At 37.9% G+C, this 72,089-nt stretch overlaps 4 protein-coding genes across 8 annotated transcripts in view; 1 reads left to right on the forward strand and 3 right to left on the reverse strand.

The window, feature by feature from the left end:
* Window positions 1-1,542, forward strand: part of LOC112202393 (60S ribosomal protein L10a) — a 2,269-nt gene extending 727 nt beyond the window's left edge. Inside the window, exons 3-6 of the mRNA XM_024343392.2 lie at window positions 181-400; window positions 530-695; window positions 943-1,148; window positions 1,254-1,542. Of these exons, the coding sequence (XP_024199160.1) occupies window positions 181-400; window positions 530-695; window positions 943-1,148; window positions 1,254-1,307 (646 nt within the window). The 3' untranslated portion in view covers window positions 1,308-1,542. The remainder of the gene's footprint in view (window positions 1-180; window positions 401-529; window positions 696-942; window positions 1,149-1,253) is intronic.
* Window positions 1,543-2,157: 615 nt separating this feature from the next.
* Window positions 2,158-7,866, reverse strand: LOC112202392 (putative disease resistance protein At3g14460). Its single transcript, XM_024343390.2, has 5 exons — window positions 7,425-7,866; window positions 3,701-6,821; window positions 3,420-3,594; window positions 3,272-3,328; window positions 2,158-2,644 (listed from the first exon to the last, which is right to left on the reverse strand). The coding sequence occupies exons 1-2, from the start codon at window positions 7,746-7,748 to the stop codon at window positions 3,726-3,728; spliced, it is 3,420 nt and encodes a 1,139-aa protein (XP_024199158.1). The 5' UTR covers window positions 7,749-7,866; the 3' UTR covers window positions 2,158-2,644; window positions 3,272-3,328; window positions 3,420-3,594; window positions 3,701-3,725.
* Window positions 7,867-43,794: 35,928 nt separating this feature from the next.
* Window positions 43,795-45,498, reverse strand: LOC112166638 (putative disease resistance RPP13-like protein 1). Its single transcript, XM_024303512.2, has one exon. The coding sequence runs from the start codon at window positions 45,185-45,187 to the stop codon at window positions 43,916-43,918; it is 1,272 nt and encodes a 423-aa protein (XP_024159280.1). The 5' UTR covers window positions 45,188-45,498; the 3' UTR covers window positions 43,795-43,915.
* Window positions 45,499-47,475: 1,977 nt separating this feature from the next.
* On the reverse strand, window positions 47,476-56,495 carry LOC112165051 (leucine-rich repeat receptor protein kinase HPCA1). 5 transcript variants are annotated; one of them, XM_024301446.2, is made up of 14 exons: window positions 52,859-53,012; window positions 52,640-52,691; window positions 52,355-52,429; window positions 52,188-52,259; window positions 51,866-52,015; window positions 51,687-51,761; window positions 51,376-51,447; window positions 51,195-51,266; window positions 50,598-50,640; window positions 50,432-50,499; window positions 49,308-49,416; window positions 48,494-48,601; window positions 48,289-48,385; window positions 47,476-47,824 (listed from the first exon to the last, which is right to left on the reverse strand). In XM_024301446.2, the coding sequence occupies exons 1-9, from the start codon at window positions 52,869-52,871 to the stop codon at window positions 50,631-50,633; spliced, it is 591 nt and encodes a 196-aa protein (XP_024157214.1). In that variant the 5' UTR covers window positions 52,872-53,012; the 3' UTR covers window positions 47,476-47,824; window positions 48,289-48,385; window positions 48,494-48,601; window positions 49,308-49,416; window positions 50,432-50,499; window positions 50,598-50,630. The 5 variants fall into 5 exon arrangements, with proteins under 5 accessions (XP_024157214.1, XP_040375694.1, XP_024157213.1 ...); XM_040519760.1 differs by having other exon boundaries at window positions 50,426-50,499; XM_024301445.2 differs by having other exon boundaries at window positions 50,375-50,499.
* Window positions 56,496-72,089: the final 15,594 nt, after the last annotated feature.

Below are 72,089 nucleotides of genomic sequence, written 5' to 3' on the forward strand. Positions count from 1 at the left end.
TGTTCTAAGAAACCGTAAGAACTGTTGATGTTGGAAAATGAAATTCGCAAGTTTTGATTTGTATTTGTAAAAGCCACATAGTGTCTATTTGATTAGCCTGGTAGCATTTTACAATTACTTTCCATTTGGTATTTGGATGCTTCTGTTTTAGCCTTTCTAACTGCATATGTGTCTTTACAGTAAGCTTCAGAGTGATACTCTCAGGGAGGCTATCTCTATCATCATGGCCGCTTCCAAGGAAAAGAGTCGAAAGTTCACAGAAACTATAGAACTTCAGATTGGGCTGAAAAATTATGATCCCCAAAAGGACAAGCGTTTCAGTGGTTCTGTTAAGTTGCCACACATTCCTCGTCCAAAGATGAAGGTCTGCATGCTTGGAGATGCTCAGCATGTTGAAGAGGTAATGCTTCTGCTTGGTCAAAGCATGGACCTAATGCTGATTTCCTAGTCAATCTCTGTAGCTGTGCCTTTCAGAATTTGCAGATGGTTGTCTAACGTTGTGGCTGTGTTTTGTGTTAATTAATTACAGGCTCAGAAGATCGGTTTGGAGTACATGGATGTAGAAGCGCTGAAGAAGTTAAACAAGAACAAGAAATTGGTTAAGAAACTGGCTAAGAAGTACCATGCCTTTTTAGCATCAGAAGCTGTTATCAAGCAGATTCCCCGTCTTTTGGGTCCTGGTCTCAACAAGGCAGGTTGGTACAAGAGCCATGTTTTTAGTGCTGATTGCTTTGTGTTTTTTTTTTTAAAAAATTATTATTATCTTTTTAATTATTATTATATTTTTCTATTTTTGTAATACCATTTCCTGTGCATAAAAATTATGTTTTAATGTGCCTTGGAAGGTTTGTTTAATCAGTAGCATTGTACGCTTTTTAGTGGGATCTTTGTAACAGAAGTGTTTTTTATTTGTGGACTTGGTTCAATTCAAATGCAATGCAGGAAAGTTCCCAACCCTTGTTTCTCACCAAGAATCCCTAGAGTCTAAAATTTCTGAGACAAAGGCAACAATTAAGTTCCAATTGAAGAAGGTTCTTTGCATGGGAGTTGCTGTAGGGAATGTCTCAATGGAGGAGAAGCAAATCTTCCAAAATGTGCAATTGAGTGTGAACTTCCTTGTTTCACTATTGAAAAAAAATTGGCAAAATGTAAGTAAAATGTGCCTTTGCAATATCTTTGCTTAAATTTATTTAAAAACAAAACCCATTTAAAATCTTCCAGTGCCCTGATTTATTAATATTTCTTTTAATCAGGTAAAGTGCTTGAACCTGAAGACCACTATGGGGAAGCCATATCGCATTTATTAGAGTCTTCACTTATTTTTGGAGATTTGTAGCTGGAGGTTGTAAGGAGCCTGCTCCTTATAGGAAGTGTGTGTATTCATATGGTCCAGTTTTTTTCTTATTTGCCTATTTTACTTTTTTGCTTGATGCTTGTTGACGTTGGTATGTTTGACTTTTTATTATTATTGTTGGAGAGTAAACTGGATTTCATTTTTGTGGCGCATAATATGATGACCAAAGAGATCTCTATGCACCAGCATGTTCAGAAGGATTTAACCATTCACTTCTCCTAACTTTTAATCTGGGAACTTTTCACCTGTTTAACTTTGAACACTTTCCACGTGTTAGTTTTGGTTTAGTTGTTTTGGTTATCCTTAAAAACTGCTACGTTTGGCCCTTGTTAAGATTCAATTGTGTTGGTTTCAGCTTGTTATTTCTCGATGAATCGCCAACTGATAAGAAGAGAATTGTTTATGTTATTTCTTGGTTTGTCGACTGTAATTGGAATATCAAACTTTTTTGAAGCCCCCAGAATTTTCTTGTGGCTTTTGTCCTAAGAACTGCAGCAACGTGACCTGGTGTTGCAGCTAGCTGCCAAGTCTTAAAGTAAGGATCTCACATGCTCCTTGTGCTCTAATACCATTCTTTTGTGATGGTTAACTAGATTCTGATCATTATGTGGATTTGCCGGTGTCGGTGCCTGCTGTTCTTCCCGTGGTGAGGCCAGCGGTTCTGCTGGCGGTGGGGGATCGATTCCATCACATAATGATTAGAATCTGTCTTTCCTCTAATAATCCCAAATCCTCCGCAATAAACAGGGTTTATATTTTATTTATAATATTTATTTATTTGGGTCACCTGAAAATAGTTGATGTTTAAGGAAAACAAACATTCATTCACAAAGGCAAGACAGGCAAAGCATATGTACACAGAAAACACTGTGAGGCCAAACTTCACAGGAGGGGAGCATAAATGCTAAATCTAGGACAAGGTAACCAAAAAACAAAATCACGCTTGACGTATCTGAAGACGGATTACTAGAGAGGAATATATCCTAGGAACCCAGACATGAGACTGAGACAACAGAGATAACTCTGTAAAGAAGAGGGCAGGGAGAGCAAAACCATCACAGAGAGAAGGTACGCCTAGAACTACATACGGACAATCCAATCCCTAACTTTTGAATCAAGACCCCAGAGAAGTGTTGGTGGTTTTTTGAGTATGGTAGGCTGGTAGCTCAATGCGCAACTCGACAACCAGTTTCGTATGCTTCTGATTCTGCATGAGGCTTTTGGCACTTCAATGTGATCTCCAGTTGAATTTTGTCACTCTTGTCTCAACTGGAGCATGAATTCTCGTTCCTACATGAAATCACCAAAATTTAGATCAGCGAGAAGCATAAGAAAACAAACATCGTAAACAGAGGACATGAAAATGATGAGCTCCTAAATCAGGATGGTAAGACACTAGGCATGCATTAGAGAATAGAGACAAAGTGGAGGAATGAAAACGCAAATGCATCACAAGAGAAAAAAAGGACCTATTATAATAATATGTACATCTAATAGGTTGGCTTCCTGCAACATTTGAACACCTAGTTATCCTAGGTAGAAGAAATTTGAAATAAATAGTAAATACCAAGAAATGTTCGTCGGCTGTAACATATTATTAGTTCCTACATTCTTTCAATTCACAGGCAAAGGAGTTGTATAAAATAACGAATATGCGGTCTTCTGTAGAACATATATCAGATAGAAGAGATCAGTAATGAACATACAAACATCCTCACAAGTGCCTCACAATGAGCTGGGGAACAATATTGTGCCTCATCACGTGGATGCAAACGTTATTTTAAACTTTTGAGAACTGACCAATATGAGACGAGCTCGCGAATGCCAGACAACAAACTAAACCCACAATTAAATATCATAACCTTATACCATAACAGTTAAATACCATGACATGAGAGAATAGCTTTCTTATATTACCTGCCAACTGAGGGATCTATTTTACAAAAAATGGCTTGTAGCTAGCAGTTTGACTTCCTGCAACAACATAGAATGCATAGTTATTCTAGGAATAAGTAACTGAACAAAAAACTTGAATTTCAAGAGATGTTCAAGGGTTGTATCGTACATTTGTGATTCCAAAGGGGAAACCTGGGTTCTGTCATCAACCATTTGATTCATAAGCAGATGAATAGGTGAACTGTCAATATAATGAATTTGGAAGTATTCTCTTCTGTCAACCATAGCACAAAACCAACAGAAGACCGGTAGAAGTTGCTTCATAACATGTAAATGAAAAGTATCTGTTCATAAAAAGTAGAACAACAGAAAGATCAGAAATAAGCCGTTTAAAATTCACTAATGACTGAAAGTAAGCATAGAAGCAGCTAGAGATCTCATAACAAGTACCTGATTGCAAAAACTGGAACCAATATCAAGAGATCCCATGTTGTATATGTTCCCCATCAATCATTATGTGACGAATGTGAGCAATCTTGGGCCAGTCCTCCCCTTTATCTCTTTGGTACCGTTGTTTTAGTAAAGGACAGTAGAAGATCTCTAGAAGAGATAGAGAAGTGGGTAGTCCTTCGTCTGGCAAGCACTGCAGCTCAGGGCATCTCCGAATTGCCAAGCTTTGAAGAGAGGTGAGCTCTCTAAAACCTTTTCCTTCCATTGTTTTAACGCCAAACAGAGTGGAGATGGAGAGCGAAGTAAGAGTGGCAGGTAGCAGGCCTTCCTCTGGAAATGAACATACTTCTTCACAATCTCCAAAGTTGACTAGCAAGTATTCGAGAGACACGAGTCTTTGAAGCCCCCACTGCATGCGGTTTGCAATGAGCTTTTTGCATGACTCAATGTGAAGTAATTTCAGTTTTGATGGCAATCCCCCTTCTGGAAATGACTCCAATTCCGGACAATCCTTTATCTCCATAGACTGGAGAAATGGGAGAAGGGTGCGCATCTCTTCCGGTAAGGACCTCAGTTTCTTGCACCGAACGATATGTATCTTGGTCAAGTTGGGCGCATGCAGCCCTCCACTGGGGAAACAAACAAAATTTGGACAGTATATATACATGTAATCGAGGAATTGGAGTTCCTCACAAGTTTCTTGCACAAAAGTGAGGGAATATATGTTAGTCCGACACACTACAAGAGTTTTAAGCTTTGGAAAGTAGTCTAATGGTAATCCCCCAGTTAACTTTGGACAATTCCGCAGACGAAGCTCATGAAGATTAGGAAAAGCTCCTCCTTCTTCGTTACCTCCAACATAAGACCACTTCTGCCACTCCCGCATATTTTCGAATTTCAGAACTTGCAAAGCTCCAAATGGCTTAAATACACAAGTAGCACCATAAAACTCAGGACCTATTGAGACCACTCCATTCAATCCAATAATTTCAAGCTCTCTCAGGGAGGGTAGCTGTCCTAGTGGTGGCAAGAAGTAACAGTTTTGACAATTCAAAAGTTGAAGAGAATACAGGTTAGAGTAAGAATGATGTACTAACCAATCCGGGAATCTTGTACCCTCATAAGAAACAATCATGAGTTCTTTCAGGTTTGTATGAGGTTGGAGGTTTTCCAGCACTTCTCGATCTCTTATTGAATCGTCCGTAGCACCACCCCATTTCAGAACTAGTTGATTCAGATACTTCTTGTCCCTCATATTGGCTTCCAAAACATCAGAGACACTAACAATATTATGAAGTCCTGAAATACAAAGAGTTCCGCGCAACTGCTGTAGCTCCTTTAACTCTACTATATCATGATACCCTGCAGCCTTGTCTATCGGAAAGTTACTTAATGTTTGGAGATCTTTCAACTTTCCCATTTGCGGTGGCATCTGTTCTATCTTTGTACCTCTGATATCAAGATGGCGCAAGTTAATTAACCTCTCCAAGTTGGTTGGCAACTGAACAAGACCTCGACAATATGACAGCAATAATGCTTGTAAGTTATACAACGTACATACTGGTTCAGGCAACTTTTCTATTGAAGTGTAAGACATGTCCAAGTGCTTTAACTGTTTCAGATTGCCGATTGAATTAGGCAACTCTCGGATATTGTACCCTGATAAATTAAGCACTCTCAAACATTGCAGTTGTGGCAGCAGATCAAGCAGTATCCTGTCGGACATTTGGAACTGTGCAGTAATTGGATTCCTCTGGGATAATGGTAGGAAAGTGCGCAAATGCTTAGCATCATACAAAGCCTCAAATTTCTCAAAGCCATCACCATATGTTTTCATGTACGAAAAATGCCGAGCCTTGCTCACCTTGCTCGCAATGTCTAATGAGTCACTGTCCTCCAGCCTAACACAAAAATCTCCAGACACAAACTTTGCCAAATCATTGATAAGGTCATGCATGGTGAATACAGATTGGTGATCAAAGTCCCCTTGTGAGTGCTGAAAAAATGACCTTGAGAGGAGATCATCGAAGTAGTCCTCTCCAACTTCTTCTGCAGTTTTCATATTTTTGGGTTGCAGGAGATCTTCGGCCATCCAAAGAAAAACCAATTTTGATTTTGTAAAAGAAAAATCTTTGGGAAATACTGAGCAGTAGGCAAAACAACGTTTGAGATGTCGAGGCAGATAATGGTAGCTCAACCATAGAGCTGGCAGAATGGTAGTCTCCTTATCTGAAAACTGCCATATGTCATGTTTTAGCACATTTTCCCATTCCTCAATATTTGATTCGGAGCATAAGAGACTGCCAAGTGATTTTGCAGCCAATGGCAGGCCTTTACACTTTCTGACGATCTGTTTTCCAATTTCTTCAAGATTTGGATCTGCATTAACTCCACTTTTGAAGACATGTTTTGCAAACAACAGCCAACAATCCTCCTCAGATATTTGAGTTAGATGGTGAGTTTGAAGATTACCCATCATAGATGCAACACTTGCATTGCGTGTTGTGACAATGATCTTACTTCCAGGTGCTGCAGACTCAAAGGGTCGCCTTAAGGCATCCCATTGACTGTAATTCTCGTTCCAAACATCATCATGGACAAAGAAGAACTTCTTCCCACTTAAAGCCTCCTTGAGTCTAACTTGAAGCATATTTAGGTCTGTGATATCACAATTTTGTGAAGTGAGTGACCCGTATATTGTTTGTGTCATTCTAACAATATCAAATTCTTCTGAAACGCAAACCCACGCGTGGAGGTCAAAATGCTGCTTCACTCTACTATCATTGTATACAAGCTGAGCAAGAGTTGTCTTCCCAATCCCACCCATGCCGACAATGGGAATCACACTTATTTTACTGCTTGTCGAATCATCTGATAACAATAACTTAATGATCGTCTCCTTGTCCTCATCCCTCCCATACAGACCAAAGTCTTCTACCAAAGAAGTTGAAGGTAGAGTTTGTGATATTCTGTGTCTTGTATCTGCTTTCAAATTGAGGACATCCTTTTGTTTTGCAAGGAATTCTAGTCTCACCATAATGTCCTCTATCTGGGAGTCCACTGCTTTCTCAAAAGCATGAAACCAAGGAGAAAAGACCTTCTTGGAGAATTTCTTGAACATCTGTTAATTCATAAACATCAAAGGAATTCTCCAGTTAATTAACTCCAAGTCACAACGCAGAATCAATTTAAAGAATGCGACTTAAACAAAACATAATAATAAAATATTTTATTCAAAATTCTCTTAAACTCTTAGAGAAACACCGAAGTTCCTATTAACTAAAGACAATATCTAGCTAAATCAAATAATATTAAGTAGATAGAAAGACATGATTGTTTACAGGAGTGAGGCTTGGATGAATGTAATACTCTATTATACGAGATTAAATGGTATTCCCATAAGATACAACAACCTTTGGAGCTCCTTGGTGTAAGAACACAATCAAATCTGATTAGGCCCACGCTTAAAACCTATCATTTAATTAAGAGAGTAATATAAAAAAATTACTAGAAGAGAATAACTAAGATGGTTCATAGGATTCTAGTTCTCCAAGTCATATAATCATAAACTAATAAACAAACGTTCGTTGTAAATGAAACTATTCACTCATCAAGCAAATAATATAAGATAAGCAAAACAAAAAATATAGAAGTAAAACCAAAAATTAATAAAATTAAGGTGTAAAACAAAGAAGTTATTGTAGTACTAGTGCTAACAGTGTACCTTGCTTGTGCTACTTCCAAATTCAGCTTCCACCTTGCGCCTTAACGCTTCTGTCTTGATCTCATTCAAGAGGTCTTCAGCATCATAGATCGCCTCTTTAAGCTCAATCAGCCACAGCTTCACATCTGAATTACTTATTTGTTTCTCCTCTGCATCATCGAGAACAGCATTTACAGACAATAATGTTATCTTCAAGTTCTTTAGTAGAACCTCGGTGAGTTTCTTCCCTTGGATGAAGTCCTTGACCTCCCGAGAATACATCATAGAAAATACTTCCTCAAGCAAAGCAGAGAGAAAAGCTCCACCCACAACCTCCAAAGCCATGGTTTAAATTATTTGCGAAATGATTGAGAGTGGAGATCTTCAGAGCATCAGCTGATACCGAGAGATTTGATGAAGTTGATATGACACTGTTAATGAACAACCCATTAGTCAAAAGTTTATAGCTAAATTATATAGAATACAAGGAGAGTCGATGTCACTTTATCTTTCTGACTAGTTTGGTTAAAGCAGAGCCACTCAGAAGATTCTGTAATCGGAAAAGTAAAGCGGAATAATCAATAGCACATACTGGATGTATGACTTTTCCATTATGAAAAGACCATAATCTCATTGGCAGTTGGTTTCACAGCTGGTCCTCTTTCTCAAATATCAGGAACTGTTTAGGAAATGTGTTGCATGTGTAAGCAGAAGGAGCTGAGATAAAATCTGAGATTCAAAATATCTAATTCAGGATTTACAAGGCATACTAATAAAGGGTCCTTGACCCAAAGCCCCAAAATGAGGGAAAATTATCCCACTTACCCCAGTAAAAGATTTTTGTTCCCACATACACAATTTAACAGGGAATGACCATTTTGCCATCAAACTAATTAAAAAATTACAATAACGTCATCAACATCAACCCCTCTCTCTCTCTCTTTCTCCTCCCGATCTGAAACTCTCTCTCTCTCTCTCTCTCTCTCTCTCTCTCTCTCTCTCTCTGTCTCTCTCTCTCTCTCTCTCCAGCAGGATGCCCATGACGCCGACTTCCGGCGACGGCAACGGCGTATGATCAGATTTTGTCACCGCGCTCTCCGCTCGCGAAACGCCGTCGTTGGACATCGATCCCTCCAAGCTCAAGGTCGGTATTCTATTCCGTCCTCATCATCGTCGAGTTTGGCTTCTCGGTGGCGACAATAATGTTGCAGAGTTCCATGACTTTGGTCTTCAGGACGATTGTTGAGGTACGGCTTGAAGTTTGCGAGCTTCTTGAGGTTTGCACTGGGAGGGTACTTCTGTGCAGGGAAGACTATTTTGTGAATAAGCGCCATGTGACTGGAGAGTTCGAGAAGAAATACGAACGTAAGAGATCCTCTCAATCTTCAATTTGTGTATGGGAAATTGATCAGAATATATGTCTTTTGTATATATGTAGTATAATATAGGTATTTTTGTTTGCGTGTATATATATATGTATGGGAATTTGAATCCTGGGCACTATAGTGTATTTAATTTTGGGTTTAATTCTGGCTTGTTTACTGGTGGTGCATTATTTGCTGCAATTTTGAGTTTAATCTTGAGCTTTCAGTTATTTTTGCCATTTGTGTGTTAAGCATCTTCATAAATTGGAGGTAGTGTTCTAATTTGGAGTTTAATTAACTCTCAATAAAAGTTTTATCAGAGGGCAATAGACGCTTATTGGGGACAATAAACGTCTATTGGGGGGCAATACATGTTTTGAATTTATTTTATCTCCTCGTCTATTGGGGGGCAATAGACGGCTATTGGGGGGAAATAGACGTTTTGAATTGATGTAATCTCCTTGTTTTTTTTCTGTAATCAAAGTTTTATTTGTCTAAATTTAGGGAGATTAGTTCCCATTCTGGCAACTGAAAGTCCTATTGGGGGGCAATAGGCTTCTATTGGGGGGCAATACATGGCTGATAGTCGTCTATTGGAGGGTAATAGACGTCTATTGGGGGGCAATAGAGGTTTATTGCCCATCTACTAGGGGGCAATAGATGTCTATTGGGGGCAAAAAAACTTTCCGGTAAGATTTTCAGCAAATTCCGGTGGGCGGCAGTAGGTGACCGAAATCCGGCGACCGGGAACGTTGGCCGGACTCCGGCGGCCGGTGACCGGATTCAGGCGGCCGGTGACCGGATTCCGGCGGCTGGTGACCGGATTCCGGTGGCCGGTGACGGGCTCCGGCGAAGTCTCCCATGGTTTCTCTCTCTTCTATTTTTTTTTTCTCTCTCTCTAAGTAACAAGGGGGTGAGGGTAAAATGGTATTAAAAAAAAATTAAAAACAAAAAAAAAGGTATTAGGGAAGACTCCCTTAGAGTGTATTGGGTAAGAGAGAATTAAAAAAACTTAATGGGGTAAGTGGGAAAAAAATCCCTAGAAATGGGGTAAATGGACAAAATCCCTAATAAATATGCCTTTAAATACAAGACTCGAGCCTTACCAAGCAAGCTTTAAGAAGCTAATTACTACATAACAAGAGCTACATGTTGTAGACTTGTAGCTAGCTAAAGTTGTATGAACTCCAATTAAAAAACAAACCATGATCAAGTAAAGTCAGTGGTAGTTCTCATTGAATTGTATTTATGGTAACTCTTATCAAAATAATGAGTTACTATCTCAATTTCATAATACGTAGCTTTATCAAAAATTTCACCCAATATGATTGAGCATAATAAAGCAATATTGATCGTTTCAAAAAAAAAAAAAATAAAGCAATATTGACTACTCAGCTTCATTTTTCTTTCTCTCCACTTTACTCGAATAAAGTTAATCAGGAAAATTACACATGTTGAGCTCTCAACGACCCCATTTTTAGAAAAGACAACTACTCTTAAAAATCAACTTTCAGTGCTCTTTGTTGCCAAAAAGAAGAAGAAAAAAAAAAAAAAAACTTTCAGTGCTCTTTTATATATTATCCTTTCTCTTGCTGAAGCTAGGCTCCAGTAGAGGTATATTCAATTGGGATAATGACTACTTACCCACAAAATATTAAAATACACCCCATACACTCCACCAACTTATTTTCAACTCCATTCACACAAAAGTTTTCTCTTTTTCTTCCAACTATTCATTTCACTTAATGTTTATACCATTAGTACCTCTCTCTCTCTCTCTCTCTCTCTCTCTCTCTCTCTCTCTCTGAGCCTTGCTTTTACTATTATTTTCCTTTTGATGAAACGTAGCGGGCCCATCTTAAATTTATTTGTCTAGACTATATTTGCAACTATAATTCATCCTCTATATTCAAAGGTAAGCAGTAAATTTTTACTATTCATAATTCCGATCGCTGATAGACTTGAGTTAATTGCTCTTTGGAATGGTACTAACAAAGAATTGAGAAAAGAAAAAGAAAAGTTGAGAAAGTTGAAAAACTTTAGAGATAATCTTGTCAGGGAAACTCCTGATTACTGGGATATCATTTATAGACTTCAAACAAGAATCTATAAAGTTGAACAAGATATAGAAGATCTCTTATATACTCTTCAAGAGGAACAAAAACCTCTTGATTATTTGAGCATTGGTTAGATTCGCAACTATCTGGTTTCAGAGCTTGTAAAATAGCTCAAAAGGGGAATCCCCAATGGGGACAATGTCTGATTTAATATTAGAGAAGTTGAATTCTCTATTGAAATCCTCTGATGAGAAACATCAGATCTTGCTGAAAGAATTATCTAGATGTCAAGATTATCTAGAAAAATTACCTTCTATAATCTTCCAATTAGAAAAATTGGAAAACAAAATAGATTATATCAAGGAACTTCCAAAAACAGAAGAAGAAAAGCTAACAAGTGTTAGTAGAAAAATCAATGAACAGCAAAAAACGCTGGATTCTATGAAAAATATACTGAAGGATAAGAAAGTGCCTACAGTAAAACCAAAGAAACCTAATGGATTTAAACCATTAGAGAAACCTGAGAAGAATCCTGTTCCAAACATGATTTTTCTTGGATCCTCTACTAGTCAAACTAGTATTCGGTATGAAAACCCGAAAGAAGAAAAAAGAGATGTCAAAATGATGAGCATCTTCGGGAAAAAGAAGGGAGTACAACTCCTCAATGCTGAAGAATTCGAATTCAACGAAATTGAACAGGATGTAAAAAACTCTGCAATTCCAAAATTAGATTTTAAACAAATCTATAAAAGGGGCAAATTTGATGTGTTGGATAGCCACCACTTCAAATTATTGGAATTTACAACCCCCTCAACTACAGGAGAAACAGATCTTCTGATGATCACTCTTGAAGAAGTTGCCCGAGCAAGAACAAAAAATTATCAATTTATGCACATTGGAGCAGTCCAAGTAGGCATAAAACTTCTGGCTCGAGAAGGCATAAACTGTTCAGTTCTATGTGTCATACAAGACAATAGACTAACAGATTTTCAAGCTAGTCTGTTGGGAACCCTTGAAGCATCTTTGTGCAATCAAGTGGCATATTTCAACTGTTTCCCAAACTTCTCAACCAGCTTGAAAGATGCAGCTCACTGTTTAAGACTGAGAGTCAAGACAGATGGCATATCAATGAAAAAGGATATGCAAGAACTTGCAATAGTATACAGAATATACTATAAACTGATGAGTACTATAGTAGAACCAAAGACAAGGATATCAAATATCTCAGGTCTTACTACTGGATTCCTCACCAGTTAGAAGAACCATTCACAACAGATTCACAAGGTTACTTAGAATGAAGTAACTTTTCCTATTGAATGGAAATTATTTGGTCTGAAAAAACCAGCAGAAAATGCCAAAGCGGCAATTTATGAAAGTAGAAAGACTGGAGATATCAGTCTAAAATTCGACGATCACAGAAAAAGTGACGTCTATCCTCAAAATGTCAGGATAAACAACAATCTTCTCAGAAGAAGCTACAACACTAGAGAAGTTAGTGTTAGTGGTACTAAATACTCTGAAGAACCATCAGAGTCCATCACTGAAGAAGATTTAGAAGCTGATCTGAACAGACCAGTAAATATGCTTAGAGCACAAAAGCTCTATGATCTCTATGATGAAGCAGAGTCCTGTGAAGATCCTGAACGATTAGAAAAACTAATCGAAGAAATGAAAAACTTCAAACCAGGAAAGGAAAGAAAACTCCTTCCCTATCAGGATATTGAAATGGAAGAAGGAGAAAGCTCCAAAACTTTCATCACCAGAGAAAAGGGAAAAGTAAAACTCCCTTTACAGAAAGCCCCTACGGGCAAAAATGGAGAAAAAAATTCTCAAAGATTTGTCCCAGAGTACCAATTTTCACTCATGGTATCTGGCTAAATCTAGACAAAGCTCTAGACAAGAGAAAAACTCTTGACCAATGGGTTGATAGCTTGATGATGGCTTCTGCTCTAACCCTTGAAAAATTTGAAGCACCAGATCTTCAAGTGTATTATGAAACTACTCTTACTGGAGTAGCAAAAAAGTATTACTTCTCTTTTAAAGAGACTGCCAGAGGAAGAGACTGGCTAGAAGAGATAAAAAATTCAAAATCTCCGTATGATTTTGCAGTACCCCTGTATGATCAGTTCTGTGGAGATCTCTCAAATTTGAGTGAGAAGGCTAAAGAAATGGCCAAATCAAATGTCTATGCTCTCAAAATCTGTGACATGAAATATTTTGAAGAATACTTGAATGAATTTCAAGAATATTACTGTACAATCTGTGAACTAGAAAATACTGATATAGTTAACCTGTTGCACATGAAACTCCCTGAACCATGGAGAACAGCTGTGCGAGAAAGCATAGTAGAAAAACCAATTGAAAGATTTTCAGTTGGAGGAATTGCTGACCGAATTCGGCAATTACTGAAAGAACAATGCAAAGCCAATCTTAGAGTTAAGATGGCCAAGAAACAACTCAAAGGAGTTGAAAATTTCTGTTATGGAATACTGGATATGCCAACCAATTGGGGATGTCATGAATCTAAGTTCCACAGAAAAAGAAAAGAAAAATATTACTCGAAAAAATTCAAAAAGAGTAATAAGAAAAAAGATTGGAAATTCAAGAAAAGTTCCAATTACAAGAAACAACAGGATGAAGATCCTAAAAAGAAATTCTTCAAAAAAAAGAAGAATAACAGAGTCAACCATCAGAATACTCAACCAGGCAAGAAAGCTTGTAGATGCTGGTTATGTAAAGCTGAAGGGCATTATGCCAATGAATGCCTGGAAAAGGGTAAATGATCTACTAAAGTTATATTCGAAGAATATGAGCCTATAGTAGAAACAGAAAATATGAAGGGCTACGAAATAGCCTATTCTGATGATGAAGATGATGACAGGTCAGTTTACTCTGCCTGGTCTGAAGAAGAAGAATCATCTGATTCCGACATAGATTCTGAAGTAGCGTACTTGGAATCTAGACAGATGAACGTGCTACACGTCAAAAACTGGGAAAAAAGTAAGACGGAAGCAATAATGTCTTTTTATCAGGTGAACCCTGGTACATTCGTTTGTGACTACTGTTTATGTCACGAAAAGAATGTACTTCCTATGTTCTGTGATAAGTATGTTTTGTGAAAGGTCTAAAAAGACTTATCACAAAGAATGCTTCATAGCAGAAGCAAGAAGAAAGACCAAAAATGGCCTTGTCAGCCAATTGGTAGAACAGGAGTATGAAGACTATTTCTTTGAGAAAAAAGAGAAAGAATTAGAAACTACGTTCCAAGAAATTATGGAACCATCTTCCTCAAAAGAAAAGGAAGAAAACATCGAGGAAGAAAAACTCGATGCAACCATTGAACTGGTTGAAATACCAGAAAATGTTCCAAAAGAATGTAAACCATTCATATCTCAGGAACAAGCTCAAGAAAATGAGATTCAACAATCGAAAGTCGTCTCTACTAGTAGATACAGCAACTACATAGAGATTGGACTCAAATTCCCTGATCATAAAAAATATCATCTACATGCATTTGTAGATAATGGATCGGGATTCACAGTTACAAAGAGATTTGCAATTCCAGAAGAACTCTGGAAAGAAGATAAGAAAAGAACAGCTACTGGTGTTACATTTGATGGAAGCCATCTCACAATGAATAAAGTAGCAAAAAATGTTCACATCAACATTGGTGGAGGAACATTTATCATCCATAATGTTTGGCAATCAGAAGGCCAAAGATCTGATTTCTTGTTGGGAAATAATTTTATTCTCCAACAGAGATTCATCCAAGATGAAGAAGCGATAGGCTTCAGAAAAGGAGAACGGGTGTTCTGGGCAGATAGGCTTACACAAGCCAAAAGTGTAGTAGGTCCCAACTTTACTACACAATATCAGAGATCGCAACAGAATAATGGTGATCTTACCCTTACCCCCTACAAACCCAAATTTGAAACCATCCTCCAAATCAAACAACTAGAAGAACTAGTTGTTGAAGAATCATCTTCTGAAGAAGAAGAAGAAGAAGAAACAACTAGCGTTGATGAAGAAGCTAGTTTCATCCATGAGCATAACCTCAAGAACTTTCAGAACAAGCTTGAGTCTCAGAAAATTCCCACCCTTGAGAAAATCAAGAAACTACTCGAGCAGAATATCGATGTAGACCCTCAGAAGTTTTGGGAAAAAGACCCAGTGGTCTGTGAATTAAGATTACATGATATGAATTCCATCTATCATGTCAAAGCCATTCCTCAGTACAAAGAGGAAGATCAGAAAGAATTCAGAAAAGATATTGAAGATCTCCTGAACAAGAGATTAGTTCAACCTTCCACTAGCCCTCATCATGCTCCAACATTCTACGTGGGAAATCATACAGAAAACCTTAGAGGAAAAGCTAGAATCGTGATTGACTACAGAGATGTCAACAAGAAGACTGTCAAAGACGGTTATCGATTGCTCAAGTAAGAGTATTGATCAACCAGCTCAGAGGAGCTAAAGTCTTTTCAAAATTCGATGCAAAGTCAGAATTTTGGCAAGTCAAGATGCATCCTGAGAGTATTCCTCTCACTGCATTCGGAACACCACAAGGCCATTACGAATGGTTGGTAATGCCTTTTGGTCTAAAGCAAGCTCCCTCAATCTTTCAAAGAAAGATGGACAACATCTTCAAACATGTTGCGGAGTTCTGCGTTGTCTACATTGATGACATCCTTATCTTCTCCAAAAACAGAGAAGAACACATGAAACACCTCCACGAGGTTGTTGTAAAGCTGATAGTTTAGCATGGAATTATCCTGGGAGAAAAGAAAATCTTCTTTATCCTCGACGAAGTAATAAAACTCCAACCTCACATCCTTGACAAGATCTAGAAGTTCCCAGATAAAATTCCTGATGCTAAGAGTCTAGAGAGATTCTTAGGAGTCATAAATTATGGGAGAGATTTCATTCCCAAAATCTCAGGACTAACAGCAATGTTATCTCCTAAAACCAAAAGAAAATGGAACTTCATAGAAGATGATGAAAAAATTGTGAAGCAGATAAAAAAACTCTGCAAGAATCTCCCTCCTCTACAACAACCAGAAGAAGATGATGAAATTATCCTCCAAACAGATGCGAGTGATAATTATTGGTCCAGTGTTGTTCTGGCAAAAACTTCTGGAACTAACATTGAAAAGATCTGTAAATTTTGTAGTGGCAAGTTCAGCCCTGCATAACTGAATTATCCCACAGGGGAAAAAGAAATTTTGGCTGTCAAGAAAACGATTTTAAATTCTCCAGCTTTTTTGGAAAACCCTTTACTGTCCGCACCGATTATGCTAGAGTAAAGAATTTCAAAAATGTTAAACTTGATAAAGCTGCTGATAGAGGAAGACTAGCAAATTGGCAATTATTTCTTAACCAATATGATTATAACGTTGAATTAATTGCAGGAAACAAGAACTATCTTCCAGACGCCTTAACCAGAGAACTGGCCATGTTCAGTCGAAAAGATGACGACGAAGGTCGTAATCCCAGAAGTAGAAGACCTGGGAAAGAACATGAACCTGCTGAGGATCGTAAAGAAAAAAATCCTCAAAAGATTCCTGCTAGGTCCATAAGGACTAGCTTCAACTGATCAATCCCAGGGTAAAGGATTGGCTAGCCCATCTCAAACGGCAGACGGTAAAGGCTCATCAAGACTGTTGACGGCTGTTACTTTGCCAAAAAGCAAACCAACTCCAACTGGAGCAATAAATGTTTTTAATTATGAATTAAGAACCTTTGCTGATCCTATGTTCAGAACTGGCAGGAGGCTAGCTTACCACCAGAAGGCAATCCTGGATAATATCTTATTTGCCTTTCAGGAAAGAAATAGTGGTATTATGTTCCCAGCTTTGTTTGCCTTAGCTCAAGAACTCCATGAAAATGCTAGACCACAGCATGAAGAAATTCAAATACAGCAGAGTGCTGTTAGAAGTGAAAAAATTCACTGTCTTGAAGATCCAGAAAGTGCTCGAATTCCTATCACAGCACTAAAAGAATCAGATTGGTTCGAATTCCATAATCTGATAGGAAGGCATAATTCTGAGGCCTGTATTCCTCCAACTCTCTTCATTATTGTCTTCATTATTGCTGGACCTTATGTTGGAAGATACTTAGTCAATGTTCAGAGTGAACATCCTCAAGAACACAAGCTTTTGCTTGTTGAAAATGGTTTTTTCCATAATCTATGGACTAAAACAAATGATAATCTCAAGGGACTGCCCCCTATAATAGTCAACACAGTCAAAATATATAAAAAAATGACTGCATGCTGAGATTGAAGTTCAGATCCACCCCACCAGAATGGATTCAGAAAACAAACGGTGAAGTTGAATACATTTCTCCGTATCATTATGTGAGGATCATTCAAAGAAGATATCTTCAGCCTGCCTGTGTTGCTTACAATGGCTAGCCAAATTCAAGCATCCCATGGATGAAGGCCATGTCACTAGAATACATCAAGAAGATCATCTCTGAAGATACCAAGAATACTTTCCTAGTAGCAGGAGAAAAGACAATTATCATTGTGTACGATCATTCTGACGTAGTCAGCAGTGACCTTTTCCTATCTCTCACAAGAAAGGAGATAGACTCGACACTGGCATGCTTACAGTGGGTTGAAAAGCTTGAAACAGACAACCACTACAAGATGTATGTTGATACAGATGTCGAAGACAATGCAACAATTGCTCGAATGGCCCAGGCAGACAACAACTCGTTTGTCCTTGGTCACAATTCAGAAACAGATGAGAACATGTGAAGCAGCAGGTGTAGAAAGCACCGAAAGTACTTTTGGATCTTTCCCAAAAGCTACTTTTGCTTTTCAGAAAAGTAAGGTGAAATGTTTTTCACCTAGAGGAATCTGCTTTTCCCCGTCCGACCTCCACCTACAGGAGCACTCAGGAAAGCGGGAAATTACGGAGTCGTTTTGTAGATATAAGTAGTTTTGAATTCCAGTTTGGAGTCCGCTCCCTATATAAGGAGCTTTAGCTTCAGTTGTAAGGCATTCGAAGATTAATTGAAAAATTACCATATCAGTTCTAGATTAGAAAATTGAGAAGAATCAGATTCTCTCAAGAAGTAAGAAAGCTATAGTAGCAGTGTGCTCTTTCCTTCCTATCTAAGACTGAAGTGTGCTTTCATTACAAGAAAGTATCTGTAATCATTCTTATGGATAGCTAAACAGCTTCTTAGCTGTTTACCTGAGAATGAGGTTATGAATTTTTAGTTTGTAAATATGTTTATAAGAATAAATTAAGTGTGTTCACCCACTTCATCAGTTTTTTTTTTTTTTTTAAATTATCTGTTATTGTTAAAAGTTTTACGTTCTGCCAAGTATCATATACTACCTTTAAGTTCAGATTTTCTGCTTCTTAAGAAAACTTGCCTCAGCTTAGGATAGAAACAAGCAGCAGTGATTCCGCCTGTTAAAGTAACCATTAGGTGAAAAACTTGGGCATGTTGAAGGCTAGTCTTGTTTTTCTCAGAAGTGTGAACAAGTTTGTTTTAGGAGAAAAGTGAATTTTGGACCCAAAAGTCAGCATAGGATACATTAGACACTACTTTAAAAAGGACTACCCTTAAGAGTCTTTTTCCCTAAAGATTGTGTACTTGGACAAAATATCATCTTGTTGGACCAATTGGGCAAAATACATGGTGATTTTGGGCAAACGGGCTTAACCCCTATTCAATTCTTATCACGTACCTCTCTTGTACAGGGAATGGCAGTATAAAACTCTCAGGTGTAGAAGTCTAATTTGATGCAGAATCTTCCAGAGAACAAGCAAACTAGCCAATGCTTCAATTCATTTCTTTGTTGTATTAAAATGAAAAAGAAAGAAGAGCACAGTTGGTGATAACAGGAATTAAACATATTTAATTTTCTAATAGAAAAGCAGGTAAATCTTGCATTCCAAAGCCTCTCCCAACTGAGTATTGCAATCAACTTTGTACACTTAACGATGAACCATCCACCAAATCTAACCTCTGCTTTTAGACCAGACACAATTGATCGATGCTGTTTATTTCTGTTCCCTATGCTGATATCACCTGAACACCAAGTAATTTATTTCTAATATTCAAGAGATAATATGAAAATCTACCATTAAATTGGTATAAGCCAATTTACTTTTGTGTGCACCATGACAACAATTGTTTGTATCATTAGTTTTTATGTAGTTTAAACTTATTATATATATATAAGTTAATGGGAACTGCAGAATGATGTACTTTTCATCCCTGCTTCCATAAATTGCTGCCAAAACCATATGAGAGTAAATGTAATGGCATATAAGTGTAAGTACCTGAGAAAACTTACTAATGCAAGTGCAAAAGAAATTAAAGTTAAAGCAACCTAGTTCAACAGCATTGGGAATTCTTCAGTACCTAAGAAAACTTTGGAAAGGAGGATTCACATAGATAATGTGTAGAACTGAAACTGGAAGTTTTCAATAAATTTTGTCACCTTCGGGAAGATTGAAACTCTTGAGAGGCTCCGACTGCTTGAATAGTAATTAATGGCAGCAAAATATCAAAATAATTAATGGCTTAGCTACAATGACCACAAATAGAAGCACAAGAATTTAAAAAGAACATATACCTATAGATTACAACGAAGTTGGTGCTCAATGTATTGCAATTACATTTTTTTAATCACTTCTTCATATCTGTAAAGGATCTAACTTGGTCCACAGTGCCAAAATATTGAAAGCAAAAAGCTGTCAAAATTTTGACAAAGAGTATTATACTATGAATACACATTTTGATACATAGGGATAACTGTCGTTTATATTTTAACATTCATGAGTACCTGGCCTGAAATGAGTTGATTCTTGTAAATTGTAATCCATCTCATTTGATCAATTTGCAGCCAGGATGACTCGTGCATTGCCAGCAGACGTTTCCACACATCCTTTTTGTGAGATTTTTCGTTTCGTAGAAAACAAGAGCCTATGCAGACTCACCAAAATTCCTTTGAAGTGCAGTTCCATGAAAGAAGTAGTAATTTAGAAACTGAAAATTGAAGGATGTAATTGTCTAGAGGAAAAAAAAAAAATCAAAAGTTCTCGAGTAATCACTGATGCAAGTGCAAAAGAAATTAAAGTTAAAGCAACCTAGTTCAACAGCATTGGGAATTCTTCAATCCAACATTTAATAACTGAGGAATGATAAGGAACATGAGGCCTATACGAGGAGTTTAATGTTAGTGTGAGTCATCGTTCCCTATTAGGAATAGACTACACGGGAATATATTGTTGTAATTACTTACCTTATGTATGTTGTGTAGTACGGTTGTACACAATAGGCGTAGTACGTTGTAGTACGATTGTAATCTGTTTATATACACCACAGAATGGGTGTAATTATATCATCAGAATTTTTATTCTCTCAATAGTATCTTATTTGAGTTGGTATCAGAGCAAAGATCCGAAAGGACTTTGTCTCTTTATTTCTTTTTCCTAGACCGATCTTCGTCTCCTCCGAGACCGATCTTCGTCAATTATACACCAAGACCGGCAGCCTTCAATTCAGACTGCCTTCTCTTTCAATCCAATCCTGTTCTTCAGACTGCCGTCAACCTGCAATCGGTTTCCAGATCGCCCGCGTCGCTCAGCCGCGTCGTTCAGCAGCTTCGTCTCCAGATCGCCCGCGTCGCTTTTCCAGATCGCCCGCGTCGTCCACCTCAGCCGGTCCACATCAGCGTCGCTCAAGCTCGGGTCCAGATCGATCGATTCCTGCCCAGATCGCTCAAGCTTGGGACGACGATTCCAGCTCAGATCGCTCAAGCTCGGGTCCAGATCGATCGATTCCAGCCCAAATCGCTCAAGCTTGGGACGATTCCAGATCGATCTCAGTCAACTCGGTGAGTCAACCCGCCTCAACTCGGTCAACTCAGTGAGTCAACCCGCCTCAACTCGGTGAGTCAACCGGGTCAACCCAACCCGGTCCACCTCAACAGATTTCAAAAAAAAAAAAAAAAAAAAAAAAATCTGTTATTATTATTTCTTATTATTTCCGCTGCATACGTTGGGATTTGTGTTTCTTTTGCTATTGTACCATGGGTGGTGATGACAGTCAAAGTTCTAAAGCCAATGAGGTCCAGAAGGTTGAGGTCTCTGTCAAGAGCTCAGAAGGTGGTTCTTTCGGGGGTACCAAACTCACTGGTACCAATTTCCGAACATGGAAGAAGATTATGTCAGTTTATCTCCGTGGAATACACAAGATGGGGCATGTGACTGGAACAATCAAGGCTCCTAGTGCAGATGATGTGGAGGCCTATGCTAAGTGGGAAGATGATGATGGCTTTGTAATGTCCATTCTATTTCGAGCCATGATTGATGATGTGCTACAGATGGTGGAAGAATGTGAAACTGCTGAGGCAATCTGGAAGACATTGGGGGATTTGTATACCAATGAGTCTGATTTTATACAGGTTCATGAATTGATGTGTAAAGCTGCTAGTATGCAACAGAATGGGCAACCAGTAGCTGTGTATTTCACCAAGTTGAAGAATGTATGGGCTGAAATTGATCAGAAGCGTCCTTGCAAGATTAAGAATCAAGAAGATCTTGTGTGGTACCAGAAAGAGAAGGAGCTAGAAAGGGTCCATGTATTTCTGAGAGGGCTTGATGAGAAGCATAGCAGTGCCAAGGGAGAATTGCTTAGAATGACAGACCCTCCCAGCTTGAACACAGCGTTTACTTACATCCGTAAGGATGAGTCTCAACAGGAGAGTGTCAAACATGCACAGATTGAAGTATCTAGCTTAGCCATTCAGGCCAAGCCACCGGCACCTTTCCTTCAGCAGCAGAGTTCAGCCCCATTTCATCCTCAAGGTTCACCACAAGGTTTCACCAATCGCCCTCGTCCTCAATGTTCTTTTTGCAACGACCTTGGGCATGTTCGGGAGACTTGTTGGAAGTTGAACCCACACCTTAAACCTAAAAAGCAGGGTTATCGTCCTAAGGCGAAAGCAGCTGCTGTTCAGTTGGTTCAAGAACCGGATTTCTATGGAGTGGCTGGCCAAGATCATCATACAGCAGGTGGAGCTACCCCCACAGCCTCTATAGCTGGTCGAGGTAAAATTGGTATAGCTTTACATATTTCTAACTTTGTTGGTTCTGATACATGGATTATTGATTCTGGTGCCTCCGATCATATGACTTATGATAAATCATATTTTACTGAATTGTCTTCCCCATCAGTGTCCTATGTAACCAATGCCAATGGTGAGGCTTTTCCTGTGTTAGGGTCAGGGTCAGTGCGTCTTACTCCCACTTTGGAACTTCATAATGTGTTATATGTGCCTGACTTATCTCATCACTTGATATCTGTCCCACAATTGAACACTGAGTCTAAATGCTCTGTAACCTTTTATCCTATGTATGTGATTTTTCAGGATCTTCTCACCAGGGAGATAATTGGTCGGGGGTATCTGAGGGGCAGGTTGTTCCACCTGGATCAGACATACGCAGGAGAGAAACCAGGAGCACAGTCCCGCGCTGCTTTGACTTCGAGTTCTGATAAGCTAAGTGAAATTTGGTTGTGGCATCGCCGTTTAGGGCATCCCTCTTTTAGTCTTATGAGAAAAACCATGCCGACTTTGTTTATTGGTGTGGATGAGTCTATTTTACATTGTGAAACATGTGTTTTGGCCAAGAGTCATCGTGCTACTTATTCTCCTAGCATTTCTAATAAAAGTGTTGTTCCTTTTGAGTTGATTCATTCTGATGTTTGGGGGCCATCTAGAGAACCCACTGTGTCGGGTATGAGATACTTTGTTTTGTTTATTGATGATTGTACGAGATTGTCATGGGTTGCTCTGCTAAAAAACAAAGATGAAGTTTTTCCAGCTTTTCAAACTTTTCGCACTCTTGTTCAAACACAATACCATAGCACCATTAAAGTCCTTCAGTCTGACAATGGGGGGGGAATATGTTAATCATGTTTTCCAAGAGTTTTTTACAACCAATGGGATTGTCCACCAAACTACATGTCCACAAACACCAGAACAAAATGGAGTGTCTGAACGGAAAAACCGTCATTTACTCAATATGGCTCGTGCCATTCTCTTTAGTGCTCATATGCCTAAATATCTCTGGGGCGATGCTGTACAGGCTTCCTCCCATCTTATCAATCGTCTTCCATCTAGTGTTCTTCAGGGAAAAATTCCATTTGAGGTTCTTTCAGCTCATGTCTCCTTACCTTCCTTTCATAATCTTCCAGCTCGTGTCTTTGGTTGTGTTGCCTTTGTCCATGTTCCTAAAAACCAGCGGTCTAAGTTGGATGCCAGGGCACTTAAGTGTGTCTTTGTTGGCTATGGAGGGAGTCAGAAGGGATACAAGTGCTATCATCCTCCTACCCGGAAGTACTATGTCACTATGGACGTTACCTTCTTTGAAGACATGAGTTATTTTTCCTCTTCAGATACAGCTCTTCAGGGGGAGAATTCATATTTTGAAAAGCTGTATCATGGAGAGGGGGAGGAAACAGAAGGAGGAGGAGAGGAAGAAGTCACACAGGCAGGAGGTATTTTGACGGACTCAGCTGAGACCATCAGCTCGCCACCTCTTGAAGCAGTAGCTCCAAGAGTCCAGGCACCAGTTTCTATGGCTGAAAATGAAGTTGAAGACACAACTGTCCCTCCTGCCATCACTTCTACCCCTGACCCGCAGCTCCCTGGTACGGAAGATCATTCATTTGAGGTATGTCCACCCACTAGTACTAGTAGTGAGTCTAGTGTTGAGCAATATGTGTTACCAAATAGGACCACTCGAGGTCAATCAGTCAAAAAATATGAACCTACTCTTACTGCCAAATCAAAATACCCAGTAGCTAATTATATGTCCACTAGGAGATTGTCTAAGTCATATGAATCATTTGTGAATCAAATATCTGCTGTATCAGTACCTAACAAAGTGCAGGATGCGTTGGGAAATCCAAAGTGGAGGAAGGCAATGGAGGAAGAGATGGAGGCGTTGCAGAAGAACAATACTTGGCAACTTGTGCCTCCACCACAAGGCAAGAAAGCTGTAGGTTGTCGTTGGGTGTTTACTGTGAAGCATAATGCCGATGGATCAGTGAATCGGTACAAAGCACGCCTTGTAGCAAAGGAGTTTACTCAGACATATGGTATAGACTATGATGAAACATTTGCCCCTGTTGCCAAGATGAACACTATTCGGGTTCTGCTCTCATTTGCTGCTAGTTTAAACTGGCCACTCCGACAGTTTGATGTCAAGAATGCATTTCTTCATGGAGAGTTAGTCGAGGAAGTGTACATGAGCCTTCCACCTGGGTATGTAGTTGCTTCTCCTGGTGATTTTGTCTGTAGATTGAGAAAATCTCTGTATGGTCTCAAACAGTCACCACGTGCTTGGTTTGGAAGATTTTCACAGTTTATGCGAAAGGTTGGTTACAGGCAGAGCAACTCAGACCACACATTGTTCCTCAAACACCAACAAGGGAAGGTAACAGCTCTAATTATTTATGTGGATGATATGGTAATCACTGGTGATGATACTGTTGAGATGGATAGACTGCAGAGACAGCTAGCCTCTGAGTTTGAGATGAAGGACTTGGGTGAGCTTAAGTACTTCTTAGGAATTGAGGTAGCCAGGGGGAGAGAAGGAATCTATCTGTGCCAGAGGAAGTATGTTCTTGATTTGTTGACAGAGACAGGATTGTTGGATTGCAGACCTATTGACACTCCCATTGAGCAGAATCATTGTTTAGCCGAGTATCCAGATCAGGTACCTACTGATCGAGCTCGCTATCAGAGGTTAGTTGGGCGCTTGATTTATTTGGCTCATACTAGACCAGATGTTGCATATGCAGTGAGTGTGGTAAGTCAATTCATGCATAATCCGAGTGAGAGTCACATGGATGCGGTTATGCGGATTCTGAAGTACTTGAAGTCAGCTCCAGGAAGGGGAGTACTGTTTTCTAAACATAACAACCTTCTTGAGGTTTGTGGCTTCACAGATGCAGATTGGGCTGGAAATATCACAGACAGGAGGTCGACATCAGGTTACTTTACCTTTGTGGGAGGTAATCTGGTTACATGGAAGAGTAAGAAACAGAAAGTTGTGGCACGTTCTAGTGCTGAGGCCGAGTATAGAGGTATGGCTCACGGAGTGTGTGAATTGTTGTGGCTGAGAAATCTGTTACGTGATATGGGTTTCAAACTCAAAAGTTCCATGCAGTTGTATTGTGATAACAAGGCAGCTATTGACATATCACAGAATCCAGTACAGCATGATCGTACTAAACATGTGGAGGTTGATCGTCACTTTATAAAGGAGAAACTAGATGCCAAAATTATTAGCTTTCCTTTTGTTCCATCTGAAGAGCAACTTGCAGATGTACTTACCAAAGGAGTTTCCAGAAAGGCGTTTTATGACTCACTTAGCAAGTTGGGCATGGTTGATGTATATGCGCCAACTTGAGGGGGAGTGTTAGTGTGAGTCATCGTTCCCTATTAGGAATAGACTACACGGGAATATATTGTTGTAATTACTTACCTTATGTATGTTGTGTAGTACGGTTGTACACAATAGGCGTAGTACGTTGTAGTACGATTGTAATCTGTTTATATACACCACAGAATGGGTGTAATTATATCATCAGAATTTTTATTCTCTCAATAGTATCTTATTTGAGTTTTAAGTCAAGAAAATAATGTTGCATTGAAACGAAGACATGCATTAAGATCAGAGGTAAATCCAATTGAGAGGCAATTTTCTATTGAAGCCCTATAAGAATAGATCGAACTGAATAATTACCAATGCACATCATATAAGTTCGATTGATGAGTATGTCCTTGATGTGAGCAATCTTGGACCAATATTCCCCTGTTTCTGTCTGGCATCGTTGTTCTAGCAAAGGCAACCTACTGATCTCCAGAAAAGAAAGAGGAGCAGGTAGCCCATCTGGCCAAGCACTGCAGCTACTGCCAATATGCCACTGTTTAAGAGAGGTGAGCTGTCTAAACCCCTTCCCAGTTCCCCTCATTGAAGTAAAACCAAAAATTAATAAAATTGGATTTCTCATTTCTGAGTCCAACCCTTGATGGTCTTGAACAAGAAAGAAACAGAAAACTAACTACTTTCAAGTACCAAAACCATATTTTGAGCAATGAAGATGTACAAACTCAATGATTTGGTATCGGTCATGGGATGCAGAAAGTTAATGAAGCATGCATTTCCGCAAACGTACAGCTGGTGAGCATAAATATAGTTCATCTCTGAAACCCTTATCCACTCAAACACAATAAGATAGAGATATTCGATACCTCCGGCACTTCCCTCGATACCCAATTGCTTTCAGCCTCAGCTGGACATTGGAAATCGGATGAATAGGGCATATTTTTTCATAAGTCGAGCGCAAGTGAGGGAATGGAAGGAAGATAAGCTTGACCTCGAGGGAATGGAATGTAAACTCAGTATTGAAATAAATTGTCAGCTGAAACTGGAAAGGAAGAAGGACGGAACGAATGAGAATTGTGCTTCATATATTATTAGCGGGAACACGCTGTTAAGAACTTGAAACCATAAGTCTAGATTCGGAAATTCATCCCATCTGCCCAAAAGAAAAAGGGAGAGGATACAGAAATATATTTCCAAAAAGAAAAAAGCAAAAACATGTAGGACACTAAAGAACCGCATGTTCAATCGTCTCACTTTTTTTGTCTGAGAATAACTTACATTAAGTGACTTGGATATTGGTTATTTGAATAATCGATATTTTGGAGATCAAAAGTTCAAATCTCACTAACATTATAAGATATACGGAAAAATGGATCGTTTTTACTCAAAAAAAAAAAAAAAAAGTTTTAAACCACAAAGAAGAAAACTGAAATATGAAAAGAAGAGCTCTGGACCAATGTTTATACGACCAGTTTCATCTTTCAGATTCAAGAATCAAGTGTCGAGGTTTGTATGTGTTCTTTAATTGGAATATTTTAGTTATGTAATTCAATTTTCGGTGATATTCTTCATTTTATTTTAATAAAATATTTTATTAGTGTAAAACACTCACTGGAGAGAGCTTTATCCAAATCAAGTCTCAGCTTAGAGTAGTAACATACTTTGTCACTATTTTTGTACACAAAAAAATAATATTTTATTATTATTTTATGAAGTATCATTATAAAAATTTAATATTATCATTTAAAATTAAAAAATATTCATTATTATAAACAGATCAGATCAACGGACTGGGTCCGTTAATCCATCGGATACAGATTTGGATTGAGTTATCAATGATCCGCCAAGTTATTGGATCGGATCAGGTATAAATTTTTTATTACTAAATGAATTCGGATTTAGATCAATCCACTCCAAATCTAATCCACATACATATTCCTTTATAGGGAAAATGTCCATTTGCCCAAATCTAATCCACCAGTTATCATTGTCCTTAAGTGACAGGACCTGCCCCAGATTTCACCCTGAAATCCAAAGTGGCCCTGCATGGCCCACCTTAGAAGAAATTCTACAAAAAATTTGGCAGAACTTCTCCTAAAAATGGATTACCCAAAACCTGTAGAAAGACATTTACACTTCTAAACCATCCATCCTTATTCTCTTGGAGCCACCATGCTCTCCAAATCTCAACATCTCCCATTTCACAAGTATAAATCTCAACCTAATAACATTCATCCCACAGGTTATTAGAGCAATTCTAATATAAAAGGTAAACAAGGAAAACATGGATAAAATGGATACGCGGAAGCTGTGCTGTTGGCTATACCTCAACTCCATGTACGCTCGATCTCAACTAATCTAGCCTGCAAACTGGGCATTGAAACCGAAGGGCCCAGGGGAAAGTAATTGAAAAACACGTTAGTGTGAGTGGACAAAAATAAATAATCAAGATAATTTAAATGAAGCAAACTTGAATACTTTCCCTCGTATTTAAACTTATAGAACGTCGATGCATGCAACGTTTGTAAAACATATTTCTTTAAACTCAAAATCTCGTGAAAACATACCAGCCCCGCTGGTTAAGAGAAATCAGACTCGCCCCGCTAGTCAAGTAATAATAGGATATGGGAAAGAAATATCACCATACAGGTAAAGGAGCCCTTTAGGCTCTACCCTCGACTGCCACTCACACACACAGAGTATGTGAGGAGGAGAACTAATAACCTCGACTGCCACTTACGTGAGGAGGAGAACCAATCACCTCAACTGCCACCCACACACACAAAGTATGTGAGGAAGAGAACTAATAGAATGACCCCGGTATGGTGAAGAAAACATTCAAATCCAGTAAATCCATAAGGCTTCCCCAATTCCTCATGAGAAAACAAATATATTCCAACGACGTGACCCCGCACGCCAAAACATTCTCGAAAACATAAACAAATAGGCGAGAAATAATAAATATAAAAATCCTTCAAAAAACCTCAAGTCCGATAATATGGCAGAAATCTCAAAATCGATGAATAAAATATTACTAAATTCCAGAAATCACCTTGGAAAATAATTAGTCGAGAATTACATAAATCATGATTTCAATTAAAATCATATATTGGAGATAAACTATCGAAAACATAAACAAATAGGCGAGAAATAATAAATATAACTATCCTTTAAAAAACCTCAAGTCCAATAATATGGCAGAAATCTCAAAATCGACGAATAAAATATATTACTAAATTCCAGAAATCACCTTGGAAAATAATTCATCGAGAATTACATAAATCATGATTTCAATTAAAATCATATATCGGAGATAAACTATTGAAGGCTCAAAATCCATTTCCGAAACATAATTGAAATAAGAGTTAATTCGATTCAAGTCATTTTTGTTATATAAAAATTAGATCTAGTCCGCGCATATTTTCTTGTTAATTGCGGTCCATTTGCTTTTTTTAATAGTCCATTTTGCCCTTGGAATCAAATAAGGTAAATAATTTCAGATTCACTAATTAGATCACAATTTTAGCTCAATTTTAAATTTTAAATTCAAATTCCAAAATTTACAATTCATCAATAATAATTTTCAGACAAAGAAGACTGAATGCATTCATATAACTTAATATACCTAAGCTGTAGGTCTAATACTTATATACCTACATTATAGGATGAAAAACATTAGAACAAAAATTCAAACATTATTGCCTCATTTGTATCTATATAGTAGGTACAAAACATAGAATATATTCTCAATCTAATCAAAAGGTACAAATATGTATATATAGAATTATACCTAATTACAAGATAAAATGTATGAAAAAGAAAATGTGAGATAATGAGAGAACCTTAGATATAGAGATATAGAGAAACTTGATTTTTTTTTTAAACTTGTGAAATCTTACCTATAAATAAGGCATATAAATGTGAAATAAAAATGTCTAATCAAATTCTATGACAAATATAAGACACTATGAATAAATCCTAGTGGATTAAGTAAAACCAATGGAGGATGATATGACTGTAAATCCATGTAGTTGAGCTTGAAAAGGATCATACCAAATACAAAGAAGTCCAATGATGCGGCTGAAACAGCCTCACAATTTAACCCTGCAAAATGTAGTTGTCAGTATAGGATAAGCAGTGATCGTTCAGTCCGGGGATTGTAGGGTATACCTACACAAAAAGTTCAATTAACAAATAAAAGAATAAAATGGGGGGTTTTTGAATTTTGGTTCCTAATCTACTTAAAATAAAAACAAAACAAATAAACCTATATACAATGATTGACTTCCCTAACCTAGACCAATACCACTCAGAAATTACTAAGTGTAAAAACAGAAAATCCATTTCAACATGCTACAAAAATGTGCCCATCTTTAATGCCTAGATAAGAGCTCAAATGAAAAGCCTCAGCGGATCAATCCACTTATCTGATTCATTCTAATGTAGGCATGGATCGGAAAAGTCCTTACCAAGCCTAATACTACTAATTTTCGAAAACACTCAGCGTAATTCTCTTAACTAGTAGTATTATCTAACCCTCGAATCAACTCACACGTGTAAATTAACCATTACACATAGAATTTAACAGTAATTTCCAGAATCATTTAATCATTAAAGCATGATTTTTACCACCCGTTAGAACTAATTACTACTTGTTTAACTCAGCGTCTTAACAAATAACAATTACTCTTGGCAAATTAAGCAAACAACAAGAACTCTCACCGTTATTCTAGCATGCAAACTTATTAACCTAACTCTGAAAATTACCTAAACACGTAAAAGGGCACAAGATTGTAACATGCATCATAAAAGAATTCTCGAAATTAACTCAATAATAAACTGAAAATCTCAAAAATATTAATAAAAATATTCTGAAAATTTCATGTCTCCAATTACACAACTCGCAAATTGAAACACACAAAACCGAAACAAAAATTATAAGTAGAGTCATAGTTACACTTTGAAGCTTTCCTCAGCGGCTTAGCAACAAGGTGATGAACATGTCTCTACTATGGTGGTGGAGCGTCCTTGACTCAGCGCCTAAGAGCTTCGTAGATTGATGGATGGATGGTGGTCACGGTCTTGTAGGAGATGGAGGTTTGAGGAGTGAATTGGGCAGCCTTGGAATGGTTTTTGGCCAGGAAGTGATATGCAATGAATTATCTTGGCTGGGAAGTGATGCCAATTCTATTCTGGACGTTGCCTATTTATAGGGGAGCATTGGTTGGCTTTTCCAACTGAAACGTCTCCTTTATGGCCTTAACTCCTCTCATAATGGGGCAATTCCTTTAATTTCCAAGCTGAAACGTCTTTCTCTTATTTATTTTTCAGCTGAAACATCTTTCTCTTTTATTCCTCAACTGAAAACGTCTTCCTCCTTTATTCTCCAGATGAAAACGTCTTTTTCCTTTATTTCCCTTCTTCATTGCTTGGTCAAATGTCTTAAATACTTTATTTTATGACTCCATCATTGCTGTTTCCAAGAGTTCAACCAGGCAAGGTTTCCTACAACAAGCAGGAGAATATCAGAATTTTCTAGAGAAAATAAAGGGAATTAAAATGTAAAGACCGCAAAAACAGTTGACAGTTAGGAATCCAGCTAGGATTTTCATGAATTTTACTTTTTCCGCCTATTTCACTCCAAACACTCAACAAGACTCTTAAAATGACTTAATGACTTAAAACACTAAACTAAGGGAGAAATAAGGCTAAAATGAGGCACATAATCAATAATATCGTCACACTTTTTTTCTCCTATCAACTACCCCACACTTAGCTTTTGCTAGTCCCTTAGCAAAACAAAAATACAAAACAAAACAACGACTCAACAAAAAACAAGTAAATGACTCTACTTCCCCTAACTGTTGTCTCAGAGAATCCAAACTCATGGCTTTCACGTTAAACACTTAATCAAAATTGCATAGATAATTCCATGGTTAATAAACCTGTGACATTCATATGACTAAGCAAGATATGGAGAACTTAAGTTATGTAGTGAATGATAGCATGTTTCAAACAAGTCCAATCCAAACTCACAGGGCATACTCTCGATTTTTGTCTCAGAAATGGCTATGCTTAAAAGCTTCACTCTCAAGTATATGCAAGAGAATAAATTGTAAGGCAACAAACAGCTTGCATATTTCATCAATAAAAGCATTTTGTGAAGAATTATTAAAGACCTCAAGAAATGACTAAGTGCAAATGGACCTAAACCATAAGCTCGACTGCGTACCTGACTCCACTAACCAAAGACTGCCCATCTCAAGGATCAAGTCAGCACTTAAAACAGGTTGTAATGGGGCTAAGCTAGGGTTTTCAAAATGAAGATTAAGGATACAAAAATCCTAAGGACCTAGCAGAGCATATAAGGACCACCTTATGTCATCATTTTTGTAGGCCAAATATCATTGTTTTGGACCAAACCTTCACTCTAACCAACATGGGAATGGACAAAGGCATACTTTTCAACTTTGAGCCTTCTACAAATGTGAAAGTCCAAAACCACACTTCAACAATTTCCCAAGAGTTTTCTTTTCAATTTTTCTTCTCTTTTGCCGCTTTTCTTTCTTTCTTTTTCATTTTCATTTTTTTTAATTTTTTTTTTAAGGCAAATTTTTTTTTTTCTTTCTCTTCTTTTTTTTTTTCTTGGATTTTCCCCACCCCACACTTGTCTTTCATCGTCACCCCTACATACTATGTCATGCTCTACTAAATCCCTACGACAAGGGTAGAGATATCTTGTACTAAGCTCATGGTAGGGTAGTGAGGGTGATGAAACAAAGGTTTTCAACGTAGGCTCAAAGGGGTTCATTCTAAGGAGTCCCACGACGGGCACAATTGGGGACACATGCTTGTTTGGCTATGGTGGTTATCCTAATGCCTTCTATCCTATCCAGGATCAGTGCATATTATGGCATACAAGTTTTGACAGTCACAACAGCCGAGTTCTAGTACTCTCTAGTCCATTAAAATCTATGGCACATGATCATTGGATTTTCAAAGAATGATGAGGTTTTGCAAATACAGCCACGAAATTCTAGAATTATCAATTAAGCACTCGAAAAGAAAGTATTTTAGCTCAACAGCGCACTTAGGGTCAAATGAATTAGACTTAATCCTAGCATGCTTAATGAACCAAGTTACAATCCTATCTCAAATCTTCATACAAGCATCACAATGTCGATTAACCACATAATTCAATTAAGTCCTATTTCGATTGTGAAAACCTTCAGCCATGAATTCAGAGACATGTTCATCCTAGACGTTAGGAGCTTCCTAAGACTAAAAAAAAAAAAGACTATAAAACCAACGATTTTTGTAGGCAAAAAATATGGTATATAGACCCTAAATATGGGGGGCTACGAAAATAAGGGAAAGGTAAAATAAACAAACAAACAAAGACACAAGTACAATTCAACCTGAGCAAGTGAAGCGATAGAAATTTCAAACTCTCGTTGATGGCTCCTCCACAGCCTCGATTGAAATGGATTGCCTCCCATGCAGCGCTTAATATTTATAGTCCTTCAGCCTGGACTTTTCTCATTCTTCATACGTGCTCATTCCTTGGGTCAAGTGTGAGTAACATATACTAGGTTTGAAATACAAACATTATGTCTTTCCTACTTTCTAAGTTAGTTTTACATTTACATACTTAGGTACTGGAACAGAGGACCTCATTTGTGCAATGGGACTATAGAACAACTACCCTCGACAAGGTCATGTTTAATCCAATATACCTTAAGCATGTCACACAACATTTTGTTAGTTTGTTATAAACATAGTTCATATCTCAATTGATTCCAAGTTGTAAGTCGAGCCAATAGAAACCACTACTATTGGTGAGATACGATATAGGGATAGTCACCGAGACATAAGTCTCTTTCCTTTGTTTCAGAAGGCCGAATGGCCAGATTAAGAGGTAAGTGAGAGGGAGGACTCATTTTAGTGATACTACGGAGGCTACTCCCTCATTGAGGTTTAGGCCCCTATCGGCTACTCCCACATAGCGGTTTAGGCTCATTCTATAGTATCTCTGAGATCCAATTGAACCCATCACCCAGCCTCCCAATCTAAGACACTATCCGTATGCCCCTTACTCAGTTGGGAAATTAACTTATGTGTTAGACCGTTCTCCAAGTGCTAATAAAGGCCGCCCTCAACCTCAAGAGACCTTAGCAAGGTACTAATGAAGGGTTTAGGCCAATATTAACAAAAGGTCCCTTGTCTACTCATACGATTTTACACACTTACAACAATTAAGTATTTAGCTAAATTCATAACCTAATATTAATCTAAGTGAAACACATTCAATTTACAATATGGTGAAAAAAAAAACTTCTACAAATTGTACAACAATGATAAAAGACATGCTTAATTTTGTAACACTCATAAAACTTAAACTAAATCACAATTAAAGTTTGGCCTAACCGAAATCGCAATTTGTCACCATTCCACAAGTGTAGTACAAAAATTAGCATGCATTCTCTATATAACAAAATTGATGACACTTTAAGTGCAAGGGGTTTTAACAATCCCCGGCAATGGCGCCAAAAATTGATGCGGCTGAAACAGCCTCACAATTTAACCCTGCAAAATGTAGTTGTCAGTATAGGATAAGCAGGGATCGTTCAGTCCGGGGATTGTAGGGTACACCTACACAAAAAGGTCAATTAACAAATAAAAGAATAAAATGGGAGGTTTTTGAATTTTGGTTCCTAATCTACTTAAAATAAAAACAAAACAAATAAACCAATATACAATGATCGACTTCCCTAACCTAGACCAATACCACTCAGAAAACACTAAGTGTAAAAACAGAAAATCCATTTCAACATGCTACAAAAATGTGCCCATCTTTAATGCCTAGATAAGAGCTCAAATGAAAAGCCTCAGCGGATCAATCCACTTATCTGATTCATTCTAATGTAGGCATGGATCGGAAAAGTCCTTACCAAGCCTAATACTACTAATTTTCGAAAACACTCAGCGTAATTCTCTTAACTAGTAGTATTATCTAACCCTCGAATCAACTCACACATGCAAATTAACCATTACGCATAGAATTTAACATGTAATTTCCAGAATTATTTAATCATTAAAGCATGATTTTTACCACCCGTTAGAACTAATTACTACTTGTTTAACTCGGCAAATTAAGCAAACACACAAGAACTCTCACCGTTATTCTAGCATGCAAACTTATTAACCTAACTCCGAAAATTATCTAAACACGTAAAAGGGCACAAGATTGTAACATGCATCATAAAAGAATTCTCGAAATTAACTCAATAATAAACTGAAAATCTCAAAAATATTAATAAAAATATTCTTAAAATTTCATGTCTCCAATTACACAACTCGCAAATTGAAACACACAAAACCGAAACAAAAATTATAAGTAGAGTCATAGTTACACTTTGAAGCTGTCCTCAGCGGCTTAGCAACAAGGTGATGAACATGTCTCTACTATGGTGGTGGAGCGTCCTTGACTCAGCGCCTAAGAGCTTCGTAGATTGATGGATGGATGGTGGTCACAGTCTTGTAGGATATGGAGGTTTGAGGAGTGAATTGGGCAGCCTTGGAATGGTTTTTGGCCAGGAAGTGATATGCAATGAATTACCTTGGCTGGGAAGTGATCTTGGCTGGGAAGTGATGCCAATTCTATTCTGGACATTGCCTATTTATAGGGGAGCATTGGTTGGCTTTTCCAACTGAAACGTCTCCTTTATGGCCTTAACTCCTCTCATAATAGGGCAATTCCTTTAATTTCCAAGCTGAAACGTCTTTCTCTTATTTATTTTTCAACTGAAACATCTTTCTCTTTTATTCCTCAACTGAAAACGTCTTTCTCCTTTATTCTCCAGCTGAAAACGTCTTTTTCCTTTATTTCCCTTCTTCATTGCTTGGTCAAATGTCTTAAATACTTTATTTTATGACTCCATCATTGCTGTTTCCAAGAGTTCAACCAGGCAAGGTTTCCTACAACAAGCAGGAGAATATCAGAATTTTCTAGAGAAAATAAAGGGAATTAAAATGTAAAGACCGCAAAAACAGTTGACAGTTAGGAATCCAGCTAGGATTTTCATGAATGTTACTTTTTCCGCCTATTTCACTCCCAAGACTCTTAAAATGACTTAATGACTCAAAACACTAAACTAAGGGAGAAATAAGGCTAAAATGAGGCACATAATCAATAATATCGTCACACTTTTTTGCTCCTATCATCCAAGCTCGTGTTGGACGTGTATTCATATATTAACATTTTTTCATCATTTTGAATGCAACAGCCCAGAAGCTTTACAAGATTACGGTGCTGAAGTTTGGCTATCAGTATAACTTCATTTTTGAACTCCCTCATTCCTTGACCAGATTCCGTAGATCGCCTCTTTACAGCTATTTCTTTCCCTCCTATGAATGTACCCTATTGATCGTTGTTCATAAAAGTCATGAAATTTGTCATAAGGGTAGCTCATTTCAATTTGCATACAATTGCATTACCTTGTACACAGGTCCAAAGCCGCCTTGTCCCAGTTTGTTGTTGCTTGAAAAGTTATCAGTGGCATCAGCAATAGTGGTGAAGTCAAATAGCGGCAACTCCATGTCTTCCCTTTCTTCTTCACAGTAATCCATTCTGCAATCCAGCAATCTTCTAACATCTGAATAGTGGATATCGTCATCATGAATCATGAATGTGTTTTTGTCAATGGTTGTGATTAGATAATATCATAATTGCAGATCACTAATTATGGAACAATTATAAAGTTTACGATTTTGGACTGAAGGTAATATACTTTAGTTATCAATTTCAAACAAGAAATCAATTGGACAATAAAATATTGCTAATGTTACGTTTTTCCATAAATTTCAAAATAATGATTACATTGCAATTAATCAAGAATACTATAAATGCCTTTAAAATTAGTATTTTCAGCTTTTAAGATATTTAATAAGGGTATACACGAAAATGAAAATTGGTAGTGTTGAGTCAGCAAAATATAAATGGAAACAAATCCAATGTGGCAGTTGAGTCATAGGACCGCGATTAACAAAAAAAAATCAACCGGACTATATCTAATAAGGGGTGTGAATTTTGGACTTAGATCTAATTAACTCTTGAAATAAATCATAATTAATCTCCGAAAATTAAATCATATTCCAGAAAATAAATCATAACTTCAAATCCAAGCGTAATAAATTCGTATCCAAAATTCATATGGAAAAACAATGCCAAAATTATAATCCAAAGCAAAATATTATGCTCGATAAATAAATTATTATTTCAGGAAATATAATTGCATGCATCATTCTTTGAAAATAAAAGTCCACTCACAGTACTATTTAGGTGACCACGCATACGAGTTTCTTCGTCGAGTGGTAACTAGGTATAGCGCCCTGTACACAATTATATTCTCTGAATAACAATTCATCAATTAAATACGATTCCAAAATCAATAATCTTAAGTCAACATCTCCATTTCCTTCTCCGATTCAACCCAAACATTACCACTAACACCATTTCATTAATTTACAAGTTTTAGGGCAGATTCGAGAGAAATCCGATGGTCGGATTCTCGTAAATTGATAATCGAAATTCTAAATTTTCAGAAATTCATAATCGATTAAAAACTTCTCCAATCTTCACCAAATTTACATATAAAAGCTCTACATCAAATATAGGATTTAACTAGATAAAAATAAAAGTTAAATCACTATTCTACGCGCTGCCACGTGCCTTGCACAGTGGTTGCATGTGGGCCCACGCGCCACCGGCCACCACCTCCGATGGCCACCAAATTTTGGCAGTAGCCCCATCTCAACCTCCTTAGCACTTCTCTCAACAACCGCCAAGCCAGAAAACAACTAGAACTACCTCAACAATTATGAAAACAGTAAACCCCGATAATGAACAGTGAGAAAATTCAAACCTTCGATTCTTCCTCCACGCTTCAAATCACTGCCAAATACTTGGAGAACATCATCTACGTCTCAAGGCACTTCCAAAGGACCAAGGTTTATCGCCGGAGGTGGCCGGAATCGGGAGATACCAGCGTTGACTCAAAACTGCTACAGTGACTGTCCTCTTCTTCTCGTTGCTGCACTCTCCACAGTCTAGAATCAATCACCAAACACCATAGAAATGCCGAGGAGGGAGAGAGCTTTCCAATGATAACTTATGCGTCAAAATCCGTTGTCGGATGAAGGAGTTATGGCCGGAAGAAGGTGAAGAGGCCGGAGAGGGAGAAGGAACCGAGAGAAAGAGGGAGGAGAGAGAGACTGACAGTAAGTTTCCATTTAAGTTTCTGAAATGGAAACTTACCCTAGTTTCTTTCCCTATATATATATAGAAAGTTACCATAAACAGTAACTTTAATATTTTGGCTATAATATTTTTTATACGAACTTCGATTTGTATGTACTACATATGCACGAACTCGGTTTAATGTCCTCTACGACTTTCCAGAAGAAAATTTTCTCAAATTTTGACCCGAACAAAAAGTCAATTTTTAAGGCCACTAAAAGTATCGAAACAAAGTAAAAGTGAAAATAATTGCTGTTTACAGTCCAAATGACTAGTAAATCGGTAAATTGAGATACAAGAAGTAACAATAAGAATCTTCCAGCCTAATTTGGCTAAAGCCACATTATTGAAGAAAGAAATAGGGCGGATTCCAAGTCCCCCCATAGACTTGGGAAGGCAATGGTCCTAAGCAACAGGAGGAGACTTAGAGGAGTTGCCCCAAGAGAAGTTTCTCATATCTTTGTCTATAGCTTTAGAGAAATACCCAATAAACTTTTATTGCTCCTAATAAACATTTATTGGGGTTTATTGGGGGTAATAAAAGTCTCTGACAACCTCTTTGGGGACCTCTGGCAACCTCCGGATCTGTTATCGTAATCTAGCGTTCTGTTTTAATGCACCCCCCACTAATACCCAATTAATTCACTTTTATTGTCCCCCATTAAAATCCAGTAGACTTTTATTTCCCCCAATAATAATTTTATTGAGTTTTATTGTGGGGTGATAATTTGTGACAGAAGTCGGATTTTAATTATTGCCCTAAAATAATTTGTAACAAACTTTTATTTCCCCTTATAAAAATTATTGGTTCTTATTGGGGGTAATAAAAGTCTCCGGCAACTTATAAGATCTCCGACGATCTCTTTGGGGACCTCCGACAACCTCGGGCTGGTGACTGGATTCCAGTGATCGGTTTCCGGTGAAGTCTCTAATAACTTTTTAATTATTCGGAGCCCAAACTTATTTTTTTATCTTTAAATTGGGTAAGTGGGCCCATAAATCTTTTGGTGGAGTAAATAGATATTGGACTAAATACTGTTTAGTCCTTGAGCTTTTGACCATAAAACACTTCAGTCCCTGACTTTCTAATTTCACACGTTTAGTCCATGTACCTCAAAATTTCAGACCAATAGGTCCTTGCCATCTAAAAGTCGCGGAGAAATGTCTATTATGCCCTCAGTTCTTTTTTTTTTTTAATAGGACCAAGACCGTCCTATGCAAAGATACGAAAATACTCATTCAGTTCTTACATAAAATCCGAGGGGATTCTGTAGACCAATTCAACCAACTTGCAGACATTTATATATTTCATAATGTTTGTTGACGCGCAAACACGTTGGTCTCGTGTTGTGTCATTGTCCACTTGTAATTAATGTTGCTCAAACCACACTCCTAACACAGATCATATAGCTACTGGTGCAGCACCAGAATCACCCCATTCAGTCAATTCGATTTGCCAATGCTAGACAGTTTAGATCAAAGACTTTTGATGATTATTACATATCATTGGGACTGATGTTGGACATCATATTCTCATGTACACACCCAAATGGTCTCTTAGAAATGACTACGATGGTAGCCCGGACATTGATAATGCGCACCAATCTCCCTATATATGCTTTGGGTAATGCAATATCGCATGCAGCTATGCTAATTCGTCTATGACCCACCGCCACTCAATCTATCTCTGCGTTACAACTAGTGACTGGGTACTAGTATCTCATACTTACGCATATTTGAGAGTGTTATTTATGTGCCAATTGTACCACCACAGCACCATGATGAGTCCTCACAGATGAATGAGCATATATATTGGTTATGAAGCTCCAACAATCCTCTACCACTTAATACCTTGGTAGGCGATCTCTTTACCGCTAGATCTGCTGATTGTCACTTTAATGAGACAATCATCCCATCATTAGAGGGAGATAACATAGATGTTCAACATGAACGACAGGAATTGTCGTGGTCTGTCCCCTCTATGTCTCATCTTGATCCCCACTAAAGTGACGAGACCACACATATCTGTTGCAAACGTACCTGCAAGGATAGACGTCCCTACGAGAGGACATAGCACCATCCTACAAGGAGGTAGGCATGGCACCAACACCATAGAGAGTGTCACTCTGGCGTCACAGGCTTTGGCTCCAGCTAGGATGAGTGGGAAGCCTGTGAGTTCGAAGGATACTTTGGCACAACTCAATCATTTGATCATCGACACTCAAAATCCGTCTCATGAGAATTTTCTGGATTAAGGTTATTGTTGGGGGACGCCTCAACGACAGAACTTATTCATGAGAATATAGATCTATCTGAAAATTACATTAGTGTACATGAGACATAGGATCGAAACTCTTATCATTTTTTATGATGTATTTGCGCATTTTGTTGCGTATGAGTTTGTTGAGTTCGATGATATCGAACCACGTTCCATTAATAAATGATGAATGCCAACATAGAGAAAATTGGCCTACATGGAACAATGCGATCTAGGTTAAGTTGGATTCTCAAACGAAAATGAAGGTTTTGTAAACACAAAAAATCCTGCAACGAATGAAAGAAGGACACGTGTACAAAATAATATATTTTTCTTAATGAATTTGCGGGTGACAATCTCTGTAGATGCTCTTTCACAAAATTCTCAAGTGATTCGATCTCTGACGTTGATTTGATCCAAGGGTGGCGAGCACTTGATCTTGAATCGAACGGTTGTAGTGTGAGCTTCTTGCTATGTTGACGATTTGAGGAAGACGATTGACCAAGGGCTGTAGAAGCTTGATCTTGATTGGATTTAGGCCACTAGTTGTGTCACTTGATGAGTGTTCTTCGGCTTTGGTAGGCGATGAACCAGCTCATGTGTTTGGTGCTTGTTGATTCTCCACGAGCTTGATGAAGAACTTGGCAGAAGTTTTACTTTGTTGACGACTTGAAGACGACGGATGATTAAGGGCTGTAGAGGTTTGAACTTGATCAGATTTGAACCACGAGCGATATCACGTGGCGAGTATGGCTTTTGATAGTGGATGATTCAGCACATGTGTTTGGTGCTTGTTGATCCTCCGTGTGTTTGATGACTTCCGAGCTTGTAGGTGATTTCCCCTGCTTGTCTGAAGTCGGCGAGGTAAAGAGACCGGCTATTTGGCAGCTTGATGGTTCTTCACGAGATTGGGAGCCTTCTGAGCTTTGGAGAGGTTTCTTCCGTCTGCTTGCGTCCCTCTGTTTGTCATCATCCTCGATGGTGTACTTGACTCAGGGGCGATTGACGCTTGATCTTGAGTCGTATGATGGCCACGAGGGTTGACATGTGACAAGTGCTTTGGCTTGAGGTTGGTGATGAACCGGCTATTTGGCAACTTGAAGGCTCTTCACGCGCTTGAAGACTTATGAACTTTGGGAGTGATTTTTCTCTCCTTCCGCTGAAGTCCTTCTCTTGATTTGAGAGGGGGTATTTATAGTGTCGGCGTCTCTCTCAATTTGGAATGACTTGATGACACGTAATTAATTGCATTTTCATTAATAGCATAATCAAATCAATCAGCTTTAATTGATCGATTTAATCACGACTATTAAGGAATTTAGCCAATCAATTTGATGGTTGATTTTAATTGTATTTCATTAATAGCATAATCAAATCAATCAGCCTTAATTAACTGACTTAATCACAACTATTAAGGAATTAGCCAATTAATTTGATGACTGATTTTACTTGTATTTTATTAATAGTATAATCAAATCAATCAGCTTTAGTTAACTGATTTAATTACGACTATTAAGGAATTAGCCAATTAATTTGATGGCTGATTTTCGTCTTGATTATCAATTTAAATAAATTGATATCTAATCAGCAGACGAGATTTAATGCTTGATTTTATTCGGAATCAATTGATTTGATTGATCCGCTTTAATATCAATTGATTTAGCCGGAGCAAATTCATTTATTGCCGTCGGGCCATTCATGTATCGCCAAGTGTCATTCTCTGAGTCTGGGTGATTTTGCTGACTCACAAGCCACGTGGACATTTTGCGGGACCTACATGCTGACTAAATTTGTTTGGTCATAATTTTGAGTGTTGACCGAATTATTTAATGAATTTTATTTTCATTAAATTTTTGGTGTCGACAGGTTTTTCGAGCCAGTGATGCCAACACATCCTAACATAAAATCTGTTATCTAATAGGACTTCATTAGAAAGTGTGATGAGAAAAGGATATGATAGTCTCGCCTCATGGTGCAAAGTTTCTCACAAAACGCCTTCGAATCAACTACGAGGAGACATATTCTCTTGTAATGGATGTCATTACACTCCACTACCCTATCAGTTTGGTAGTTTCCGAATAACTAAACATGCAGCTTATGAATGTGGTTACTACGTATCTTTCTGGGGATTTAGATATGGAATAGATAAGAAGATCCATGATGGACTTCATTTAGTCAAGTCAAGTGGCTCTAAATGATGGAGCGCTTTTGCAATTAAGTCGAAACGCTTACTAAGTGACTACTTGATTAGGAAGGGATATGCCCGCCCGTTTCTATGACATTGTTTTGGATTCTATCACGGTTCATGTTGGTGACATGATCTTCATTGAAAGTCCTTAAGGAGTTAAGGGAAACCGTTGAAGACTTGAAATCCAAGTTTGAGATGAAGGATCTTGGGAGAACAAAGTTTTCTCTCGATTTGGAACTTGAGTACCGTGTTGATGGATGCTTAGGCGTTTTGACAAGGTCAAGGCTTCAAGCACGCCCATGATCATCTGTAGTCTTGATTCTAGAAAAGATCATCTTCGTTTGAAGGATGATGACGAAGATGTGCTTGAGACAGAAGTGCCCTACTTGAGTACAATAGGTGCATTATAGTAATTAGCTCAATGCACAAGACAGGACATCTCATTTGTAGTGAACTTGTTAGATAGGTATAGTTCTATGCCATTAGACTGGTGTAAACGATATCTTTTGACACCTGAGATGTTCGATTGATACGAGCTCATTCGATCCCTACAAAGAGATGATGGATTAGGACCCAACACCCACCAAGAACGCACCAACACTAGCTGGCGTCCTGTATCCCCATCCCAAAATGACATTAGTGCTTTGTAAGGTTTTGTTGGTGCTAGGTATTTCTTTGACCATATAAAGGTTGTTCAACTGGTTGAGTAAGACCGTGATATTTTGGAGGTCTACAAAACAGATCCTAGTCGCTACTTCTTTGAATCATGCAGAGATTATTGCTCGTCACAAAGCGGTTCATGAATGTATATGGATTAGATCTATAATTAAACATGTTCGAAGAAATTGTGGTTTGAAGTCTGCCACAAATGAGCCTACGAGCATTTATAGAATAATGTTACTTGTATTGAATGAATGAAGCAAGACTACATCAAAGGCGATAACACCAAGCAAAATCAGTAACAACAGACTCTCCTCAAGATCAAAGTGAACCAGGTTCTATCTGAAAACAATGTGGCAGACTTGTTCACTAAGTCATTACCTAAATCCACTTTTGAGAAACATGTTAATAGCATCAGTTTGCGGAAGTTATCCAAACTCCCATGATCTTAGTCATTCGAGGTAGATGTAGACATCAAGGGGATATGTCTACATGTTTGGTCTCGAAACGTGAAACATGAGTTGTATTCTTTTTCTCCTTCGACCAAAGTTATTTTTGTCCCACTGGGTTTTTGTTACTTGACAAGGTTTTTGACGAGACAACGAGACGAGTACCACGTTTGGCCAACACAAGCGGGACTGTTTAAGGACATCTAATTTAAGTGTCTGGCCCAAACACTAGTGACTTGTCCATATTGTAATAGAGTTAGTCTTATAGATATCTTTGGAGATATCCTAATGATTGTAATGATTATACGATTCAGTTTCCTTGTAAGACTTATATTCTCTGCTTGTAATCATCTATATAAAGAGACTCATATTATCAATGAAAGCACATATTATTCTCTCCTAATTTCTGACTTCCTAAAACCGTTATGTATTTAGCTTTCCTTACAAAAGATTTGGATTTTAGAAAATTAGTGTACTTATTAGTTATTTTCAACTTGGGTAATATAATTTTTCAATAATTCAAATATTTGTAGGGTGAACTAAGAAAATGGTAGGGTGGCAATAGCCACACCCTAATTGATACATTGCTTACTATCCTTGTTTTTTAACATTGCCAACAAAACTTGCAGAGTTGAGAGGGAATAATCTCTCTTGTACAATTTCCTGAAACAGGGGAGGGATTGTGATTAAGCTCTCCAAAGGAAGTTGGAGAATTTCGGAGTAGTGACATTAAAAATTTAGAAACACTTTTAAAGATTTAAAATTTAGATGAAACTGAATTTAACCACAACACTATTTGAATGCAAACGAGTATTACAAGCAAGGATTTGCGTAGGACTCATTGAGTTCCCAACCGCCCTCTATGCGAGCGGTGTGAGCAGTCTCTGGCTGATCTTGGCCCAATATTAGTTCCCACTTACCTAGATTTCTTTCAGAGCGCATGAGACCTCCGAGTGTTTTCGCAACTAAAGGACTGCCTTTACATTTCCTAACAATTTGTCTTCGAATCACTTCAGGATTTGAATGTGCAGTGGTACCTGCGTTTTCAAATGCGTGCTTCACAAACAACAACCAGCAATCTTCATCGGATATTTCCATTAGATAATGAGCAGGAAGAGTACCCATCATGGATGCAATGTGTTTGTCACGTGTAGTGACGATGATCTTACTTTGACATGCTTCATTCTCAAAGGGACGCCTTAATAAATCCCAAGAAATGTAACTGAAGTCCCAGACATCATCAAGGACCAAGAGAAACCTCGTCCCCCTTAATGCCTCCTTGAGCTTAATCTGCAGCAGATTAAGGTCCTCAATATCACACCTTTGTGAAGTGATTGACCCATAAATTGTTTGTGTAATTCCAACAATATCAAAATCTTTTGAAACCCAAATCCATGCTTGGAGGTCAAAATGGTTCTTCACTCTAATATCATTGTTTACAGACTGAGCAAGCTCTGTCTTCCCAATCCCAGTCCTGCCCAGAATTGGAATCACCCTTACACGATTTGAGGTGGATGTCGACGCATCGTCTGATAATAGTAACTTGACAATGATCTCCTTGTCTTCGTCCCTTCCATACAACACACCAGAGTCCTCTTGCAAAGATGTTGTGGGTAAGCTTTCTTCTAGACCAAATGTTAACTCATCTCTCAAACCAAGCACTTTCTTTTCATCTACAATGTACTCTAAGTTATCAAGAATATCAAGTATCTTGGGCTTAAGACTTTCGTCAAATTCATCACTAGAATCGATCAAGTTTTGTACCTCACTTGTGCTGCTGCTTCCAAATTCAGCTTCTTCCAGCCTGCGTCGCAGAGCTTCGGAGCCTATCTCCTTGAGCAAGCTGTCTGCTTCATTAAGAGCATCTTTAAGCTCACCAAGCCATGCCCTCACCGCTTTGTTTCTGGTCTGCTTCTCTTCAGCATCACCTAGTCCTGCATTAGCTGAAAGTAACATCTGTTTCAACTTCCTGATCAACCCAACATTATTGACTTTCTTTCCACGGATGAAGGCAACAACGCGGCGGGAAGCGATTCTATCAACCAGAACAGTAAGAACAGCTCCAAACGCCACTTCCAAAGCCATGAATTAATTCCTGGTTTACTAAAAGATAGAGAGAAGAAAGTGCAAAACAGAGAACAGATTGTTTTTATTGATGCACACACGATACTCTATATAGCTTCTTGGTAGTCTAACTAAAGGCACAAGAAAGCTCTTTACCACCTGTTACTTATATATACATCTGTGCAATCCTCAGATAAAAAGCTCCAAAATAGTTTTGGCTTCTTTGCAAGGACTGCTGCTGTGGATTTGAATTTTCCTGCGTAATTTGCTAAACTGATTTCGATTATTGCAAGAGGTATGAACTTTCCATGAAACTAGGTCCCTATCTTTTATTTATAATATCCGGCGTTACTATCATAGGCTTCATAGCCTTATTAAGTTAATCATAGTTGGCAAGCAGTCACTCCAATTAGAGAAACTTAAACCATATGCATTTTACAATACACTACAGCAAAAGCCAGATCCAAAATCTTGGTAATTGTTACACTTTTAATTTCCTTTTTCCTTCCGTATATTTCTTAATGACAATGTCTGTGCAGAAAAATAAACAATAGAAAATAGATGATTACAAAGAATCTACAATCTCAAAAATTGCTAATAGTTTGAACGATTTGGATCAAGTGAGTATCTGATATGCAAAATTAAGATTGAAAAATCAAAAATATTTGTCATTCATGAATTAGAACTCGTATTGCCCTTTAAAAGTCAAATACAAGCCTTAATCAATGTGAATTGAATTACGCCACCCTACGTCTAGTTATGCAACAACTATATATGGTCATTTGAGGTCAATGACTCTAGAATTTAGCTATGAAAATGTATTTATGATTCTCATCAAATTAATCAGTTGAGTTGCTCAATTCATCACAAGGACTAGGTTAGTATTTTAGTTTATCCGAATATTATTGAGCTCAGCTGCTAGGATAAAGCTAATTTGAAAAATGAGTTTCAGTTTTGTTTCTGTCTTCACTTTGGAAGTTACTTGGATAATAATGTCTAGTAAAACAAATAGATACGTTGCAAAGAGATAAGAATTGAAAAACAATACTAACAAGAAGAAAGACAAGGATGAGTCGTTTTCATATTCCAGAAAAGCTTAGGAAATTCACCAAATACATCATTCTCAAAAAAACAGCAACACGTCGTTCTCCGTCTGATGCCTAAATTAGTATAATTGTCATGTTCATCAGATATTCCAATTTCTTAATGCATAATTGACAATATTTAAAGTGGAATTTCGTGTGCTAGGTTCCTAACTGGACAGGCCTCATGGATTTAATATAGTCTTTCTCTGAATTTTTTATAAGGCTGATAGGAAGACTAGAAAACATAGGTCACAGATCCCATTTAGTTTAGAAGGCAAAAGGAAACATCATAATACTGTTAACACATTAGTTGTTAGGAACTCTGACTACATTATTTTTCTTAACAACTATGATGATGGAAAATAATCTAGAACTTCAGCATAACCAACAGTTGGTATAAACTTAAATAGCCCTGGTTATGCTGGTCGATCAGCATTAGTCAAGGATTTCCTAAAAGCCACTTACATTTAAAGGTCCTGATAAATTGCACTTGTTAAATAACACAATTTTGTGACCCAGAACCAAGCGGTTGATTTCAAGAGTGAGGAAGATGTGGAGATCTGTGATTTCGAGAATTTCATTATGTTGTGTACAGTGGTGTACGTACCGGAGGTTCTACAGACTCCAGTGTGTCCAATCAATACTCGACCTTTATACCTATGCAAGCCCAAACTCTCCACTGTCCTTACTCATTGGATTCATGGCTCAACAAGAAAGAAACAGCAAAACAAATACTTTACCGTAAACCATAATGAGCAATGCACATATCTAACATCAATAATTTGGTCATCAACCATCAAATTCAGAAGTCAATGAAGCATGCATTTCCAAAAACACATGGTGTTCGATGCCTCGGGCAATTCCCCTCGGCTTTAATAATTCGACGGTAACGCAGTATCTGACTGGGTTTAAAAATATTTCTATTTTCTAGTTCATGTTTGTCAGTATCAGTATCAGTATGTGCAGCATTAGGAAAGTGGTTCCTCTGAGAACGGATAAGGCTGGGCACGGGTCAGCCCAGTAGGTTTTTTCATGGACCGAATAAAACCACCGAGAACATCCGGGTCCAAATTCTCAGGTTTTTGGACCCAAACAACATGACTAGTCAAAATAGTTAAGCAGCCCCTCTTTCCACTACTCATGAACTTGTACTTGAGAAAATGTAATCTAATCTATCAAGTATCAACAATGACATTCCAATGCAAACACAAAGCCACAAGGGTGACAAAGGCATGAAAGATCAAATACGTAATCAAATTTGAATTGTTAGTGTTTATGAAACTTGAAACTTTGGAAGTTTCATGCCAAAGTGTTGCAAGACAAACTTCTGATGCAAGCATTGAAGATTAATATAACATGAGATTGTCTAGTAATCTACTCTCATTATCTCAAGATTATAACGTCACACTCAAATGCAAATAGAACAAGAAAAAAAGTTGAAGATTTGAACATTGTTTGACTAATTCATTACTGCTTCAGTTCAACTCTTCTACAAGCATATTGGGCATGATAAGATATCCATTCCACTTGCAGCAAACCAGCAATCAATTACCAAGCACAAATGTTTGCTTCCCTACACAATCTCGAAACCAATACCATAATCGCATAAGTTCAATAGTTCACTATATTAGTTGTGTTCACAATTAAAATCTAATAACATGATATAAAGTGATTAACTCAATCAGTTAATAAGAATGACTCAATCACTCAATCACAGATTCACAAGCATAACACACTTTGAAGACTCTCATAGTCTCATTTTCTCATTAACAACATAACACAATTGTAATGACACAATCTGTGATAAAATGACAACTTGCAGATAAAGTTTGATTATCAAATCAGAAACAGAGTCATAAAGCCACATTGTTATGTATTGTCATTACTCATTAACAAATATCTCAGCAACTATAATCTAAAATTAAAATCACAAACTCACTGCATTTCAATGATGTCATTGTTTCACTTTACATTTTTCAATTAACTGAATAGTAGAACAAACAAAAAAAGAATAAAAAAAGTGACATAATGAATTACCAATCCTGATGTGCAGCATCAGAATTCTTTCATTTTTTGTAAGCCTTAATTGCAGCCTTCTGTGCAGACTTGTCACCTGATTTCTCTTTTGCATATTCTGCATTTCAGTTGCAAAACAAACACAGTTAGATACTTAGATACCAGAGAGTCCACTCAAATAAGGAAAAATGAAAACAAAGAAGCAGTAGGATACAATTAAACTTACCCATTTCCACTTCCTCATGGAATTCCATCTCCTCCATTCCGAACGGATCCCTCCATCATCCTTGGGATTCATTTTGCTGTGTCACTTCTTAGCATCATTTACACAACTCTAGCAATAATTACACTATTTTAGTAAGAAAATATTGATTTTATAGTTGTTAATGTCAACCATATCTTAAATAATATTAATTTTCTGTTTGCTTTGTTATATACCCAAACATTACAAGATCTTGATTTCCCATCCCAATAAGAAAAAATGGAATAAGTTTCCCATCAATTTTATTCTCAAACCAAACGAGGGCTTAGACAACTCTGGAAGAGAAAATGCACTTAGGAATGCAAGTAGAAATTTTCATTTACTTTTGGGAAGATTGAAAGCCAATATTCAACCATTGGAGGTGGTGCCTCAAGTACTAGAAGCATCTGCAGTTAATTCTTTCAATCTCTCAATCTAACTCGGTTCACAATACTTCAATGTAGAGAATCCTACTCTAACTCACTCTAACTTTGACCACAAAAAGCTGTCATATTTGATGCTAAAGAGCAGAGGACTATGAACACACAGTTTGATATACCCATCAGGGAATGTTTTTGGTATTTTAACATTCAAAAGTATGCATCTGTCTCAAGATGAAATTTTTTTAGGCTAAAGAGCAGAGGAATATGAAGTATGAACACACAGTTTGATGTACACATAAGGCAATGTTTTTGGTATTTTAACATTCAAGAGTATGCATCTTTCTCAGGATGATATATATTGACACATAATCCATCAAAGTTGAGCAATGTGCAGCCATGGATGAATCGAGGATTACCAGGAAATTCTTTGTACACATCCTGTTTGCGACAGTTTTCTTTTATTAGAAAACAACAGCCTATAAACAGCAGCAAACATTCCCCTGCCAATTATGGGAGGAGGGAATCCTGCGATTAAAAAATAAATAAAAATAAATCTGTAAGAAGGTACTGCCCAGTCCAAGGAGATAACTACAGATTCAACACCTGAAACTTGAAGGAGATGAATTATGTTCAGCAGCATAAAACTCACATTTGATCTAATAATCACCAATGCATAAGCTCCGAAGAAAAGAAAGGTTACTCAAGTAGCTAACCTTATCCAGCAGGATGGAAATTATAAAAAAACCAACCTTATCCAGCAGGATGGAAATTATAAAAAAACCAATATATGCTAACCTCAAGTATCCTAAGAATTACTTTACATATAATCAATCCATATAATTTTGTTATCTGTGTACTGGGTTTCTAAGCGTTCCTATAAAGTCTCTTAGATCTCACCGTCTTGATCTACTCCACTTATAAAAAAATAAATAAATAAATAAATAAAAAGCAAAAAATAAAATAAAATACATTTTTCTGACCCAGATTCAACCAGCAATTTTATACAATGAGGAAAACATAAAGAACCATGATTCGACGATCGGAATACATTATACATGTGCTATACATGAGTCTATACACTGGAGGTTCTAGAGACTTTCCAATGAGTAAAATCAACCTAAACTTATAACAATGCAAGCCAGACTGCACTATCTTTTTATTAATTGCATTACTGAATGGTTTGACGAGAAAGAAACAGCAAAACAATTACACTTTCAAGTATACAATAAGTTACAAACTCAATAATTTGGTCATCCTTCATCAAATTTAGAAAGATAATGAAGCATGGATTTCCAAAAACAGATGGTGTGCATATAAAGAGTTCATCTCTTAAAACATATGACTAAATAGATATGGTGATTCGATACAGGCAATTTCCTTGATTTTAGGAATTCAAAGAAAAAAAAAACCAAACTAAATTAGTCATAAAGACACATAGTCAAGTCCAAATTAGAACCAAGGCATACAAGTTTAAATAACGTACCTAAGAAAACTTCAGAAAAGAAGATCTGCATAGAGAATGCTTAGCTCAGACCTGTACCTAGAACTTTTCAATAATTGATGATTCAGAGGCTCTAAACTGGATAGTAACTGGATCAACCAGGGAACCTGTCAAAAATTGAAAATAATAAAATAACTAAGGGTCAATGAAAAAAAAAAAGAGGGGCGAAGACAAAAAGAAACAAAAAAATTATTAAAAAAAATACCAAGAGGTGACAATGAAGTTGGTGCTGAAAGTACTAGAGCCACCTGCAATTACATTCTTTCAATCACTGCTTCATCTATGAAAACACTCTGATGTGGTCCAAAACAAAGACATAACGTAGAGAATCCTGGCATAATTTTAAATAAAAGCTGTCAAAATTTGATACTAGTTTAAGAGTATTAGACTATGAATACACATTCTGATACATAAGGGAATATTTTACTTTCAATTTTGTTTTTAACATTTAACAGTACATTATTGAAATGAGAGACTTGAGTCCCTGAAAATCCATGAAACTTGACAAATGTGTAGCCATGGATGAATCGAGCATTACTAGGAAACATATTGTTGAAAATGTAACATAAAAATGTTTACTAAAGTAACATAACTGGCATGAACCTTCTCCATTATTTGTAACTTGCACATAATGGAGAAGGTTCATGCCAGTAAGGTTGGGAGCAGGGCCGCTTAGCTTGTTATTAGACAAGAATCTAAGAATATGATCACCAGAGGCCTCTATAAGGTTCTTCATAATGAACAGTAACAACTCTCCTGAAACAGTATAAAGTAATATCTGGCAAGGTTTTAATCTACTCACAGCTGAGAGACATTTGTAAGACTGTAGAGGCTCAGAGGAATAGGCCCAGTTAACATGTTTCTATCAAATTGCCTGTAATCAGACAGTTATACTTCATTAAAAGAACTTGATTCGGAGAACAATAGAACAAAAAAATAGAATCCACATAATGTATTAGAGAATTTGTGGAATTGATACTCACACAACCTCCAAAGACTTTACAAGTCCAAGGCTGGAAAGGATGCTGCCAATGAGTTGATTACTTTCGAAGAGCCTGAGCAGGAAATGTATAAGGGGATGCTAATTGTATGAGAAAGAAAAATAATCTGAGGATAAACTATATTAGAGAGTTAAGGAGTTAGGAAGTTTTATGTTCAAAATGGTCAATAAATATGAAAAGACTCCAAGGAAAACAGGTCACACTTTCTATAATGCACAGATATCCCCAATTCTCAGTGTCTACATTTCCAATATATCTGTGTATGGGTGTGTGCGTCGTGTATTTAATCTTACACATGTATCAGGCTCATGTTTGAGCTCAAAAGCTTTGATGGAATTGTGCCTGAGAGCTTATTCATTCCGAGATGACTGCAAAATATGGAGACAATCTTAGATGATTGAAGGATACCATTACAGGACAAGCAATGGACAATAGGGAAAAAAAAAAAGAAAAAAAAAGGAAGTTGACATACAAGTGCTTGCAATGACTGAGAATGTCAAGACCAGGTTCACCACTATCAGAGACTGGGATGGGTCCTTCAAGGTTGTTGTCAGCTAGATCCAGCCAATATAGTCTAGACAGACTACCAATAGAAGATGGTATCCTCCCAGAGTTCAGAGACCTGTGGTTTCAAAAACAAAAAGAGCAAATTGAGCACCAAATATTTGAAAATTTCAGATAGATGAGCAGATATAGCAAATCGTGTCATTTACAGCATCCAAGATAACATCCATAAGAATGTTCATCTTTCAGCTGAGCTGTAAAACATTTATGAAGGAATACAAAATTCTTACATATATACTAGCTCCTGTAGGGACCCTACAGTAGGAGGGATGAGACCAGAGAAGCTGCAACCAACCGGAATTCTGCAATGGACCCAAGCAAGCAATTTTATGACAAGATTTTACAATGGCATTGTAGTTTCAACAGTTGGCCTCCAAGTAAAATAGTATTTCCCCACATGTTAGATAGCTTCTTCAAACTCCCAATTTCTGCTGGGAGTGGTCCTGTCAGGCCCTTGTTGTAAGATAGATCCCTAGAGGAAGAGAAACATGAAAAAAGAATTAGAATACTTATCCAATTGCTCAAGATTTTGCTCTATCTAGTTATAAAACTTGGTAGAAAATTGGTTCTTCAATTTTTTTATGATGATACAAGTAACATTGCAAGTTCATCAAGCCTTGAGAGTGTGTAGCAAATCTTATGACATCTGCATTATGCCGACTAACAAATAGTTTTGACTCACCTGGAAGTTTCTATCTCAGTAGTGGAATAGGGAATTACAAAGCACCTGGAGCCTATACAAGAATTCAAATGTAGAGGTCAAAACAATGATGATGTATAGAAATGAACAAATGCATTGAGAAACAGAGGTAATTGGCTAACCCTACAGTTTATAAGAAGCAGTTGAGAGGAGAATTTACTAACTAAACCGTACCAGAACAGAGAATTATTGGATAATTACCGTTGCATATCATATATATTCGTAATTGATAGAAATGGTCTTGATGTGAGCAATCTTGGGCCAATCTTTCCCCGTCTCTCTGTGGCAACGTTGTTCTAGTAAAGGACAACGAACGATCTCCAGATGATTAATAGAAGTGGGTAGCCCTTCATCTGGCAAGCACCGGAGTTCAGGGCAATTGCAAATTGACAACTCTTTAAGAGAGGTGAGTTGTGTAAACCCCTTGCCGTCCAGCTTCGAAATACTGTAGATGCGGAGTTCTTCAATAGTGGTGGGCAGCAGCCCCTCGTCTGGAAATGAATCTACAACTTGTTCACATCCCTTAAAGTCGACGCTCAAGATTTTGAGAGAGGTGAGTGTTGGTAGACCCCACTGCATACGGTTTCCAATGACGAGTTTCTTGCAAGACTGGATGAACAACTTTTCCAACTTAGACGGCAATCCCCCTTGGGGAAATGATTCCAATTCTGGACAATCATATAGCAACAAGTAGCTGAGAGATGGGAGAAGGTTGTGCATGTGTTGTGGCAATGACCTCAGTTTCGGACATTTTTGGACAAGTAAGGTCTTCAAATTGGGCGCATCGGGAAAACAAACAAAATTGGGGCATGAAATTATTTCAAGTCGGACAAGGGAGAGGAGTGAAGGGTAATTAAGAGATTCTACATTCACATCCTCCCATACGAGGCTTTCAAGCTTTGGGAAGCAGGCTGACGTGAATGCCCCGGTTACCTCGGGACAAGATTTCAGACGAAGCGTACGAAGATTTGGAAAAGGCTTGGAACCCCAAGTCACCACTCCATTAATTAATCCTTCAATCTCAAGCTCTTGGAGGGAGGGTAGCTGCTCAACTGATGGCAAGGACAAACAATTTCCACAATCCAGAAGCTGAAGACGAACCAGATTAGATAAACTAGAATGATCTTCCAACCAACCTGGAAATCTTGTGCCCCCATAAGATTGAATCTTGAGTTTTTTTAGGTTTGTATGAGGTTGGAGGTTCTCCAGCACATCTCTCTGTTTTTGTGTATCGTCGGTGTCATCAGCAGACTTGCCTCCCCATTCCAAAACTAATTCATCCAGATGCTTCTTCTTTCTCATAATGGCATCTGTGACATGCACAATATGGTGAAGCCCCGAGATCCAGAGTGTTCCGCGCAACTGCTTAAGCTCTTTAATCTCCACAATGTTATCACCAGTGTATTTGTCTAGGACAAACCGACCTCTTAATGTTTGGAGATCTTTCATTTTGCCCATCCTTGGTGGCATCTTTTGTATCCCCGGAGTGCCACGAATATCAAGATGACGCAAGTTTATTAATCTTCCCAAATCAGTTGGCAACTCAACTAGAGCTTGACAAGCCCGCAACAATAACGTCTGTAAATTATATAAAGTACACATTGCATCAGGCAACTTTTTAATTGATGAGTCAGACAAGTCCAAGTGCCTTAGATGCTTCAACTTGCTAATTGAACTAGGCAGCTCACCAATATTGTAACTTGATAACTTGAGCACTCTTAAACACTGAAGCTTCAAGAATATATCAAAATCTAAGTTGGGAGGTTGGTATTTATATCCTGATACTAGAAAGGTCCTCAAATACTTCGCTTCATACAAACTGTCCCATTGATCAAAACTGCCGGTTGCACACGAAAAGTGACGACTCTTGCTAACATTTTCCAGCACTGAGTCATTGTCCTCCAACCTAACACAAAACTCTCCGGAGACAAACTTTGCTAAGTCATGGATAAGGTCATGCATTGTGAAAACTGCCTCACCAGAAAACTGACTAGGTACATGTTGAAAAAATGACCTTGACACTAGATCATCAAAGCACTTATCTCCGAACTTTTCTATTGTAGTATTCGATTTCGACGGTAAGAGATCTTCAGCCATCCACAACAAAACCAGATCTGGTTTGTAAAACTCATCATCTTGAGGAAATATGGAACAGTAAGCAAAACAGCGCTTCAGCTGTGGAGGGAGATAATGGTAGCTCAACCATAGAGCAGGCGAAATGTCATTCTCCTCATCCCGCAACTCCCATATGTCATTGTTCAATATTTCTTTCCAATTTTCAATACTTGGTTCAGAACGTAAAAGACCCCCAAGTGATTTTGCAGCTAAAGGGAGTCCTTTACACTTTTGAACAATCTGTTTTCCAATCACTTCAAGCGACGGATCTCTTCCATTCCAGAAGGCATGTTTTGAGAACAACGACCAGCAGTCTTCCTCTGTTAGTTGCATTAGATGTTGACTTTGAAGGGTACCCATCTTGCGTGCGACACCTTCATCCCGTGTTGTGACAATGATCTTACTTCCATGACCTCCACTCTCAAAGGGTCGGCTCAAGCTATCCCAGTTCTTTAAATTCACATTCCAAACATCATCAAGAACAAACAGAAATTTCTTCCCTGACAACGCCTTCTTTAGTTCAACTTGAAGCATGTCTAGATCTGTGATGTTACAAGTTTGTGAAGTGACCGCCCCATAAATTGTCTGTGTTATTTTGATAACATCAAATTCTACTGAAACACAAGACCATGATTGATACTCAAAATGTCGCTTGACTCTGTCATCGTTGTATGCGAGTTGAGCAATAGTGGTCTTTCCAAGCCCACCCATGCCCACAATTGGAAGCACATCTATCTTATTTCCAGTCATACCATCCGCTAACAATAACTTGATGATGGCCTCCTTTTCTTCATCGCGTCCAAATACACTAGACTCTTCTACCAAAGAAGTCGTAAGCAGTCCTTGTGGTCTATCCTTAAAACCTTCTTTCAAATCAAGCACATCTTTTCCGTCGACAATAAGTTGCAGTCTGTCAAGAATATCCCTTATCCTGGGTTCCAGACTTTTGTCAAATTTATGAATGGAAATAGAACTAAACTTGAGTCTCCTTAACACCTGATTTATGCGGCTTCTTCCAGAATCTTCTTCTTCCATCTTGCAACGCAGAGCTTCAGTCTTGATGTCATCCAACAGGTCATCGGCATGAAAGATAACATCTTTAAGCTCATTAAGCCAATCCCTGACTCTAGAGTTTCTGAGTTGCTTCTCCTCTGCATCATCGAGAAAGTTATTAACCAACAACAACTTCATCTTCAACTTATGGAGCAGCCCAGCGGTGGTCTTCTTTCCTCGGATGAAGTCAACAACCGGACCGGAAGCCATCCTCTCAAACAGAACAGCAAGAGCAGAAGAGAGAAAAGCTCCACCCACAACTTCCAGAGCCATGGTTTCCTGATTAGACAGAAAAGTAATGTGGATCGTTAATTCGTAATGACTCCAGTTCTGAGATCTAAATCAGCCTCAACATTTATTTTGAACTAGATTTAACATATTTTCAACACTGTAAGTAGTACCTGTCAAAACAAGCTTCAGATCTGATCGCCTTTGCAAGCTTCCTGTGATTCTCAACTTCAGATCTGTTGCTCCGTTGACTCCAAAGTTGTTATTTCTCCTTTGCAAATGGAATGAGAGTTGAGTGGACTTAGAAATCAACAAGAGCAAAAGCCAGAGTCAGTTTCACTTTTGAGAAAAGCAGAGGAAATGTACAAAAGACCCCGCTAGTGAAAAAATGCGAAAGGAGCCAAATGAGCACAGAAAAAGAGCAACGCGTTTTCTCAGCAACAGTCAAAAAGAAAAAGGAACAACATATATAGTGCTATATGCTATGAACCGTTACGATAGTTGTTGATACTTGGTATACATTATTGGTTTTAACTTTATTAACAGCTATGCTTTTCTGGCTTTCTGCTAGTGGAAAACCACAGTAAATTAGTGTAAACTTTCATATCCATGGTTATGCCGGTCAATCAGCAGTCATCTGCTTCCTAATCAACACGTTTTTGTGACTCGGATTTAAACAGTTAATTTCAGGAATGAGGAAGATATTGCAGACTGTGACTCGATAATTGCACTATGTCCTGTAAATATGTCTATTCACTCGATGTTATAGAGAACTCATATTTTGAGCATAAACAGAGACAAACAAATGATGTGCGTACTAAACCATATTTGCAAGATTGAGAAAGATATAGAGAACTATGATTTGCTAATTTCTTGTAAATGGGTTTATTACTTTCAAGTGCTAGACTATTTTGAGCAATAAGCAGGTACAAACTCAATAGTTTGGTCTAAGGATTAAAATATTAGTTTTTACATATCTATCGGAATTTTGAAAAAAAATGAGATCTCTGTTTAAGGAAAATTAAATTGGGAAAGAATTGAATCGTACTTTCATTGATAATAGGGGTCTCTTTATATAGATAATTACAACACATAGAATTAAAGTTGTACAATGAAAGATATAAAATGGAATTACAACAAGATGGTGTGCTTATTTTTTTCATTTTACTTTTCAATGGTGATATTTTTTTATCTAAATTATTTGAGGGTGAAAGGGAAGTTTAAAGATAAAAATTTAATTGTAATTTTAGGGTGAACAAAGCATTTGGTGGGATGGAAATAGTCCTACCCTAACTAAAATAGCTAAGCAGCTTCTCTTTCCACTATTCATGAATTTGTACTTGAGAAAATGTAATTATACTAAAGTTGGTCATCGGTTATGAGCTCGAGCTGAGCCGGTGCTAAAATAATGATTTTGCCCCCAATTTTGTCTTTTAATACGACACTGCCATACGTTGTTAGTATAAATGACCCGTCATCAACCACATTAACACTTCTTCGGGCCTCTCGCTGCGCTCGCTCTCTCAACACTGCCATTCTCCCATTTCTGTTCAATTTTCATCTTGTGCCGAGGTTCATCATCTGCATGGTGTTTTAGTTGATTTCCCAAATTTGAAACTTTGTGCATGTGTGAGTTGTCGTTCGTTCTTTTTCAGTTGAACCAGGTTTGAATCTTATTCAAGTGAGTTGTTGATAGGTAGACTTTGGTGTTTGGCTGCAACCTAATTTGGGCTAGCAAACAGTCTCTTTTCTGGTGATGATGCGCAAGCGTGCCAACACCGAGGGTGCAGTTGTCGGGGCATCCCTTGATCTTGCTTCTTGTTCAAACGTTATGGACGAAAAGAGCACCAACCTCGTCACAAGGTTCTTTTCTATGCCTTACAGATAAGGACTTTGGTTGTGCTCTCTTGGGTCACCGAATCAATACTTAGCGTTGTAGGCTACGTAGAGCAATCACCGAGAAGTAGCAGAAAGCACAAGGTTTGCTAAAGCGTGACTTTAGCTTTGCTGGGATGCTAGGGTGTGACCCTGGCTTTGCTAGTTTCAATTAGGTTGAAGGTAGCGCTTGCTCCGGAGAGAATTGAGTAATCCGTGCGATTAGTTGATTGAGAGTTTGTGTGTTGTTTACCTTTGAAACTGGTATTTATAGGGTTTCGGTGGTTTCTTGCCATAAAAGGATTATTGAATGAAGATTCCTAGTTGGTTTCTGCTACTAAATCCTAGGGCTTGTTTTCCTCATGGACTCTAGAATGGGCGAGGTTGTAACCCAAAACCATAGTGACTTATTTTTGGGCCGCAAGTATCGGCACGCTATGCTCAATTATCTGAAGGATATTGCCAAATATACTGTTAGGCTCATACATTTGGCTCATTCTCAATTGGTGCCTGGATATGGTGTGAGGCGTTGTTGTTGCTAGCCAGGTATTAAAGCCGTCAAGGTCTCCATGTTACCAATTTGTTCTTATTTTGCCTCTCTCGTTCAAAAACGGAATGCTGCGCTTTTATATTTGATCTCAAAGATTCTAATGGGCGTGGTTTTATTGAAACAGTAGGCTTACTGTTGGAGAGGAATGATCCCACATTGGAAAAGTGACAAATAAAATATAACTTATAAGTGGGTGGATCTCACCCAATTGTACCGAGGCCTTTTGTGATTAAAACTCAACACCTATCAGGTGGTTAAGTTGGGACAGTATAGGTACAATGGTGGGCCACGGGCCACGCTTGTCTCTGTTTAACTTGGTATCAGAGCGAAGATCCGAGAGGACTTAGTCTCTTTGTTTTTCCTTCATTCTTCTTTCCTCACACTCTAGGGGTAAGATTGTTCCTTCCTCTAATTCGGAGGTTAGGATTGTTCTCTATCTTTTAGAAGGTGAATTTTATCCTTGTAACGTCGAGCTTACTCGCCCAACACCACTACGTCCATCCAATTAATGCGATGTCTAGGCCAAGGATCGAATAAGAGAAAGGTAACCGAAAGGTTGAAAAGTGAGCATTGCTCCACCAAAATCTTAACCCTCCTTACCTGGTCGCATTAAAAGGAGTTACCGAAAGGTTGCGCGATAGGCAACACCCAAGGATAAGATTTCTTTTCTCTTTACTTAGGAAGTACTGCTACTTCTTGACTAGACGATTAATCCCTCTCGACTTGTCGAACATACCTTCTGTCTCAATTCCGCTGCATATTGTTTTTTCGTCGGTATTCCAATGGCTGGTCCTGATGCTCCACTTCTAGAAGGAGGGAATACCAACAATTCCGGTATTCAAAAAGTTGAAGTCTAAGTTCAAAACTCAAATTCTTCATCAGGTTCATTCGGAGGAGCAAAACTGAATGAACCTGGGAATTATAGGACATGGAAGAAGATGATTTCCGCTCACCTTCATGGAATCCATAAGATGGGTCATGTCACCGGTACCATTAAGGCACCAACGAATGAGGAAAGTGAAGAGTATGTCAAGTGGGAAGATGCTAATGGACTTGTACTGTCAATTCTGTACAAGGCCATGACTGATGAGGTGATCCAATTGATCATTGGGTGTGATACTGCTGCAGAAGTTTGGAAGACGCTCAATGATCTCTATCTGAATGAATCTGATTTTTCCCAGATCTATGAATTGTTGTGCAAGGCAACAAGGATGAAGCAAGATGGGCAAGCAGTTTCAATGTTCTACACCCAACTGAAAAACATTTGGGCAAAGATTGATCAACGGCGACCAAACAAATTGAAGAATGCTGAGGATATTACTTGGTACCAGAAGGAGAAAGAGTTGAAGCGTGTGCACCAGTTTCTGAGTGGATTAGATGCTAGACATGACAGTGCCAAGGGAGAGTTGTTGCGTCTGCAAGAGCCTCCTTCCCTCACTGAGGCTTTTACCTATATCCGCAAGGATGAGTCTCAGCAAGGTAGCACAAAGGCAGCTCATTCTGAAATCTCCAGCCGAACAATCCAAGCTAAGCCCCCTCGGGCTCAGGGGCTGTGTTTGGTAGAGCTTTTTAGCTCTTGTGCTTATAAGCCAAGTTCAAATTGGTGTTTGGTAACTCAGCTTCTTGGCAGCTTTTTTCAGAAGCTGCTGTGGCTTCCTTAGATAAGCAGAAGCTGAAGAATGCAGCTTCCAGAAGCCAGAAGCCACAGAAACACTGTAGCGGTAGTTACTGTAGATTAATGAAAAATCCAAAATGCCGAAAATTACCCTTCCAAGCTGAAACAATTTCAGCTGAACCATTCGTTAACCCTACGCTCATATCTTCCTCGTCACTGTTCCCCATCTCTCTCCCTCATCACACCCGCAACATCACAGCTCCCCTGCTCCCCCATCTCTTTCCCTCATCACACCCGCATCGATCTACCCATCTCGCTGCTCCCTCACCACCGCATCATCGCTGCTCCCTCACCGCCGTATCCTTGCAGCTCCCCGTCACCGCCGCATCCTCGCTGCTCCCCATCACAGACGTATCAGCACGCAAGCATCTCTCTCCCTCACATCGTCGCTGCTCCCTGTCACCACTCCCCGTCACTACTCCCCATCTCCGTCCGTCATCAGAGACCGCAGCCCCGACGTCAATCTATACAAACTCCGCATCGATCTACCCATCTATACAAACTCCGCATCAATCTACCCATCTCTCTGTCCCTTGTACTGTTGGTTCACTGCTCTCTTCCTCCCCGTCTCCCAGATCTGCAGATTCCGACGAGCTCCTTGCTGAGGTAAACCCTTCAAGCCTCCAAAGTTCTTAGCTTGGATAAAACTAAATTTCAGTCAGTTTAGTGATTTTTAAACCTCTATCCTATTATACTTCAATAAGGGAAATCATTGTTTTCTGAGAAAATAAGGATGTACATGGGGTGATGATGTAAGTCATTTCAATATTCTAGTTAGGGTATTGAAGTTACTGTCATTACAATTCTTTAATGTTTCACATGTAAATTATGTTGTCTTTTTTGGTTTGAATATGTTAATACTGTTCGCTGTGTAAATTTTATGAGAAGAGTACCTATCTCTGAATAAGAGTTTCATTGCAACTGTCGATGATTCTTGTTTTCTTTATCTCCAATTTGTTACGTATAAATTTCTAGATTCTGTTCTTGAGGATATGTTTCTTTTATTATCTTCTTTGCTTTTTTCTTTTCCGCTTCCATATATGTTTACATTGTTGATTTGGGATATCTAAAAAGTGGGTCGGTCAATTTGGGAGAAGCAGGGGCATGATTCATGGGATGGGGATAGGTACTTGAGAGTTATAAAGAAAGAAAGAAATTAAAATTATATAATTGTCCATACTTTTTTGTTTTTTTACCGGGTAATATATTTAATTATAGTTAATTATAGTTATTTTTAGATAAATTTTATGATGCTTTGAATGAAGTTTTGTTAAAATTTGATATTTCTTTATTTAACAGGAAAATATTATGTTGTCGATTCGGGATATCCTCAAATGAATGGGTTTTTGGGACCTTATAGAGGTCCAAGACAACATTTTCAAGAATACCGTAGGCAAGAACCAAGAAATGAAAAAGAGGTATTTAACCAAACCCACTCTTCTCTTAGAGGCGTTATAGAACACACATTTGGAGTATGGAAAAAAAAATGGAAGATTTTAAAAGACATGCAATGTTATTCACTTCATAATTATATACGGAGACATGCAGATCGTGATAGATATTTTGTCTGAAGTGAAGAAAGAGAAGGTGATGGGTCAAGTGGTGGGATAGAGATGGATGATGATGTAGAAGAAGAAGAATATCATGGTCATGGTGCACAAGAAATGGAAACAATAAGAAATAACATTACTCAAAGTTTGATGAGTGCGCGTAATAACGTGAATATTTGAACATGTTATGTAAGCTTTTTTTTGGTTACTTGATGCGAACTACAAACCAATTGTTATTTGTTGTTACTAATATATTTGTATAAGTTATTTTTAAAATTGTCAAATATTAATCATTTGATAACCATAATTTATAAAAAATGAAATTTATAAAAATATTAATCATTTACCATTTACCAAATAATTAATGCAAAATAATCTCTAATGTCCAATTTGGTCATTCCACAAATAAAAAGCACAAGCCAGTTTAGTTTACCAAACACTCAGCTACTTTGCTTTTCAGCCACTTATTCTCAGAAATAAGCAGAAACCAGCTTTTCTGAAAAGCCTAGCCGTACCAAACATAGCCAAGGTCCTCATCCTGGCTTCAGTACACCACAATCAGGATTACATCCTATGACTCAGGGTTCTTCTTCAGGCAGGTCTGTATGTCAACATTGCAAACTGACTGGACACACCAAGGAGACTTGTTATAAGTTGGTTGGGTACCCAGCTGGATACTTCAGCAAACCCAAACCAACTAAACCTCGAGGTAGAGGAAAGGCAGTTGTTCATCTTCTTCAGAGTTCAGAGTACTTTGGAGTCACTGGGCAAGATCATACCACAGGCAGTGATGGCCCCTCAGTCTCATTGGTTGCTAGAGGTACTGGTAAGATTGGTATGGCTTTAAAAATTTCTAACTTTGTAGGTTCAGATACTTGGATTATTGATTCTGGTGCTTCAGATCATATGACCTATGATAAGAAGTATTTCATTACCTTATCCACACCTACTGTGTCATATGTTATGAATGCCAATGGTGAATCATTTCCTGTTTTAGGTATTGGGTCCATAAGAGTCACACCTACCTTAGTATTGCATGATGTATTGTATGTACCAAACTTGTCTCACCACTTAATCTCAGTTCCCCAATTGAATACTCAATCCTTGTGCTCTGTGACATTTTTTCCCATGTATGTGGTGTTTCAGGATCTTCTGACCAAGGAAGTCATTGGCAAGGGGTATATGAAGGGGAGACTGTTTCATCTGGATCAAGCTTATGCCGGGGAGAGACCAAGGAAGAATGTCCCAGTTGCTTTGACTTTGACTTCTAGAGAGCTTAATGAAGTCTGGGTATGGCATAGACGCTTAGGGCATCCTTCATTTAGTGTAATGCGTAAAGCTATGCCCTCTTTATTTATTGGTATTGACGAGTCGTCCTTACATTGTGAAACTTGTGTTTTGGTGAAAACCCATAGAGTCAACTACCCATTGAGTCTTTCTAATAAAAGTTCAATGCCTTTTGAGATTATTCACTCTAATGTGTGGGAGAGAACCCACTGTTTCTGGAATGCGTTATTTTGTCTTGTTTATTGATGATTGCACTCGATTATCATGGGTAGCATTGCTTAAATCTAAGGATGTTGTGTTTTCTGCTTTTCAAGCCTTTCAAAAATTGATTCAAACACAGTTCAATGGTCATATCAAAGTTTTTCGTTCTGATAATGGGGGGGAGTTTGTTAATCGTGATTTTCAGGAATATTTCCAAGAAAAAGGTATAATCCATCAAACCACTTGTCCTCAAACATCTGAACAAAATGGTGTGTCTGAGCATAAAAATCGTCATCTTCTAGACATAGCACGAGCATTGCTATTTGGTGCTCACATGCCCAAGTATCTTTGGGGTGAGGCGGTTCAGACTGCCTCACATCTTATTAATCGTCTTCCTTCCAGTGTTCTTCAGGGGCGCATTCCCTTTGAAGTCCTGTCAACCCATGTCTCTATTCCTTCCTTCCATAATCTTCTTGCTCGTGTCTTTGGTTGTGTTGCCTTTGTCCATATACCCAAGAATCAGAGGTCAAAGTTGGATGCCCGAGCTCTCAAATGCGTCTTTGTAGGTTATGGTTCTCATCAGAAAGGCTATAAATGCTATCACCCACCTACACGAAAGTTCTATGTCACCATGGATGTGTCATTTTATGAAGATATGTGTTATTTCTCCCCCAACAACACAACTCTTCAGGGGGAGAGAGAGTTTTTTGAAGAGATGTTTATTGGTGGAAAGTTGAAGATGAATAAAGACGTAGAAGAAGAGAGTACTGACATCCCGAAGTTGACTAGTCAAATTTTCCAAATCGACCAGTCGATAGGGGGAGTCGACCAATCGAACGAGGAAACCGGCGAAATGGGCAGAAGTGTACTAGACCAGTCGAAGGAAATTCTCGACCAGTCGATTTCTGAAGAGGACTCTATTCCAGCTTCCCCCTCATCTGATACTTCACCCCCTAATGCTGAACTTTCTGGTCAAGAAGCTCCATCTCAGGTACGTCCAATATCTTCACCTGGTAAACCTGTAGAGTCTGTATCTTCTACATATGTGTTACCTAGTAGGACTACCCGTGGTCAACCAGCCAAAAAGTATGAACCTTCCATAACTGCTAAAGCCAAATATCCAGTAGCTAACTTTGTGTCACACCATAGGTTATCTAAACCTTATGCATCATTTGTGAATCAAATATCCTCTGTATATGTTCCTAACAAAGTGCAGGAGGCTTTGGGAGACCCAAAGTGAGCCAAGGCAATGGATGAAGAAATGGAGGCATTAAAAAGAATCACACCTGGGAACTTATACCACTTCCTCGTGGTAAAAAGATTGTTGGGTGTAGATGGATTTTCACTGTCAAACATAATGCCGATGGCACAGTAAGTAGGTATAAGGCGAGGTTGGTGGCTAAGGGCTTCACTCAAACATATGGGATTGGCTATGATGAGACTTTTGCTCCGGTAGCCAAGATGAATATTGTTCGGGTATTGTTGTCACTTGCAGCTAATCTGAATTGGCCTCTTCATCAATTTGATGAAAAAAAGGCTTTCCTTCATGGGGAGTTAATTGAAGAAGTATACATGGGTCTTCCACCTGGATATGCATCAGATACACATGATGATGTTGTTTGCAGATTGAAGAAATCCCTTTATGGACTTAAACAGTCACCCCGGGCATGGTTTGGCAGATTCACTCAGTCCATGAGATGCTTTGGATACAAGCAGAGCAATTCAAACCACACCTTATTCTTAAAGCACCAAAAGGGGAAGGTAACTGTGCTTATTATATATGTGGATGATATGATAATAACAGGGGATGACTTGGTAGAAATTGAAAGTCTTCAGAAGAAGTTGGCTTCTGAGTTTAAGATGAAGAATTTGGGAGATTTGAAGTACTTCTTGGGGATGGAGGTAGCCAGGGGGAGAGATGGCATCTTCTTATGTCAGCGAAAGTATGTGTTGGATCTCTTGGCAGAGACAGGATGTTAGATTGTTCTCCAATTGACACTCCAATCGAGCAAAATCACAAACTAGCAGAATATCCTGATCAAGTTCCAACTGATAAACCAAGATACCAGAGGTTAGTGGGACGTCTGATATATTTGTCACACATTAGACCTGATGTTGCTTATGCAGTTAGTATTGTGAGTCAGTTTATGTATAATCCAAGTGAACGGCATATGGAGGCAGTGGTAAGAATCTTGAGGTACTTAAAGTCAGCACCAGGAAAAGGTTTAATGTTTTCTAAATGTCAGCACCTTGATGTTAGTGGATATACAGATGCAGATTGGGCCGGTTCTATCACAGACAGGAAGTCTACATCTGGGTACTTCACCTTTGTGGGTGGAAACCTTGTTACCTGGAGAAGTAAGAAGCAAAAGGTTGTTGCAAGGTCAAGTGCTGAAGCTGAATATAGAGGTATGGCACATGGAGTGTGCGAACTTTTGTGGCTACGAAATTTACTTTGAGATTTGGGTTTTAAGCCTAAGTCAGCAATGCAATTGTACTGCGATAACAAAGCAGCTATTGACATATCACATAATCCTGTACAACATGACCGAACGAAACATGTGGAAGTTGATCGACACTTCATTAAGGAAAAGCTAGATGCAAAGTTAATCTCCTTTCCTTTTGTTCCAACCGAGGAGCAATTAGCGGATATACTTACCAAAGCTGTATCTAGCAAGTTGTTCCATGACTCACTAGGCAAGTTGGGTCTTCGTGACATTTATGCCCCAACTTGAGGGGGAGTGTTGACTTGTGAGTCATGTTGTGTAGAACAAGTTTGCTTGCATATAATCTTGTAGAAGAATGAAACTTGGAGGACAAGTACACTTGGAGAGCAAGTCTACTTGTAGATCAAGATGTGTAGTGTAGTAGTGTAGGGTTTGTATATATAACCCCATTTACACCATTGAATCAACATGAAAAAATTCATCACTCACAAATATCTCTTTCTTTCCATTTCATAGTTTGACTCTTGCTGCTTGCTTTCATGATACTTTCTTCTTCCTCAATATTTACTATTTCCAATTTATACTGGGTTTTTCTAATACATGAATAAAGATGATTTTTTGTTCTCAAAGGGAGCCAAAGGGGTTGGTGATAGTTTTTCTTGGTCTCTAACTGATCTTTGAGAGATTGAGCTCATTTGATCAAATCATAATATCCGATCTGGCACCCATTTGATCAAATCGAGGGATTCGATTGAGCAATCTGAGATCTTTGAGGGATTGAGCTCCAGGTAAGCTTCTTATTTGGTTTATTGGTTTTAAATTTTGGTGCATGCAGTTTCGGGTGCCGCAAATGAATTTGGGATCTTTAATTTTGTTTAGATTGGTCATGTTTTCTTCAATTTTGTAAAACTCTGAAATCCAAGAATACTATCAGCTTGCATAATATAATAACCATATATCTAATGGCATTATTAAGTGAAAACCATCGTCCTATACGGCCAAGTAGAGCTCTAACATAAGCTAAAGTCTGAACTTCATCGACGTTAACACAAATGTTTCAATTGGAATCATTCTAATTATTAAAACACAAAGATGTAGGCTTTATTAATTTTCAATGTAAACTACACCCTCCATTTATATGTTTGACTATTTCTGTGTTTCAATGTTAAATTTGAACAAAAAATGGCATGACTTACATGTTTCTTTCAATTTCACTTTAGACACATCTGGAATATGCTGTGCATTCCTATTTATTAACAATGAACAAAAGCATGGCCTTCATATGAAAACCTATAGTGCATTCCAATTTCGATTTTACAATTGATAAAGGGATTCATTTTGCGAGTTCGTTATTACGGGTAGTTCCTACAAAGGATCGGACTAATGACGTATACAATACTTGAATTCTCGATGTAGATGCTACATAGTTGGTTCAGAAGTGATGAGTGACATTAGCGGGACTTTTTTTTTTTTTTGTGCTGGAATTGATTGTACTGGCAAAAAAAACTACCAATTCTTTGTTGAAATGGTCAATCAAAATCTTTCAATTGATTTTAATGAATTTGCACATACTTGGCCTTAATGGTGCTCTTAATTCTTCATTGTTGCAGGTCGACTAGTTAAATTTTGTTTGGAGCCATAAGACTACCACGGTGGTTAGAGCGAAGGTTCAATGTTGTGGTCACTGAGCTTGCGAAACCCCTCACTGCTCGCTATAGGTAATATTAGCTCAATGTAGTTAGTTAAGTTCAGTTTTCTTATTATTTGGAAGATCAAACTTTTGGAGAAGAAATGAGGTGTGTGATTGAATTGTGAAGGAAATAAGTGTCAAGAAATTTTTTAAATTACTAATGATAACAAGTCTTTTTTTATTAAAATTATATTGCAAGTTTATTCAGATATTTTTAGGAGCTTCCACTTTTCAGTTTTAAGTCATACACACTCCCTGCTTATAATTAGTTGTTTCATTTGCAAGCGCGCGCGCACACACATCACTGTACAAAATACATTTTCTGCTCTCCCTCTGGGTTCAATTAGCTAGCTACTTACATCAGGAAACCTAGGCTGCAATTCCACAAGACCATGCCCCTTCTTATAAAATTTTCATTGCAGAAAACCATTAGTTTGATAAAGCACACAAAGGATTTACATATAGGCAATCAAGTTAGTCAGACACAAGTCTGAGTAATATCAAATTTTAGCATTTGGATATGAAATCTAAAAATCCTTAACTTAAAAGAAGCCTCATCACTAAACAACTAAAAAGCTACGATTATGATGAATTAATCAGGTTTTGAGTTGCAGTTGTAATATTTCATATGATTATGAGCTTGTAACAGAGAATTGGGATGCATGTGTGCTCATATATACAGGCATGAGTTCCAAATCTTTGTTGGAACCGAGTCATTATCAATCTAAATAACCATGAAATCGACTGTCAAATTCAGTAAGAAACTTAAATCATCTGTTTACTAAATCCATGCCACGTAACATTTAGCACATAGAATCTCTATAGCCCCAATTTTAAGTCAAATAAGACAAGATTGAAAGAATAAATTTTCTGATATCATATTACACCCATTCTGTGGTGTATATAAACAGATTACAATCGTACTACAACTATTGTGTACTACTGTACTACACAACATATACAAGGTAAGTAGTTACAACAATATATTCCCTTGTAGTCCATTCCTAATAGGGGAACGATGACTCACACTAACACTCCCCCTCAAGTTGGCGCATATACATCAACCATGCCCAACTTGCTTAGTGAGTCATAAAACGCCTTCCTGGAAACCCCTTTGGTAAGTACATCTGCAAGTTGCTCTTCAGTTGGAACAAAAGGAAAGCTAATGATCTTGGCATCTAGCTTCTCCTTTATAAAGTGACGATCTGATAGGAGCATAAAATGCGACGTTAATAATGATTAAACCCTATATTTTGCTAAGTTATTTCCTTTATCTCGATCAATTTAACTTAGTTAGTGTTTTTCAGGTGAAAATGGAGTCTCAAAGTCCAAAAATGGCTAAGGAAGGCACAAGTGGCGCAGAAATGAGAAGAAATGAAGAAATGGAAGTTTTCCCAGTTTGACTAGGAAAAGGAATCCTAGTTGGAGTAGGAATCAGAAGCTGACTTGGATTCAAACTCTTAAGTCGCGGAAATCAGAAGTTCTACTTGAATAGGGAGACCCAATTCTACTCAGATAAGGAATCCTAGTGTGACAAGGAGTCCCTGTTGGATAAGGATTACTCAAGAAGGTTCCGGAAGAGTGTAGAAGAATCGCGGAAAAGAAGTTTGTATTCAACTAGGAAACCTACTTGCATATGGAGTTCTACTCATACTAGGAGAGCTATGGAACGATCATGAAGCATCTAGAAGTCTCAAGAAGGTCATATGCCGTGCACATGGAAGAGGAAGCAACAAGAGATTCGAATTACAAAGCAATATGGAATTTGGACTTCTTGTTGAGTAAGGATTGGAATTGCCGTGAGATTCTTGAAGGTTCTAGGGAGTTCTTGACGTTTCTACTTCAGAATAGGCGTGGAAGGCATGTGAGAGGCATGTGATGTGAAGGAAAACCGAATTGGACTCAACTTGTGCATTAAAAGTCAAATCCATTACAGATTCGGAAATCTGCCTGTGCAGATCAGTCAACTTCAACGGAGTGCAATAAATCGCTCAAAGCTCAGAAAATTATGATCTTTATATGGTTGGAAAGCTACAGATGTCTAGTTTCCAGAGCTTTTTACAGCTCATCAATAGCTATTTTCTAGAGGAAGTTATGGACGTTTTAGTGGACTGAGGTCAATCCTGCCGGAAATCTGTTTTGTGCCAAAGGAGTCCTAAATCAACACGAACTAAGAGAAACCAAGTAGAAACGAATTGGGAGTGCCTTGAGACGTTCTACTATATATACCTTGTGTATTAGACGTTCAGGGGTGACACATTATTCTCCACAATTTCGTTTCTCACCGGTTTGCTCTTGAGTTTCAGGTTTTTGCATCTACAAGTTCCTAGCCGTGCCATCCTCCATCCTTGCCGTGATTTTCACCTTGTGCCACCACCTTGGAGCTGCTTTGGAACCTTGGGACGTGTCTAAGGGTTGTTCTTACCATCTTCATCATGTTTTCTTTACGGTTTTGTAACTTGTTTGATATAAATTCTGTTTTTGTTTTTCTTTGTGTAAAACCGAAACCATGAGATAACTTTCTGATTTTTGGATGCGATTTGGATGTTCTTTTCTGTGATTGATGTGTTTGTGTGTTCTTGATCTTGATTAATTGCCGAAATATGGATTGATAATCTGGTTTTGTTTTATAGATAACTTTTATGTGTTCTTGTTCTTTGGTTGCAAACTTAGGATGATTGCATGTAATTGGAGCTAGTAATTAGGTTAAACGCTTCGTGACCCTAATTCAATATAGTAGTAAAGGCTTTGGACAAAGGTCGAGATCAGATTATGCATGTAATGAAAAGATTCGCTTCGAGTACTTGAATTTGCATGTTTATTGACTAAACTTTCACTTGCTCTTAATGATTTGAATGCATGAGATTATGAGTCGCTTCGATTGTGTGATACTTGCATTTGGAATATGTTGGTTTGGCGCTTCGTCGATCAATTGTGTAAAGGGAAGTCATATAAGGGACATTGGGCGCTTGTAACTTTGTTTCTTGGTTGATATCTTTCCATGGTAATTAACAAGATTAAGGGATGCATGAATATGTTGTTCTTGAATTGTTCTTGATGAATTGTTTTCCAAAAATCTTTCTTTTCCCACCTATGTAAATAAAACGTTTTTAATCTTTTACTTGTTTTCGTAAAATTCATAGTTTAATCTTCAAAAACCCCCCATCTTTATGTTTTCTTGTTTTTGTAAATAAATAAAATTAACTTAGAATTTTTAGGTAGCATGTTCATATAATAATAAAATAAAATAAAAAAAATAAAATAAAAAATGTTTTTAATTTCGTGAATAGTGTCTCCGTGAATAGTAAATATGTGTTAGTGTTTTCTAGGAATTAATTTGGTAGTTTGTTATGAGTTTGTTAGGTCTCCTTAATTTAAGGGATAGGTTCCTAAATTTTAGGGAAAGTAGTTAGAGTTAGTTTTGACTTAGGATTTAATGTTTGACTTGGTCAATAATTTGTTTTCTTAGTAATTAAGTAATCCTAATTAGTATATAACTAGTAATCCTTGTTGTATATGGATTCCCAATGTGATATGGACTTGTAAATTGTGTATAAATAGGAGTAGGATTTCTAAACCTTTTCTAACTTGTTTTCTCTCTTATTTTCGTCCATGCCTATATATATACTTGTATATTTTTGTTATTCTCTCATTCCTTGCTCTCTAAATTCGTGTGAATGTATGTATGCTCTCTAACTCTTTGTTGTTTCTTTTGTTGTTCGAAATTTATGCATGCTTGTACTTGTAAAAATTCTAATTTTTGTGTAATGTATATTCTATGTTTCTTTGATTTGTTTCTCACATGTTAGCACCCTCAATCCCCGGTTTAGAACGATCCCTGCTTATCCTATACTAACGCTCGACATTTTCAGGGTTTAAATTGGCGAATGCTTTTGCACGTATCAATTTTTGGCGCCGTTGCCGGGGATTGAAAAGTCTTCATGTGATGAAAACGCCACTAAGGTATTGATTTGGTAAGGGGCCGTGAACTTTAATGGAATAGGTGAAGTCCCTTTGTTAATATTAGCCTAAACCCCTTTCTAGAACCTGAATCAGGTCTATTAAGGTTGAGGGCGGCTTTTATTAACAATCGAACAATGTCTTGCACTTAGTATTTTTTCTTATCTAAGTAAGTATAGCCTATGTGGAATGGTGTCTAGAAAGGGGACAACGTTCATGACGGGTTTTGAATCCAGAACGGCAATTGCCAAAATGGGTTCTACCTCTCGTGCTCGTCCTCCCCCAACTGGCCATTTCAGTAAGGTTGCCCAAAGGATTTGAAAAAGACTATGTGTATAGCCAAGGACTTGGGCCGCACGTCCAAAACAAAGTTCATGACGTCTCATTGAGTCAATATACTTAGACAATTTTCGAAAATAATTGGCTTGGGTACGAATGTTGTAGGTCATAACGGAATAGGTGAAAGTTCTTTTATTAATGCTTGTCAAGCAACTCTTTTTATCAAGTAGGCGCACCTTAGTAATGCAGAGTGTCTAGGTTGATTGGATACAAGAAGTGCTAGCAAAGGGTCTCGTCCCCTGCTAAACAAGTGAGCTGAGCTCCGCCAAAATTGTTCCTCTACTACCTGGCTCTGTGTGAAAAGAGTTACCAAAAGATAGATAGGGGGAGACTTGCATTAACATTAGAATCTTTGGGCCGCACGTCTAAACCTTGACTTAACGACTACTTATTTAAGTTGATTACTTCGAAAGTTGTAGAAGATTGTAACTAACCACTATAAATTTTCGTTGACCATGTGTA

This window comes from Rosa chinensis, chromosome 5 (genome assembly GCF_002994745.2).
Source record: "Rosa chinensis cultivar Old Blush chromosome 5, RchiOBHm-V2, whole genome shotgun sequence".
Taxonomy (NCBI): Eukaryota; Viridiplantae; Streptophyta; class Magnoliopsida; order Rosales; family Rosaceae; genus Rosa; species Rosa chinensis.

What these genes read in the sequence shown, in the direction of transcription:
- LOC112166638 (XM_024303512.2), bottom strand. Translation starts at nt 45,187, where the DNA reads ATGGCTTTGGAAGTGGCGTTTGGAGCTGTTCTTACTGTTCTGGTTGAT.
- LOC112202392 (XM_024343390.2), bottom strand. Translation starts at nt 7,748, where the DNA reads ATGGCTTTGGAGGTTGTGGGTGGAGCTTTTCTCTCTGCTTTGCTTGAG. An exon ending in TTGGAAGTAGCACAAGCAAG is followed by an intron (nt 6,822 to 7,424) that starts GTACACTGTTAG and finishes ATGAATTAACAG; the next exon opens with ATGTTCAAGAAATTCTCCAA.
- LOC112165051 (XM_024301443.2), bottom strand. Translation starts at nt 56,098, where the DNA reads ATGGCTCTGGAAGTTGTGGGTGGAGCTTTTCTCTCTTCTGCTCTTGCT.